Source organism: Platichthys flesus, chromosome 16 (genome assembly GCF_949316205.1).
Source record: "Platichthys flesus chromosome 16, fPlaFle2.1, whole genome shotgun sequence".
In the NCBI taxonomy this organism is placed as follows: domain Eukaryota; kingdom Metazoa; phylum Chordata; class Actinopteri; order Pleuronectiformes; family Pleuronectidae; genus Platichthys; species Platichthys flesus.
In genome coordinates, this window is record NC_084960.1 from 21,488,158 (window position 1) to 21,560,246 (window position 72,089).

Genomic DNA, 72,089 nt, shown 5'->3' on the forward strand with positions numbered 1-72,089 from the left:
TGAATGATTGATTCATTAAAAACTATTAACTATAACTATTGCACTAGAACTTGGGAATAAGGTGCAGGTGCTAAAGTATGAGTGCTAAAGTTAAGTACTTACCTATTTATTGCACATTATTCTATTGCACGTTCTATTGCATCAGCTTAATGGAGGCCAGAACAAATGATAATTTTAAGCGATTTGATTTGCATCTTAATACACATTCTTCTGCCTGATGGCAGCGTTTCATATTCAGGGAAACTATATTATTTGCCTTTTTCCTAACTGCCTTTTAATATAGGCTTTGTAATGGCTCGTCTAGGATATCTTAAAACAGGACAAAACATACTATTATTACTGGTTTTCTAAGACAGGAACTGTAGGTAATTGCATTGACATACTGTATACGTTCATATACTAACACACACTCTCCTTGTTTGTCTGTTTCAGGGACCAGAGCTCATCTCCAGAGCAGCAGCAAGTAGCAGCAGGAACTACAGGAAAAAGGAGGGCCTTGGGAGAGCAAGACAAGCAGAGGCTGTCTAAGGAGGTAGATGATTTTGTAGTTTTGTTTGTTTATTTTCTTTTTTTGTTCTATTTTTCTCTCACTTCACTTCATTGCATACCTTACTGTATTGTATTCTAAAGTCATGCAGACCTCCTTTTTAAGGCCTCTGGAACCTAGTGTTAAAAAATCACCCCTTCTGTATTTACAGTTACATTCAAGGATGGATGGTGGCAGTGTTTTTAACTCATAGTGTACTTCCAATTTGTGATATACTCTCTTTATTTTGACAGGTCTGTGACACCATCATGGGCCATGCAAACGAGAGGTTCTCTTTCACAAGCCACCTTGTGAGTGCAACGCTGCTACAAGGAGACCTGTTTGAGCAGTACTGCCATGTGTTCCCTGATGAGGCTCTGAACACCACTGCCAAGGCATACCCCATGCTGAATAAGGCGAAGCTCAAGACTGAACTGTCCCTTATCTACGAGAGTCCAAGGGCTGCAGTGGTGCATTGGCACTCTACCAGGTTCTACAGAGGAACAACCTCCACGAGACCCTATCTGAGACTGTGGCTCTGTTGAACATCCTCATAACCACTCCCATGACAACTGCTGAAGCTGAGAGGTGTTTCTCGACCTTAAAGAGAATCAAGACATTCCTGCGAAACTCAATGGGACAGGATCGTCTCAATGCTCTGGCCATGCTTTCCATGGAGAGGGAACTAGTCAGGAACATGCTTGATTTTAATGAGAGGGTCATTGATCACTTTGCTGCTTTGAAAGAGAGACGAGCAAAATTTCAATACAAGTGAGAAATGTTGTTTTAATGTTGTTGTGTTGTTGCACTACTCAAATGTTGAATTGGAAATAGCTGTATTAATTGCATATCATTAGCCAATTTTTTTGTTTGCTTTGTAATGTACATGTGTCTTATGGGTAAATTCTTGTTAAATAGCACCCAATGTTTTGATTATCACCTTGGATCATTCTTGTTTTAGGAATACTGTAAATATTGCAATGAGTAGGCTATGCCACTAGTTTTTATATATGCTGTCATCAAGTTGTGTGATGAGAACTGTAAATATTATAATTACTAGGCTATGCTAACATCCATTTTTTTGTTAAATCAGAACACAACTGCTGCACTTAAAATAAATGTTATCAGATGGAGAAAGAGTATTGTGATTTCTTGTAAAGCAGTCTCTTTTAACTTTCCGAGGTATTTAAGGAGGCAAAATGGTAGATGAAAATGTACCGTTAGATGACCACAGTGGGATAGTTCATTCATCAGCCAAAAGCATGTTAACATTCACTATGAACTTGATATAGCTGTATCAAAAAAATCATATAGAACATGCAGTCGATGTCTGATGTTGCCATTTAGCTGTTCGATGAGGTAAGCAGAAAACAATCTGATTGTACTGTGGATCTTAGCCATCATCGCAACAATTGCCCCCCCTGAGAAATTTGTCAGGAGCCGCCACTGATTACAGGATAAATAAAAGATGCTTCGATCTCACTGACGTCAACATAACCATCACAAGCCACACCCTCCGTCATTACCATGTTTTTTTTTCTCTGATGAACTCGGACATCTTTATAAAGACCGGTGTGAAGAGACGTCTGCCTTCAGCATCTGACCTGGACTCAGGCGGGAACAGAACAGAGAGGGAGGAGGTGAGGCAGCTGCAGACTGCAACTCTCTGCTGAACCATTTTACACAGTTCAGGTCAAGATTTAGATAAATGTCAACGTTTTAAAAACATTCTTTACACTGCTAGTTACTCTTGTATCAGGAAGAATGTAAATGTGAATACTGTTGTATTTGTGTTGACACTTCATTTAAGATAAAGCTCAGAATAATATTGTTGTCAGTTGCGCTTCTGTTTCATATATTAAAACTGCATTTTAATTGGTCTTATTAATGTTAAACTTTTTTTTATAATAAAACTGCTATACATTTTTTTAGCTTTTGAGGTTTGTTGGTCAAACTACTTTATGTGCATCGCAAAGCTGCTGTTTTAATCGCATTTACCAACTGTTGACTTTAGATAAATGAATCAGGCTGATTAAAATATGTCTGCCTCTGTCTTTGCCTCAGGTCTCAGTCGATCATGAGCTCGTCAGTGGCTCCGGGAGGCAACATGAGTTTTCCTCATCAGGTTTGGTGAAGCAACAGTTTCACTGCTACATGTTTAGAAACGAATATGAAAATGTTATTAATTATGATCTGAACATTTGTTTTTTATTACATTTTTTAGTTTTAAAATCTTGAGCTGTTTAATTCTTTAAGACCAATGCAAATAGTAATGTGGGAAAGTTAAGTTTGCCACCATCATGTTCTCTTATTCAAGTCCACATTTGAAATGAAATTAAAGAGTAAACTCTATTGACTTCTTGTAAAAACGTTTATTTTGATGTAAACAGACATGTTACTCATAGGAATGCACATACGATACACAAGATTAAATTGAATTTGAACCATTACCTCAACATGCTTAAGCTGTGTCTGTGTGGGAGTGTAAAAGAGAGGATGATGCTGCTGACTCACAGCCTGTGGGTGCTCATGAAAAACTAAATATTAACCTGCTGTTAGATTAAAGTTTGAAAGCAGGTCAGCTGATCGAAACACTGAGAGGAATTAAGATTTGCAGTTTGAGGATTCTGTGTTTCTAAAAGTCTTTTTTGTCTCTGCCACTTGTCACCCTCTGCAGCTGAATCAGTTGATCTTCATCAGAGACACCTTCACCACAGCGGTTGTGAAGAACCTGATTGTTGTTCTGTTGTGGCTCATCCTCAGTTACATCCACAGCACCTTGGTTTCCACGTTTTTCAGACATCAGGTAAAAACAACAACACATACAATAGAACAGACTCAAGGGGATTTTCTATTGTTCAATCTAAACATCTGTTGTTGAGATGTACAAAAGACAAAAACATTAAATCCTCACATTTCAGGAGCTGATTATTTGATATATTATTAAATATTTTATTAATTTTGTTTAATAAATAAAATAAACCTTTAACTTAGTGTTGAAAGCATTGGCAATTAATTGTCTGCAAATGAACTAATCACACTATATATTTTTATAAATATAACATATAATAATATAACATATAATTGTTTGATCAATATATCACTGGCAGAGTAACTGTTGATGAAAATAAATGTTAATGGCAGGCCTTTGTGCACTATGTTCAATTCTAATTTGATATTGTTGTAATAGAATTATTTAATTTACACAAAGAGCTGTTACCGTTCCCCTCTTCACTTGTCTTCCTCCAGACCTTTTACGAAGACCCTCGTTATATCCTCTTCATCCACATGGTGATAAACGACTCCATTCAACTGACCGTCACCGTCACACTTTTTGTCTCAAGCTACATCTTCTACAAGATCAACGTCTCTTTCTGCTGCCTCCTCATGCTGGTGGCCGTTTTCACCACCAGGAACACCCCGGTCAACTTAGCTAGCATGGCCATTGAGCGCTACATTGCCATTTGCAAACCTTTGCGCCACTCGCAAATCTGCACAGTGAGAAAAACGTACATTGTCATCGGAATGATTTGGTTTCTGTGCGCGGCTCCAGATATCACAGATCTGTTTGTGATTCTGGCCACTGAATCTCTGAGCTTCTTTCATGGGTCGGTGTTGTGTTTACGCCAGAACCTGTTCAAAGACCCGATCCTTGTGCATAAAAGACAAGCGTTTGACATCATCTATTTCTCCTTTGTGTTTCTGACTCTGATCTTCACCTACTTCCGAATACTGTTTGCAGCGAGAGCCATGGCCACAGAGAAGATGTTGGCGCAGAAAGCCAGGAACACTATCCTGCTCCATGGCCTCCAGCTGTCCATGTGCCTGCTCTCCTACATTTCCCCCAGTGTGGAGCTTGTTCTGCATCTCATCTTCCCCGGTCGAATCCGGGAGATCAGATTTGCAAACTACCTCATCGTCTACATCCTGCCGCGTTTCCTGAGCCCCATAATTTACGGCGTGAGAGATAAAATGTTCAGGAAGTACTTCAAGATGTACCTTCTGAGCAACAGGTGCCGGGAGAAGCTGAATAAAGTGACACCACAGCACAAATAATGATTATATAGCAATAAAAAGGGAGTTTTGTCATACTGAATCAAAGATGTCCATACCGTTGAATCATACCCTCTCGATTTTAATGGCTTCATTAAAAATGTAAAATTAACAACGATGATGATATTCACATTAAAGCAAAACGTCAGACTGAGAGGCCTGAGTCCCCGCCTCCCAATTTCTAACCTCCACCAAGCAGTCCAATGACAGGAAATACCATCTTAAACTAGAAGGTCACTCGCTGAGTCAGTCGTTTTCCTTCCAACTGGCAAACAAATGCTGATGAAAACACAGCCTCCATTGGCCTAGCGAATAACAGCTTGAGGTGTTGATGCCAAACATTACCATGTCACAGAGAAGATTACCTTTAGTGACCTTGTGCCAAATATAACGTATTCATGAAAATGCGACGGAGAACATAACCAACGCCTGTGGTCCTGTCTGCTGCTGGCGCAGAGGAACAAAGAAGAAGAAATAAATTAATATGAACTTATTAATACATTCAAACTTTACGTCTTGCCACCATTAACCATATGTCAGACGTAGTTTGTAGAACATGCATTTACAGCACACTGAAGTGCAAAATTGAAAACACAATCATCGAAATGGAACACACCGTATGAATGACTCTGGAGTATGAGCCATTTCTCCTTTTGTAAAAGGTCTCAGTGTAGGCCTACTTTTTTCATAGTCGAACATAAAACAGGCCTACTTTTTTCATAGTCGAACATAAAACAGCACAACAGCCGCGGAGCAAAGGTGTTATCTAATTAGCATATGACTAACCTGGAAAGTCACTTGCGATTGGTTGGTAGAAGTGTTGCGATTGGTCACATTTAGTCATTGCAGCACACACGTGGGGTAAAGCCCTCCCACACAATATTAATAAAAATTAATTTATAGTTGTTACTAATAATATATATAATAATGTAATAATTTATTTGTGAGCCTTTACCAAAAGCAATGCAGTTAATTAAGACATTATTTCATGTGATGCTTGATGTAATATGTGAACATATTGTACAGGGAAAAAAAACATGAAGGTATATATTGAGTCAAGGCTTTATTTACATACAGCACAAAAATTGTACAAACACAACTGGCCTAGCCAGTGAAAAGCTAATCAGGTGAAACTTGAAATGTCTCTTTGCAGCCTCTGGGTCATATGTTCTTTGTGGGACTCTGTCCTAATCTGCCCCAGTGTGTAGACGTCTGTGGTGTGAAGCTGTGAGATCCAGTGTAGCTTCTAGTCTTATTTGAAGTGTGGCACACAGGTTGTTGAGCTCCTGGCTGTGGAAGGATGGATCGATGTCATCTGTCCCGCTTCAATCAGCTGTAGACACAATCAGTACAATTAGCACAGTTCAATGACAACATACACCTACATGCATCTGAAAAATGATTTAATGAATCTAACCTTACCCTCTTTCTTCTCTGCCGACTCCTGAACTCCTCAATGCTGAGGCAAGGTCCGGTTGGTTGTACTGGAAGCTCCTTCATACCCGCTCATAGTGGGTCTTAGGACGTCGTAGGACAGGCAGCTGTAAAACAATATGAGTAACATGAGTTTATTATTAATAAACGGAAATAGCCTTGCTGCATCACCGTTGGAAGATCCACAGCAAAAATCCTAAACACATACTTACGCACTGCAAATGCGGACTTTCAGCAAGTCTCGGCGTAATGTGCAGTGACTGCGTCATTGTGTGCAGGAATCCGGCTGTGAAATCAAAACTATGAAATGGATCAGATAAAGTAAAGCTGGAGGATGTATTTTAAACAGAGCAGCTCTTCTTTATTCATACCCTCGCTCCGCCGGCCATTTTCATCACAGCTGTGAAGCGGGAGAGCTTCCTACAAACAAACAAAAACAACGTTTATGAAAAATCTTACAGAGAACAAACTGTTCGATTTAAGTAGTTCATACATATTTAAACATGCACTAGTTCCGCTAAAGCACTTGATGCTTTATTTCACTTTTAACAACTGTCGCGCTAATGTTCACACGTTTTTCAAATCTGAGTTAGCTTAGCAGTTAGCAATGGCTTCGCTGGGTATCACCTTTGTTCAGGGACTGTGCGTCCGTCTTCTCCGCTTCGACTCCTCCACACCGGGCCCTTGGCTTTGCTTTCCCACGCACTCATCTTCTCCTCCAGGGAAACAGCGTCGTGTCGACTTCAGCAAGTTATTAAAACCGAAAACAGAGTCACTTGTACGGAACAAACAACAGGAGCCTTGCATATCTACGGCAGACAGACTCTGTATTCACGAGGCTGTGATTGGACATGCCGATCAGGTGATGACGCAAACGACTGACGTCCGCTTTTCAGAGTAAAGCTTCAAAACTGTCCTTTTCATCTTAAAGCAGCGGTTAAAACAGCTTTTAAATTTACATTTTATATGGGATGAGTATGTGACTGAGAGGACCCGTTTATGTTATCTGGTTTTAAGTTATTGTACTTACATGATTTCTGCTGTTCTGTGTTTGTACCCTCATAGTTAAATGCACATATTGTAAGTCGTTGAGTGTTTTAATTGAATACTGAGAAAGTTTAATAAGAAGTTCAAATTATGAGGGAATTTCCAGTATTTTGGGAGGACAGATATCTTTATGGAAAGCCAGTAGGGGAGAGCGGGGTAATGTGAGACACCCCTGTATCTAGGCAACGGAACACATTTGTGGTCATTTGACCATTATGTTTAAAAGCCCCTCCCGTTCCCCCCTTGCCGTGAAGGAGAAGTTGGTGCTGGTGCTGGGAAAGTATGTTTTTTCACAAAAATTTGTTTTTTCTTGCTTTGAACCTAATAAACTGTTGTGTCAAAACAAATTGAATAAGGTAGAAAAACTCCAACATATAAAACCATGTGATTGATGCTAACTGAAGATTAGCCTGAATTGCTAAGAGATGTTTTCAAAAACGGTGGCTGTGGGGTAAAGTGGGACAAATACACCATGAAGCACAAGTTAAGTTTAGTTTAAAACGTACTTTAGTGTTATATTACATTATAAATGTTTTATTTTTAATGTCATAAACATTGTAGAAAAGCCATCATGCCAAGAAACTATACACCAGGAAGACAACCTGGGGCCAAACACCCCTCGCAGAGATGGAGAGTGTAGCTGCTGAGGTCATGCAAGGAAAGAAGTCCTTAAGAAAAGCTGGAAGGGATAGAAATATTGATAAGAGAACCCTCAAAAGATTCATAAAGAAAAAAGAGAAAGGAAAGTAAAATCAGTAGCCTGGGGTGCAGTAGCTTAGGTAAAGAGAATATTCACAGATGAGATGGAGGAGGAGCCAAACACTTGAAACAACTAGCTGACCAGTTCCATGGCCTTGCTCCAGTTAAGTGCCGTGAACTGGCATTTGAATACGCAAAGAAAAACAATATCCCTGTCCCTGCCAGTTGGACAGAGATCACATGAATCATAATAATCATAAATGTGCTTAATTGACCAATCCCCATTATTCTATTACTTCATTTCTTCCTGTTGAGCGGATTGGTGGTAGATGTGCGGTTAACACATCCACTGTGCATTTAACCAGCACAATTGAAAAGTGACTGTAATCATGCCACTCTGTACAGGGTTGAGATTTAGGATTGTGTTTTGGATAATAATAAAATGCTGAAATGTGCTTTTTCATAGCATTGATTTTGCTCATGGTATACAATGTAATTAATTATAGCACACTTACTTAACTTTACAATTTCAGGTTTTGTATTTATTTTAAGCCTGGTGTACTGAGGCCAGGCAGTTTAGAAAAAGGTGTTATCTGCTCCGAGGGAAACTATCCTGATTTGCATTTGTAAAGTGCAGAGCTTTTGCATTTGCATGTGAAAGCCTCCCCTAGGCTTAGGAGAAGGGGGGTCACCTCCAAACATTTTCAGGCTTGTAAAGCGGCAAGACACTGATAACAGAAATTTCACCAAGAATTTCCTGCGACATTAACTGGCACAAATTCTTCTTTTCATGCAGTGACCGGGCTGCTCAAGTGCGTGAGTGGTTCCAGGACAACCCACATATTTCCATTCTAAACCTTCCACCTTATTCTCCTTTCCCTCATCCCATTGAGGAATTATTTTCAGCTTGGAGGTGGAAGGTATATGAACGGAACCCACAGGACCGGGTCCCACTGCTCCAGGCCATGGTTGAGGCCTGTGGCAACGTGAGTGTCGAGGCCTGTCAGCATTTTGAGTGTGAGGTTTTTAGTTTTCTGTGTGCAGTTTTGAGAAAGCCGTTATTGTTTTGAAAAACAATTGTGAAAAACTGTAATTTTTGTGAAGGGGGGGGGGGGTTGAACAGGCCGGTTTAAAGTACTGTACTGTTCTCTGTGTGTACAGAAATAAACCTTTTTTTGCTGCATATTTGTGTGCTGTTTTATGTTTGACTATGATAAAAGTGGGCCTACACTGAGACCTTTTACAAAAGGAGAAATGGCTCATTCTCCGGAGTCAATGTCATTCCTGTGGTGTGTTCCATTTTGATGATTGTGTTTTCAATTTTGCACTTCAGTGTGCTGTAAATGCTTGGTAGTGTGCAAGCAAATGCTTAGTTGTGTGTTCTCAATGAATGGTATGTGTGTCATTTGAAAATATGGCTGTGTGTACCAAATCAAAACACGAGTACCATTTTGTGAACAGTTAAGAGATTTGATGGCAAAGAGTCATCTTGCAAAGGGAGTGTCAGGTCTAGCATTCTGCAAAACACTAAACACACTTGTATACATTAAACACAGAAGTATATCAAGATGTCACTTCTTTGCAATTCCTAAGCACTGCCTGTCAAATGACCACCCCTATGGGCCAATGGTTCAACACAGCCATCAGGTGTTCAAACACATGATTGCTTAATTGTAGACACACCAATCAGGTTTAAGCACTGTACAAATGCATCAGCTGAGTTCACCGGTTTTCAACCAAAATGGAGCTTGTGCTCAAAAAAAGAAGAAGAGTGCGGGTGAGAGGGGGAATCCACGGAGGAGGAGAAGGCTGAGGCTGCGGGATTAGTAATGATGTTGTGTGTGATGTTGCATACTGCTTACATAACTTTCACAATGTAAATGTACTGTATTCCAGTACCTATGCTGAACTTCTTAATCTTGTCTTTCCCTGTATTTCTGAGAGTTTTACAGATGGATGCTGAGGAAATCGCATGAATTCCTATACATAGATGAGGCAGGGTTCATGGGACAAAATCAAAAAGGAGAGGCAGACATAGCATTGGCCACAGGGCTATAATCATGGGGTGTTTATGGGGAGAGTGTGGCCTGGGGGATAGAGCGGGTGTTCTGCAACAAGAAGGTTGCTGGTTCGAATCCCTCTCTTTCTCATCTGCATACCTAAGTGTCCTTGGCAAGATACTGAACCCCTAAATGGCCCCTCATGAATGATGAGTGTACTAAAAATGTAAGTCGCTTTGGACAAAAGCGTCAGCTAAATGACATGTAATGTAATCAATGTCTCAGGGCAATGTGGGGGTAACATCAGCGTTTGTGCTGCCACTACACAGAATGGGGTCCTCCTCTATCACGCCAATATGATCCCTTACAACACACTTGTAAATAAATGTCAGTTTCAGGCCTTTGTACACAAAGACCTGTTGCTGTTTCCCGAACATTTCAGGCCCCTCCCTCTTCACTTGTCTTACTCCAGACCTTATACGAAGACCCTCGTTATATCCTCTTCATCCACATGGTGATAAACTACTCCATCCAGCTGACCGTAACGTCACACTTTTTGTCTTTAGCTACATCTTCTACAAGATCAACATCTCTTTCTGCTGCCTCCTCATCCTGGTGGCCATCTTCACCACCAGGAACACCCCGGTCAATTTAGCTATCATGGCCATTGAGCGCTACATTGCCATTTGCAAACCTTTTCGCCACTCGCAAATCTGCACAGTGAGAAAAACGTACATGGTCATTGGGGTGATTTGGTTTCTGTGCGCGGCTCAAGATATCACAGATCTGTTTGTGACTCTAGCCACTGAATCCCTGAGCTTCTTTCATGAGTCGGCGAAGTGTTCAAAGACCCGATCCTTGTGCATAAAAGACAAGCGTTTGACATCATCTATTTCTCCTTTGTGTTTCTGACTCTGATCTTCACCTACTTCCGAATACTGTTTGCAGCGAGAGCCATGGCCACAGAGAAGATGTCAGCGCAGTTTAGTGAAATAGTTAACTAACCACACTAACCAGCTGTGGTGACGTTGTTACCTGAACGCGCTCCACTGCAAACCGAACGGACGTACAGATGACGTCACGGTTACGTCAATGGTACAGCCCACTGTAGGGGTGACCCCTCAGCAAATAAACTGCAATATTTGCAATAACAGGTAAGTTTAATGAGTAGAGTTATATTTGTATTTCTTATAGGAGCATTTAATAATTAATTAGGGGGCTACCCCCCATAGTTCCTGAAATTTAAACACTGTCTATAATTGTAGTTCAGTTAAAATAAGTCTCTCTATGTGTATCTATCTATCTATCTATCTATCTATCTATCTATGTATCTATCTATCTATCTATCTATCTATCTATCTATCTATCTATCTATCTACCTATCTATCTATCTATCTATCTGTCTCTTCTTCTGCTCATCTCTTCAGCTCGTGGATCTGAAGTCTCCTCATACTCAATCATGACCTTCAATCCTCCCCTATGACAACCTGATTAATACACACACACACACACACACACACACACACACACACACACACACACAAACACACACACACACACACACACACACACACACACGCACACATAAATACCACAGACGTTATAAACGAGGGCTCAGGGTGTTGGAGGAGTCACTGACAGTCAGTAACTAACGGAGAGTGAAGTTTCCTGTCTGTGAATGAAATATCATCATCGTCGCTGTTATCATTTCTTTATGCTGTGTCGGGCTTCACACACTTGCTTTGGCGAATGTGTAAGTTTGTGTCCACAATGTTTATAAGATAATTGTAGATGTCTCAAAGTTTTCTCTGCTCTAAATTGTTTTATCGTTTCTTTACAGACTGTGGACTGAATATTTATCGGATGCTGAGTGAAGTAAGTCTTTAAATATGTTGTATAATGCATATGAAAACATTTATATTGTAAACCTGTTGTATTGTAGTATTTACTAATAGTATACATGTGTCTGACAACATGGTGAGGTGTCTAAGCTATTAAAATTGTTATCTGTCTATTTATTATAATTAATCAAACATGTTTTATAATCATTTCATCTGTGCCTGACAAAGGAGCAATGTCATTCAGGAAATCAGCATCTGTGTGCGTTTGTCTGTGTGAGAGTCAAAGTTACTACACTGCTTAAATTATTAAAATATTAACATTCACCTTATTTCTTATAATGTCAACCCGACAGTCTTTCATAAAGCCCTGCATGGATTTTGTGTCAGAATTATAAAAAACAATGATCATGCTTGATCTCGTCGAAAAGTTTTAACCCAAATACTCTCACATATGGATACATTTAAAAAAAATTGCCTTGTAGTGAATCATCTAATATTGAAATCTGTCATCATTAAAATGACTCGCTGCAGAATTCAACCATAAAACACTGCATGAATACAACTGTTTGTATATATCTGTAAAACATTGTGATTTTCTGTTTCTTCAGATTGTGACGAGGAGTCAGAGTCAGTTATGCTCAACTTCACCTCCTCCATCCCTCTGGGCCCCCTGCTGAGTAACAGCAGCTTCACACTGACAGGGGGCGCTGTGGCTGTACCGAAAGACAGCTTCTCTAATGCTCTGACCAAGAACATAGTGGCCATGTTGGTGTGGCTCACCCTCACTGTCATCAACAGCAGCATGGTGCACACCTTCCTCCGTCACAGGTGCATTTAACACAGAAAGTAAACCTGACCTGCTTCAGATTTAGTCTCTGCTGCATCAAAACACAGACTGCAAACAGACAGCACTGTGAAGTAATGTGTGTTATTCTACTGTAATTATACAGATCCTGTCATTGATTTATTCGTTTTTTGGAGGAGCATGATGCTCGTGTACTGTACAAAAGAAATATAAGTTGACCTGTCACACACAACAAATACACAATCAAATGAGCAAAGTAATCAAATTTCAAAATAAAAAAACATGTGCTCAGTGATGAAGGCCGAAATCATTTCCTTTAACATAAGTCCACTTTGTTCAGGGTCCTGTAACCTGCAGCTGAAACCATTTCTTCATCCACAGAAGATTATTTGACAGAATTTGGAAAAGTTATTGATCATTTCAGTAATTTTCTCAGGCACAGAATTAAGGATTCAGTAAATAATTGTGTTTTTTTTGGAATTTCAATATAGATACGTATAAAGTTTAAATAGTTTGACTGCAACAAACAATGAATTGATTAATAAAGAGAATAATGTAGATATAAACAATATGCAAATATATAATGATCATAATTTTCAGTCTGTGAAGTGTAATCATAGAGTTCTCCCTCTCTGACTGCAGCCTCTTCTATGAGAACCCACGATACATCATGTTCATCTGCATGGTGATAAACGACGCTCTGCAGCTGACCCTGGTCACAGCTCTCTATGTCGCCAGTTACATCTTCAGGAAGATCCACGCCTCCGTCTGCTGCCTCCTGGTGAATCCACATCATACCTCGTTCACACGCAGGAGTCTGACCATCACCAGCTGCAAGCGTTCTGGGACTTTGGGGCCCTTTACAGCTGGGGGCCCCAGACAATTCCTTGCTTGGCCTTTCCTTTTGCAAACTAACCTGACTACTCTGACCACTCCCCCCCCAGATCATGACGGCGGTCCTCACCACCCGCTTCACCCCTCTCATCCTGGCCGGCATGGCGGTGGAGCGATACATCTCCATCTGCTTCCCTCTGCACTACAGCCACATGTGCACCGTGCCTCGCACCCTCCTCCTCATCTGCGTCATCTTCATCCTCACCGCCACCCCGCCCGTCACCGACTTCCTCATCACCCTTGTCAAGGAGCCCCCCAGTTTCTTCCACACCACCGTTTTCTGCGACCACTCGCTTCTTTTCCGCGACCGCTCCATCTACTACAAGAACTGTGTGTTTGACGGGACGTACCTGTCTTGCGTGGCTCTGACGCTGCTCTTCACCTACTGTAAGATCATGCTGACGGCCAGAGCGGCCTCTACGGGGCTGGCCTTGGTGACGAGAGCCAGGAACACCGTGCTGCTCCACGGGGTCCAGGTAGGTGTCACACAGTGGTGGTTTTAGATGTTACGTTGCCCTGGGCGAACTCCCCTAACCCAACCATAAACCCATCCATCCATCATCTGCACCGGGGGAGGCTGGAGCCGATCAGCTGAGACTGGATGAGAGGACGAGGACACAGGTCACCAGGGTCAACAGATACAAACAACCATTCACAATCACATCAACAGACAATTTAGTCTCCAATCAACCCAGCCTGCATGTGTTTGGACTCTGAGAGGAAACACTGCAGCCCTGTGCCTCCCTAAATATGAACCCCTAACAACATGAATACCCAAATTATATACGATCGTAATAATCACAAATGAACCGGACTGTTGTCTGAATTAGGAGCTGAGCCTGGTCCTTCTACATTCTGATCCTCACAAGATCTCGTTACAGAAAGAGAGAGATTGTGAATACTGACGGGCGAAGTTCGGTTCCTCTGTCAGTTATCTGGTAGAAAAATTAATAAATGTCCTGAAACATCCCAAACTGTCGACTCTACATAACACAACACTGATCCTGCAGGACAGGTTGAAACAATATGAACCATTTTCAACTCATAAATGTCGATTTCTTATTAGCTTGGTAATAAGTGTCAACGTTTTTTTACAGCTCAAAAATCCATTGAAAAAGTTCAGTATATCTTAATCAAATTGCATTAGAATCCATGTACACATTTTTATCTCAGTTATTTGAAAAGTATCACAGGTCATGTGTACCTGAAAAACAAATCTGAGCTGGAAGTCCTTAGCAACCTCACATAAGTTTTCTCTTTATTCTAAAACTGTAAAGACATGTGCTTCATCTCTGTTTCTCTCAGCTTCTGCTGTGCATGCTCGCCTTCGTGGTTCCCTCCCTGCAGGCGGCGCTCATCTCCCTCTTCCCTCGGCTCAGCCTGGAGATTCGTTACATTTTCTTCCTGCTCGTTTACATCATCCCTCGCTTCCTGAGCCCCATCATCTACGGCTTCAGGGACGAGCTGTTCAGAAAGTACTGGACCAGGGCCCTGGCTTGTCGAGGCAGTATCATCAGGGTCAGGCCTGTGGTGCAGAAGGTCAACCTGAAGGTCAAATAACCACTACAGACAAATCTGAGTCTGACCGACGGCTCTGTCTCTGAATGTGGTTTGAATCCCTCCTTCACAGAAACATGATGACCTCATGGTGACTGTTGAAATATGAACATGTTTCCTGAGAACAAGAGATATTTATAATCTCGTTCATATCCAAAGATCAACACTAGTCCTGAGTAGACGGATGAGCTCCAGATCTTAAACAGAGCATGATGATAACTGTGTTTTAATCTCACAGGTAGAACTTCTCCACATTTGATATGCTTATACCTCCACAATCACATGTGTTGTCACAGGGTTAGAAACCAGTACTTTTTTAATTGAAGGATATTTCAGTCACTTTTAAACAAAAATTGAAATATGAAATATGTAAACTGTATATGTAAATTTAATATTTTGGAGTCTGAGGGAATGGCCACACGAAGTGAATATTTGAACATTACCTTCACTTCCTGTTCACTTCCAGTCATCGAGGACGGAGAGAAGAATATTCGCTTTGCTGTTGTTGAGGAAATACAACTTTGGACATATCACGATGTAATCATAACTAGAACTGGCTCAGCTTCATTTTACCCGGGGGCCTGAGTTTTAAAGTCATATCTGTGTCATTGATCGAACTTCACATGACGATAAATGAATTCACGTCTGCTCTATTCTGAGAAAATTATCTATGAGTAACTGAAACATTCATGATGACAAAGTTTTAAGACAAACTCAAATTGCTGCAGATAAACTGAAATAAATTAAAAATACCTATGAATTCACTTTGATCTCTCAGAACCAGTTCAGACTGGTTCTGTAGGCGTAGGTTGAGAGAGGAATCTAAACAAAGACAAAATATTTACATGTTTCCTTTGGAGATAAGCAGACATACATTCAGTTCTTTGGGGACTAAATAAGTGATAAAAAGGGTCTGACAGTTGTCAGGTCATAAATAGTTCAGACCATTAAACAGTTCAGGTCATAAAGTATTTGGACATGTTGTATATGCATGTAGATATAGGTCATAAAACGTACTTTTCAACTACAACATAGGTTTCAAACACACTTAGTTAATTCTTCCATTACACATCTTTACCTTCACTGTTCCTCTGAGATTAGCTCCCTGCGGCAGCCTGCTGCTCATCTTAATCCCAACCAACAAGTGGGTGACTGTGATCCAGAGAGAATTAATAACTCAGGTTTCTTCAGACCTTATCTCTGAACATAGAACTTATTTTAAGATCTTTTAGGTTGTGTGTTTTTCAAACTGTAATTTCATGACAAATGTTACATCCATGTGAAATCTAAAGATATGTCAGTTACTAATCAGATAATTAATGAACTGCAGGTCTGGTCACATGTCAGTTGTGTTATATTCACGTCACAGAGCGAAGAATCTTTTTTTCTGACAGATTAAAATCCAGTGACCTTCAAGAAGAATGAATACAAAAAGAATATGTGAAAAGGAAAAATGAGACATGAGTTCAGTCACTACAACAATATAAAACTAAATCAAAAGACCAGAACAGACAACGACACATGAGACAATGAATACATAAAAGAGAGAGTGGAACTTAACAAGTATCCATTGAGGTACTTTTTAGGGGACTAACCATTTACCTTCCACCATTTTCCTTTATCAGGTCTTTATCTTTAATGTCAATTCATTGTGAAGCTCTTTGAGCTCATGTATGAAAGGTCCTATATAAATCATGTTGTACTGTTATATTATTCAGTTTAATTTCTGACACTCTCACTTGTTCTCTGTTTCAATGCTGCATATTGACATACGGTATTTAATCACAGTCATGTTGCAGATTCAGATTAATATTATGAAATAGATTCAACAAGAAAAGTTGTGATTGTATTCAGTTGCTTGTTAGACTTTAACATACCAAATATACAAGATAAATTTAATGAGATGATGAGAATCTATTAAACTTTGTGCAATTATTCTTGATTAAAAAAAGAAATGCCACGTGTGTAATGTTTTTCTTTGTACAGAAACAGTCTTCTGAACCTGGCCGGCATGGGGGTTGAGCGTTACATCGCCGTTTGTTAACCTCTTCACCATGTCCAGATGTGCACGTGCAGCGAGCCTACTCTGATCGCTCTCATCTGGCGCGTCTCCCTCATCCCTGCCATCACTGACATCATGATTATCTCCGCCACCCTCGAGGCCTGTGGTCTGTTACCCGTCAAACAGCTGATTTTCATTTAGTGAAATATGATAATTTAGAGTCAAACAGACCATAAAGCACTGGTTGTTTGTGGGGGTAAACCACAGTGTGATTGACAGCTAATACCGTCTAATGGGTGCACGTGGCAATTGCTGGTGGGTGTGCCATCAGGCTCTCAGTCAGTCTCCACCCCCTGTTCCTCCAAATATCATCAATCAATCAAATTTTGTTTGTATAGCCCATATTCACAAATCACAATATGTCTCATAGGGCTTTAACATGGTGTGATCAAGTATCTGACTAAAAAAACTATGTATCAAGCAGTCCTGCTGCAATCATAGTCTATGTTCAGCAGCAAGCAAGATCATGATCCACCATAAAGATTGGATGCCACTATAGTCCACAGTCATTTTCCACTGCCACCAATTAGGATCCATCATCAGCTGCCACCTCGATCGTAGTCCACCACCATTAACAGATGTCAACACCATAAAGGATCCGCCATTATTATCACGATCAGCCAGCACGACACAGAATCCGCCATACTGGATCCACCATTACGATGTCTGATACGCGATCCACAGATTGTAATCCGTGATGTGGCCACAGCTGCGGCCCTGGATCTGCGGACGGTAAGGCAAAGGGACTCCGGGGAAGGAGTCAAGTCAGTAACAGTATTGATGATATAAGAATTACTTTGATGTGATAATGATTTGAGAAGAGGAAGGAGAAGCTGGAAAGAGAAGCTCCATGTGTCATGTGTCCCCCGACCTTCTAGACCTATAGCAACATAACTAAGAGTAGGACTAAGACAAGCCTGGACGAGCTCTAACTATAAGCTTTTTCAAAAAGGAAGGTTTTAAGCCTACTCTCAAACTTACAGATAGTGTCTGCTTCCCGAACTGAAAGTGAGAGTTTATTCTACAGGAGAGGGTCTTCAATCAATCTAATCTTCACAAATCACAATTCGTCTCATAGGGCTTTAACTTGGTGTGACATCCTCTGTCCTTAACCCTCAACAAGAGTAAGGAAAAACTACTAAAAACCCTTTTAACAGGTAAAACTATGTAGAAACCTCAGAGAGAGCCACATGTGAGGGATCCCTCTCCCAGGACGGACAGAAGTGCAATAGATGTCAGGTGTAGGAAAACATCATCAAGATTAAAGTTTTTAGCAGCATTGATGAGGGTAAACATTTTGAAGGATAACTTCAATACTATATGTCAAGCAGTCCTGCTGAAGTCATAGTCTATGGTCAGCAGCAAGCAAGATCATGATCGGCCATCCAGATCGGATGCCACTATTGTCCACAGTCATTGTCCACTGCCGCCAATTAGGATCCATCATCAGTCTGCCACCTTGGTCGTGGTCCACCACCACCATCCGATGCCAACGCGACAAGGATCCGCCATTACCACTACGGTTAGCCCGCACGATATAGAATCCGCCATACTGTATCAAACATTGCGACATCTGATACGCGATTCACAAATCGTAATCCATGTTGCAGCCACAGCTGCGGCCCTGGATCTGCAGGCGATAAGGCAAAGGGACTCCGGGGAAGGGGTCAAGTCAGTAACATGTACTGATGAGATAGGTGGGAGAGGTGGTGGACTAGTGGCAGAAAGTTGGACTATGGTCAGAGAATCCAACGGTGGTCTCTGGTTCGATTCCACTGAGTGACAACACAAAAACATACCTGGATGGACAACACCTGGATCTGTCCCCCACTGCCACCCTACTGTCCCACACCTGCTCCCCTGGCGCTGTGCATGGCTGCCCACTGCTCTGTGTGTTCTCCTGTGTTCACCAGATGGCACAAAAGCAGAGACATTTTTTTCCCCCATTTGCATGTCTTAGGGATGTGGGACCAATAAATGTATCTTATCTTATCTATGAATTACTTTGATGTGTGATAAGGAAGGAGAAGCTCCGTGTGTCCTGTGTCATGATACAATGATACAGGCCGAACTTAAGGGTACACTGCTCAATTAAATATTTCCAATTAAATTTAAACCCGTATTATCCGTAGATATAAAGAACAAATTCTTAAAAAACCCGAGCTCCATTGAGATCGATCATTTCGTCGATAGCTATGCAGATTAATTATGATTAACATTAGATTCAATAGCCCCTCTAAAAAAGAAAAATGTCAAACATAGTAAATTAGCTCCGTGGTATAATTCCCAGACAAATGAGTTTAAACAATTATCAAGAAAACTAGAAAGGAAGTGCGCTCCAGCAACTATGTTGAAAACCTCATAGACTGGAAGAATAGTGTTAAGAATATAAAAAGGCTCTCCACAAAGCAAGAGCCGCCTGCTATTCAAAACAAATAGAAGAGAATAAAAACAATCCCAGATTTCTCCTCAGCACTGTAACCAGGCTGACAGAGAGTCACACCTCCACCGAACCCAGTATTCCTCGATCCCTAAATAGCAATATCTTTATGACCTTTTTCAATCATAAAATTCTAACTATTAGAAATAAAATCAACCATCTCCTGCCCTCAATTGGCACTAATAGCCTCCCAACAACAGAGATCTCAGAAACGGCTGAGAATCCTACCCATTATTTAGACATTTTCTCTCTGATCACCCATGATCAGTTTACCAAAATAATCTCAGGTTCTAAACCAACAACCTGTATCTTAGATCCGATTCCTACAAAATCAATCTGTCATTATCATCAGGTTATGAACCACAGTCTTTTAAAATAGCAGTAATCAAACCCCTTCTCAAAAAACCCACCCTAGACCCAGAGTTTTAGCCAATTACAGACCAATATCTAATCTCCCCTTCATGTCAAAAGTCTTGTAGCCAATCAGCTGTGTGAATTTCTCCAGGAAAATAATATATATGAAGACTTTCAGTCAGGGTTTAGAGCCAATCACAGTACAGAGACAGCCTTAGCAAAAGTCACTAATGACCTTTTAATAGCCTCAGATCAGGGACTGGTGTCTGTCCTCGTTCTGTTACTTTTCAGTGCAGCATTCAACACAATTGACGGTCAATGTTTATTACAAAGACTTAAACAGTTAATTAACACTGCCCTTAACTGGTTTAAATCTTATACTTATCGCTCCCAATTCGTGCAAATTAATAATGAGTCATCTGTGCACACCAAAAGTTAACCATGGTGTTCCACAAGGCTCTGTGCTCGGCCCAATTTTATTCTCATTATATATGCTTCCACTAGGAAACATTATCAGGACACACTCGGTAAATTTCCACTGCTATGCGGATGACACCAAGTTATACTTGTCAATAAAACCTGAACAAAGTAATCAATTGACTAAACCTTGAGCATGTCTTAAAGACATAAAAACCTGGATGACCCGCAATTTTCTCTTATTAAACTCAGACAAAACAGAGGTTATTGTACTTGGTCCCAAACACTTAGAGATACATTATCAAATGATATAGCTGCGCTAGACGACATTACCCTTGCTTCCAACGAAACAGTCAGGAACTTGGGAGTGATCTTCAATCCTGATTTATCCTTTAACAGTCACTTAAAACAAATTTCTAGGACCGCCTTTTTCCACTTGCGTAATATCTAAAAAATCTGACACGTCCTTTCGCAAAAAGATGCAGAAAAACTAGTCCACGCCTTTGTTACATCGAGACTGGACTATTGTAATTCATTATTATCAGGCTCCAGCAGTAAGTCATTAAAGACTCTACAGCTTGTCCAAAATGCCGCATCACGTTTCCTGACAAGAACCAAGAAAATAGAGCACATTTCTCCAGTATTAGCATCGCTACACTGGCTTCCAGTTAAATCTAGAATAGAATTTAAAATTCTCCTCCTCACCTTCAAGGACCTTGCGACCGGCGCCTTGGAAGGCTGCTGTGTCTCGCGCTCTCTCACAGCTCTGCTCTTTTTTTTCCTTTTTTTTTTCTATCTTGTAGTTATTTATTGTACTTTATTTTGTATCATGCACTCCGGTAAAGCGAGCCCTATCATCATAAATGATAGAGAACAACTTCTGTCCATCAGTTTGACGGTAAAAAACACTTTTTCACCGCCACGACAACAAACAAAGGAGACTACCCATGGCGCTGTTTACCTGCCGTACCTGGAACACGGAGGCGAGGACGAAGGAAAAGAGGGTCGCGAGCCGGCATCCTGGTCCGGCTGAGGAAACGTGAAAACCGGCCTCCTCTACCAAGCATTCTTCTGGCTAATGTCCAGTCCCTGGACAACAAGCTGGACAAACTTCGTAGCAGGATGGCGTCTCAACGGGACATCAAGTTTTGTAAAGTGATGGTTTTCACGGAGACTTTGCTCGACCCCTCGATCCCGGACTCCGCCATTGTTCCCGAGGGGGTCTCCATTCACCACCAGGACCGGACAACAAACTCAGGTAAGAGAAAGGGAGGGGGTGTCTGCTTCATGGTGAATAATCTATGGTGCTCTGATGTGAGGATTATTTCTTCAGGCTGTACTCCGGACCTGGAGCACCTCATGATCAGATGCCGACCTTATTACATCCCGAGGGAGTAAATATTGGTCATTCTAACAGCGGTGTACATCTGCTACATCAGCAAATGCATCGATGACGTCGTACCCAGGATTACAGTAAAAACATTTCCCAACCAGAAGCCCTGGATAAATGGTGACGTCCATGCTAAACTGAAAGCACGGACTGCTCCCTTCATCTCGGGGGATCTGGAGGAATACAAGAAATCCAGGTACGCGGTCCGGAGTGCTATTAGCAGTGCTAAGAGACTCTACAGGGACAAAGTGGAGTCCCATTACAAGGGCTCCAATACTAGGAACATGTGGGCCGGACTGAGAACCATCTCAGACTACAAAGCCAAGACCAGCAGTGCTGATGTAGTGTCTGCATCTCTCCCAGAGGATCTGAACACTTTTTATGCACGCTTTGAGAGTAACTCCCCGGCTGCGGAGATCGAAGAGGCCCAGGAGGACCGCTGGCCCCCAGTCATATCCAGAGCAGACGTGTGGAAATCCCTCAACCATACCTACATTATTTCCTATTTTGATATTCTATTTTATTCTATTTTATACTATTTCTATCTTATTTTATTGTATAGTTTGTAATTACTTGAGCATTGTTAGAAGAGAGCCTGAGACTCAAACATTTCACTGCCAGCGACTGCTTAATGTTATTGTTGTGCATTTGACAAATACAAATCTTGATCTTAATGTAGCGCATTTTTACCTTAAAGAGCTGTTAGTACCTTATAAACCCACTAGATTCAGGCCGACTTCTCGTCCCTAAAGTCTCTAAAAGTGAGTGTGGAGGAGAGCGTGGCCTAGGGGATAGAGCGGGTGTTCTGCAACAAGAAGGTTGCCGGTTCGAATCCCACTCTTTCCCATCTGCATGCCTAAATGTCCTTGGCAAGATACTGAACCTCTAAAATGGCCCCTTATAAATGCTGACTGTTCTAAAAATCTAAGTCGCTCTGGACAAAAGCGTCAGCTACATGAAATGTAGAGTAGGAGCCAGAGCTTTTAGCCATCAAACCCCTCGGCTTTGGAATAAGCTACCACTTTCAGTTGGGGAGGCAGACACCATCTGTTCGTTTAAGAGTAGGCTCAAAACCTTCATTTTTGGATAAAGCTTATAGTTAGAGCTAATTAGAGCGGCAGAATTTAACTTATGACACATGACACACAGAGCTTCTTTTTCCAGCTTCTCCTTCCTCTTCTCACTCCCCATCCCCGGAATCCATTTGCTTTATCACCCGCAGATCCAGGGCCTCTGTGGCCGCACCATGGATTGCTGTTTGTGGATCGCAGGGGTCGCGGTGGTGGATCCAGTGTGGCGGATTCTGAGTCATGTGGGCTGATCGTGGTGCTGGTGGCGGACCCTGTGTCGCGTTGGCATTGGGTACGGCCGGTGGACCAGGACTGAGGCAGTGGCTCGTGGAGGGTCCTGGTGGGCTGCGGTGGACGGTGACTGAGGGCTGGAGTGGCGTCTGGTCTGGATGGTGGATCGTGGTCCTGCTGGTTCCTGACCATGGACTGTGATTGCAGCGGGACTGTTTGACATGTCATGTTGGGGTTATCTTTCGGGATGTTTACCCTCATCAAATGCTGCTAAAAACTTTAATCTGTATGATGTTCTCCTACACGTGGCATCTATTGCACTTCTGTCCGTCCTGGGAGAGGGATCCCTCACATGTGGCTCTCTCTGAGGTTTCTATGTATTTTTACCCTGTTAAAAGGGTTTTTAGTAGTTTTTCATTACTCTTGCTGAGGGTTAAGGGCAAAGGATGTCACACCCTGTTAAAGCCCTCTATATTTGAACACCTGTTAACTTTTAGTATTTTCTAGTAACTTTACTTTTTTATATTTTTGTGATGAATCATTGTAATTAAAAGCACATAATACATTAAAAGAGTGACATCTTTTACAGCTGAGTTTATTTTTCCCCTAAGGGTTTATAAATTCCACCTTTTTAAGGATCAAATTACACACACTTCCAGTAGTTTCAAGATAACAGTTGAAAACTCCCTCCTAGGAGACTGAGGCCTGTCATCCATGAACCTGGAGGTTAGTGGTTCAACTCTGGCTCCTTGGGCAAGACACTCAACACGTTTACATGGAACCAATATTCTGATATTAACCAGATAAAGATATTAGTCTGAATAAGACACTGACAAGTAAACAGCATTTTGTGATATCAACAGACAACAGTTACAAACCGATGATGACACATGACCTGAGTTTGAGCGTAAACAAGTACAAGAAGTAACGTTATAACATGTAAATATGTAAATGGGGCGGCTGTGGCTGAGGGGTAGAGTGATCGTCCTCCAACCTGGAGGTCGGCAGTTCGATCCCCAGTCTGACTCATCTGCATGCAGAAGTGTCCTTGGGCAAGATGCTGAACCCTGAATGGCCCCCATAGAATAACAAAGTGTTGAGAATAGATGCACTGTATGAATGTGTGTGCGAATGTGTGAATGTAAAACTGTACTGTAAATGATGATGATGATGATGATGATGATGATGATGAACTGCTGTAAGTACTCATGTCAAAACCTTATTTTCCTCAGAGGGTCCCCAGTGCCTTTAAGTTTATTTCATATTATAAAAGGTCGAAAGTGTCATGTTAGTGAGTGAAACTCTTCCAGGAACAAAAGCAGTTCCACTGGGATCGTGGTGTTTGAAGAGCAGCTCCGTGGGGATCACTTCCTGCTTCCAGACACTGAGTGTTGTTACAGACGATGACCTTAAACACATGTTCTCCACAGACTGTGACGTGAAACATGTTGGTTACGACAGGTCCTTTCCTTTTCTTAACAAAGAACACAAAATAACAGCAGGATTTTACCGATTTTACAAAAGAAAGGAAATGACATTTGCTGTAAATGTTTCAAAGATGCAAAAATGATGGAAACAACATTTTTACTCATCACACACAAACTCTGACCTGCTCGAAATTGTCTGTGATATGTTTTGCAGCCCGTCAGACGAGTGAGAAACAACAGCGTCCTTGCCTCCGTCTGGATTTCCAGCTGATGTGACCAAAGAGCACGTCCACTGAGAGTGGCTTGTTGCTTCAGAACACCTCGTTAATGTCGCTGGATTGGCTTCTCTCCACTGAGCAACTTGTTTATCTATTTATTACCAACATTTTTTGGTTAGGGGGGGACAGAGGAAACCAAAAGGGTTTGTTTCTAAAGGAAGGAAGCAGTGATATTTAGAAGAGCCCGTGATGAGGTCATTAAACGCTGTTAAGTGTTGGAGTCTTGACCTTTTCAGAAAAAAATATCTCAACAGACACACCTGACTCCCTCAAACATTACAAATTAGTGTGATCCTGCTGAAGGTGACTGACCAAACTAGACATCACAAAGATGCGGTATCACATATTATGGGACATGACACATGAAAGTGGGGAAGTAAACCTATGACCAGAGTCCAGTTGACCTCAGACACAGTCAAAGCTCAATGCTGGAGCGAGGAGAGAAAGTAGGAGCCCCCCCTCCCCCCCCAAACATTCACTCACTTTGCACCTAATAATAAACACCGACTATAATCCTAAACCACCAGGACCCGTCCAGTGCTTTGTGTTTGATTCACTTGGGAATTTACGATTTTCCATTAATACAAACATACACAAACATATTGAACATCTTTGTGTGCCGCTGTTCACCTGCCGCACACAACACACAACACACAACAGAAAACACACAACACACAACAAACACAACACACAACATTCACAGCCAGTTCAATCAGGAGAGACTTGATTTCCGATTACAAACGTTTTTTGCAAACACAGAAGATATGAGTGTTTTACAGTCTGGCATTTTAGACCCCTGTGAGATGTCATCAGGATTAGAAGGGGTTGAGCAGAGCATCGAACAGGAATACCCCCCCGGGGTCTAGACACTGGTGATGGTTCATCAGTCAAAGTACAGTTTTGGATGGCCAATATTCGTGAGAATTGTCCTGTTGGACTTCGCCTATTGTGACATCCTCTGCCCTTTACCCTCAACAAGAGTAAGCAAAAACTACAAAACCTTCTTAAAACGGAAAAAAACGTAGAAACTTCAGGAAGAGCCACATGCGAGTGATCCCTCTTCCAGGACGGACAAAAGTGCAATGGATGCCATGATTAATAGGTATATTGACAGGCAGTTTGTTGCTTTTTTTGTCAGCTATCAGCTGCCACCATGATCGGACGCCGCCGTAATCACGATCCACTGACACTTTGGGATCCGTAATCAAGGTCCATGATTGCTGCCAACGTGATGTTAGATTAGGCATATAATCAGTTGAGGTCGATGAATATCCTACTGGAGACTGGAGGAGATTGGGGTGGAGGAGGGGTTATGCGTGTCACTGAAGGACGCCTGATTGCGGAAGAGAAGAGAAGCACCAGTGTTGGTAATGTTATGCAGCGACTGAGATGATATCTTTGAACTGTCCTGTACGCTTTCCTGTTTCTAAAGACGTGCTTATACAAGCTAGATTGTGGTTTTACTGGTGTCTTTCTGTTAGTTTAAAATTGAATCTTTCCTCTTATTTTGCAGGATATAGTATATTTCGAGGCCTTGAGCACGACCAAGTCTCCTCAGACTCCTCAAACCAAAGCAAATGTCTATTCAGATGCTCTTTAAAAATATCTTGTTTATATATTATAATGATTTATTAATTCTTAATCATATTTTTTTTAACGCAGATGTTAAAGACAAAGAGAACACAGTGAAAATTATTAATTATACATATATATATTTATATATGTTTTTACTGAGATGTTTGTTAATTTATTCCCAGTCTTATATATAGAGTATATTATTCTTAAACCAGAGGGAAATGTAGATATTTATGAACTGTTCACTGTATTTTTGTATTAATTGAGCGATAAAAGGAGATTCACAAAATATCAACTGTCAAGACCTTTGACTCAAAATAGCAAATACGATTTTTTTCTGTTTGTATTTAAATGATCTCATTAAATTATTATTTGCATATTTAAAGATTACATTTCAAAGCTTGTACAAGAGGTTAGTTTCATTGTGAAACCTGTTTGTAAGAATTAAATCTATTTACTTAATATTGCGCCTTGTTTTGAATTTGTTTTCTTAAGTTGCTGTTCGTTGAGCTCTCAGGGCCACCATATCTATGGCATACGAGACAATACTTTCAGGAGGTATCTGAAGAGGTATCTGTTGTGTAAAGTTAGTACAACCTAACAAACCATTCAGAGACTGGCTCGTTGTTGAAAAGCTTCAATCCAACATCCTGCTCCACTTGTTTAAATCTAAACTGTTTGTCACACTACTCAGTTCAAACATTTTTGTTACCTCTGCAAAGGAGATCATGTTTTTGCCCCAGCCTTTCTTGATTGTTTATTTGTATGTTTGAAACTCACACATATTTATAGAACTGATCTCTATGAGTGTGAGTCATTTGGTGTGGCTTGATTGGAACAAAGGGCCTCAGAGGTACGAGCTCTTCTGAGTGATATTCTAGCTACCGCAGCAAGGAGGTGGAAGGATGTGATATGTGTACGGACAGAACCCATTCAGTTTCTTTAATCAATGACATGTATAACAATTTTTGAACTATCAATGACAAGACACATTAAAGCCCCACCACTTTGACTGATACTGTCAACAAGCAATGTTCACTCACACAAGCGTGATATCATGACGTCATGTTTCATTCTGCATGATACAGCAGCTCAATACCAAATATAGAGCTAACGATCTGCCCTCAGGCTTATTTGAGTTGTTAATCATATCCCACAGTCTCATTGCAGTATCTCAATATCACATAGTATAATGCTGGAACCTTTTTAAATGCATGTTCAGATAATATCTAACCACAGCATTTGTTCTGCAACAATAATGCCTTTTGTCTCCTACATCAAGCTTGTGTCATTTAATTTACCATATTTGGTGAGTTTGAAGAGCCCTTTAAGACCTGTACAAATGTAGGTGTGTGTTTGAGATGGATATTATTGGGTTTGAATGGTTTCACTGTCAAACAAAAGGACTGATTCAGCTCTGCTGTTACAGAGCCAGTTTCAGGAAATCAGTCCTTCACTTCAAGAGGAGTTCACATCTGTCAGAGTAACATCTGTGATCTCGGCCTTCATTATTATTTTTCTGCATTTACTATCATATCATGCTGCATCCTTTCCAATAAACACAATGTATCTGTTTCTGGTTAATAAAATGTTTAATGAAAATCCATAAACGTAACTAGTGTTTATTTTAATTCCGTATCATACCCTGCAGGCGTGTGTTTTTAAATTGCTCTAACATGAAAAACGTCTGTCAGAGTGAATGTTGGTTTCAGATTGAAACTAGAGGTCTTCGCATGATAACTTGAACAGCTGATCAGAGGTATTCTTTAGTTTCTGGTCCAAAGAAGAACGTGTTAAAGCTTGAATTTGCAGGACCAATCTTAACACGACCTGAACATATCTTAAATGTTTCCATGTAACTGAGAGTTGCAGGATCCTCACATCGTCACCATGAATTCCTCCTCTTATAACTTTAATGTGACGAGTTATCGAGCCTTCTGGCTCTGATTAACACCTTCCCTCTTAATGTCTCTTATTACTATTATTATTGATATTATTATTATTATTATTATTATTATTACTGTTATTATTATTATCATGATCATTGATATGATCAAGGATTTCAGGTAGAAAGATAAACTAACAGGGGAGAGTCCCATTGACTTCTGTTTCTTCTCCTCTCTTCCAGATTTTTACCTGAATCCTGGGTACATCTTATTCAACCACCTGGTGTTGAACGATATGATCCAGCTCACTGCAACAATGAGCTTGTTTTTCTGTAGTTACGTTCTCTACAAGATCCAAGCTACACTGTGTTGCCTCATTATCTCCCTTGCCATCTTCACCACCCTCAACACATCATTGAATTTTGCTGCCATGGCGGTGGAGTGCTACATCGCCGTCTGTCTACCACTGCGACATGCGGAGCTCTGCACCATCAGAAGGACATACATTCTCATAGGCTGGATTTGGGCCATGAACATAATTTCTGCTCTGTCAGATGTGTTTATCGTTCTGGCAACACAGTCTATACCAGCGGTCGGCAACCTGCGGCTACGGAGCCGCATGCGGCACTTTAGCCCCTCTGCAGTGGCTCCCTGTACAGTGCACGTTGCGCATATTTTTCGCGAATGGTGAGCTTAACGAATAAGTTCTTTCATATGATGAACGTGAGTGAACGTCACGTTCACGTTCATTTTTTAAATAATCATCGTATCAGGCCATCATTAAATACCAGGAGCGGGTGAATATGTGTGTGTGTGTGTGTGTGTGTGTGTGTGAGCGCTCCCAGATAGCCGACACACACACAGAGCCGGGGCTCCGCCCCCCGCCCTGAGCCCCGCTCACTCGCTCAGAGAGACACAATGAGATCGGAGCACGTTCACGTGGAGCAGCCTCTCTGTGACTGACCGGCTACTTCTCAACAGTGGAAACAGTGAAAACAACGAGTTTCTCTGGTCTCAGCTGATCAGAGATCAGCGCCTAAGCTTCTTGATCAGAGCAGAAGCTGCAGGTGGTTTGTACCGATCTGCAGTTTCTGTGTCGGCCTCCAGTCTTACCTGCTCTCACGTTTTGTTTTAATATTTCAGCAACTAAAATATGCGTCACATTCTATTACGTCACGGCGCTCTTCCCTGCAGGTCGCTAATCTATAGTTCCGACCCCTGGCCTCGGTTAACTAATCATGGATAAATCCCAGAAAAGAAAAGTCTGGGTGGAAAATAGAGTTTAATTCTGCGTGGACAGATTAATTTGCTTTCACTGCCACCGATGCTGTCTTACATGTATGCTTGATATGTGCCGAGGAATTAGCAAACAATAAGAAATGTAATGTTGAAAGATATTTCCAGAGCAAGCACACAGCATCTGCTGAAAAGTACCAAGCTGGAGATGAGCAAAAAAAGCTGAGTTCTGTGTTTAATTTATTCCAAAGTATGCCCACACATATTTTGTTCTCCAATTCATAAGAGTTTGTTGTTTTCCTATTTTGTAACAGGTAAAAATAGAAGTTAAATGTCAACAGATTTTTTTTTTTCTCGTTCTATTATTAAATAAATGCAACAAACTATAGGTTTTATATATATTGTATAACTATATATATATATATAACTTTATAACCTGTGTTATCAAATATTTTGTGTGGCTCCAGACAGATTTAATTTGGGGGAAGCGGGGGCGAAATGGCTCTTTCGATAGTAAAGGTTGCATACCCCTGGTCTATACAGTTATTTCGTTCTACTATTTTTTGTGAGAGAAACAACCTGTTCCGACACCCTGTCAGTGTAAAAAAGAGGGAGGTTTCCTACTTTATCTACCTGATTGGGGTTTGGTTCATGCTCCTCTACGCTTACTTCAAGATCTTCCTTGCTGCCAAAGCTGCTAAAGTGAGTAAATCAGGGGATAGAGATGCAAAGAAGGCAAGTAAAACCATCCTGCTTCATGGCTTTCAGCTGCTGCTGTGCATGCTGACCTATTTAAACCATGTTATAAGGAATGCCTTGTTGAACTTGTTCCCCAAACATTTTGTACACGTGTTTTTTGTTTCTTATATCATCATTCAGGTGTTACCTAGATTTATCAGTCCGATCGTTTATGGGCTACGAGACAAAACTTTCAGACAGCTCCTGAAAAAGCACCTGCTATATAAACCGAGATCAACCATCACACCGTGGTGAAGTTCAAGTTGCTGTGCAAACAGATTTTAAACAAAGATTTAGAATATGAGAGCAAATACATCCTGACTTTATAATGTAATTAAACATTCAGGAGTTTATGTCTCAGTCTCTAGTTTCAAGTCTTCTTCAATCAGCTGATGTTCATTTAGTGAATTATGATAATTTAGAGACAAACAGACCATAAAGCACCGGATGTGTTGGGGGAAGGATACCACAGTGTGATTGACAGCTGGCACCGTCCACCGACCTGGTTGCAGGTGTCAGGTGTCAGGTGTAGGTGGGGGTGCAGTACAAATGTGCATCTTCACTTGCCTCACAATTCAGTAACGAGTTAGCTGTCAACCATTCAAATGCACGACGTCAATGCATCTCAATATAACAAAATTATTATTATCTAATTGTAAATCAAAACTCTCAGTCATTACTGCTTTTTCATCAATACAATCAGATAAATCTGAATTTATTCGTTTTCTAGAATGTGCTTATAAAAGTATTATAGACTATTACTGTTGTGTGTTCTGTACAAAATAAGGTTTTCAATTCAGAAATCAGACTATAATTTGTTCAGTTTAGACCTGTGTGCTGCACCTATAACATTCTACTTAGGCAAACCTTTACTGCAGGGCTCTTCAATTAGTTTGGAGCTGGGGCCGGTTCTTGAAACTGAGGCAAAGTCAGGGACCGGAGGATATGAGTGATCACAGTAACAAGAAATTACAACAACATACTGAAGGAGTCAATATATTTTATTTTGTAAAAGCTTTACAACATATGCCCAAGAGGAGGCATAGGCCCAAGGATTCAAAAATCAAACCAGGTGAGCAATAACCAAGCTATATTAACAGACAATTGGAGAAATGCAATTAACTAACAAAAACATGCACTTCATTGTACATAGCTGTACAATAATTTATTCGAGGCTGCGTATTAACAATTTATTTAAAATTACAAATGAATTCCTTAATTAAAAAAAATCAACCGATGTCACTAGAGGTGTGGCAGATAAATACGACAAAATTTAATGATATACGACTAGCATAAAAACTGGGGAATTTTTAAATATAATAATAATAAATGTGAAACTGATGTGTATTCTTATGCTACTTTATTAGCAGCGTCCTCGTAACATTGAACCAACAACACAACAGTGAGTAACAATGAATCAATCACAAATAAAAAACAACTATTAAGTGCATGAAAAATATAGCTAACCACAACGCTGAATCAGTGGAAGCCCTGAGCCTGTTTCTCTGCAACAAGGCGGTCCCATCTAGGGCTAATAGTGACAATAACACCCGAAATGTGTTGCTGATATCCAGTCTACTCCGTAATTTCGTTTTGGTTGCCATCACAACTGAAAACTCCGCTTCGCACAGATATGATGTCGGAAATGGCAACAGAGTTTTTTAGTGCTCTTGTGGCGATCTCAGGGTATTCTGCCGTGACTTTAATCCAGAACCCCGGTAGAGTTGTTTTCTCAAACATACTTTTAAGTCCGCCATCATTTGCGATCTCCAGCAGCTGATCTTCTCCTTGCACAGACATGCTGGATTCACCTGGTTTGTTGACAAATTGGTCCGACAAATACCGTATGGGTTCGTGTTCAGCGAAAACGTGACATGACCGAGACAAGCGTCTTGATTTGCGTAAAGCATGAGTCATAACGGAGAGGATCTGTTCATTTTTCAAAATAAAACACCGTTCAGAATCAGATTAAAACGGAAAAAATGTAAGTTGTTTATTCTTTCTGGGCGGCCTGGTTCCAAATGACCCACGGACCGGTTCAAAAAAGCAAAACTACAAAGTGCTATGAGTAAGTGCCATTTAAGTGCTTTTTTTATTTTTTTTATTTTTTTTATTCAAGCACTTTTCGAGCACACTCTGGGGGCCAGTCCAAAGCAGCTCAGGGGCCGGATTCGGCTCGTGGGCCGCCTATTGAAGAGCCCTGCTTTACTGTGTCAGGGTGTCTCCCAGCCCCTCTCTAAGCAGCACCACTGCATTGAGATGCATTACTCCGGTGGTCAGCAAGTGGTTCTGCTCCTCTGCTCTTTTCTACCTATATGGAAAAGAAATACAAGAAACTTATAAAAAAATATATAACTTTCCATCACCTCCAGTTTATGTTTCATGTATTGTGCATCATATAAGTCATATATGATTTACTCCTGAAAGTGGCCACTTTTGCATTCTTTTCATACAATATAATAAAAAGAATTGCATAAGAATCATGTGAGAACCATGTATATGGAAAATAAGGAAAGCACACATCAACGTATGTTTTTCATACATGTTTCACATAACTTTTGCAGTTTTTTTTACTATGCCTGTTATAAAGACATATACTTTACATATATGAACAAATACCACTACATGTAGGTTTTCTGTATGTAAAGTGAATATTTTTTCCAGGGAAATTATACTGTCTTTATATGTTTCATATAGGTTTATTAAATGGCATCTAATAAAAATCTCTATAAAAACATATAGGAATATGTACCATTACATATAGATTTTTTGTATGTTAAGGGAAGTTAGCCTATGAAATTTGCAATACAATTATCAAAATTACATACTTTTTTTATGAATTATTTCATAAGAAACATGTTACTCACATATGAAAGTTACGAAACTTAATTTGTCCCTTCACTACTGCAATGATACTTTTTAACGTTCCAGCTACATAACTGCAGTCTATAAATGCTTGCAATATCGAATGCTGCAAAAAATGGCTGTTAGACAAACTTTTTATTTAATGGACTTTATTAGCAGTGAACTGATATTGGAACATCAACATGGGCAAAACTAGGGAGGCATAAAAACCTGCCCACTTAAAACAATTTCCCTCTAACAGGTAAAACCTGGCTACAAATGTGACACTGTAACAGTAACAGTTACTTCCAGGTGGATAATGATTGTAGTGTGGTTTTAAGGGGGTGTTGTAACAGAAACCATTTTACTTTTGGCACGGAGCTCTGTGATCTTGGCGTTGATTGTGCTGCCAATGCTGGAGGGCTGGGTCCCAGGCCACCTCTCAAGCGTTGCACCTATATATTATGAACACAAGAATAGGGGGAAATGGAAAAGAATAACAGTACAATTATTGATCTTGAAGCAACCAATAAATAAGCATCATGACATTATATTAATGTCTAAGGGTGGCGGCTCTATTGCACTGTATTGGAGATACATGGAGAACTTAACTAAAAAGAAATACGTCACACTGTATGACCTTTGATAAAGATATGCCTCTATCAAATGCAAGATGATACTTCAGACTGAAAAAAACTTATTTTCCTAAATGTGTTCATTTGTTTATTTGCTATTCGACAAAAAAAAAACAACCTTTACCTTGTTTCCCCCCTCGAAGATTGCTCAACAGCAGTATCTCCACTGGGAAGACTGCTGTGAGCAGATGCCTCACAAATATTGTAGCCAAATTTGCATTGACTGCATAGGCCCACGCCAGTTTCTCTACCATGACTCCAGTCCCAGGATGGGTCTCCACCTATTTAAACAAGGAGACATGATGAGTATTTAGGGTTCAAATATAATTTGCTCACTCCTAGAGACTGAAGACATTAAAACAGAAATACATGTACATCTGAGAGGCAGTAGATCCAATTTATGCACTGTATATAATTATTCTTTAAAAATCAATTACCTAGATGATGGAATGACAGATTCTGATGTGGAGCTGGACGGTGAAGATCTGGGGAGGGACAGCACTGAATCTTCAGATGATGAACCAGGCCTGGACTGCGGAGAACTTTGGGGGGCAGTCGTGGTGTGGTCAGCTCCAAACTGGATCTCTTAGGAGGTTCAGCCAAATCAATTACATTCTTCATGGTGTGCCTGAACTGTGCCTGAACTCCTGAAGAGTTCAGGCACATCTATCCATAGCAGATCGCAAACAAAAATGGAACATCATTCTTTAGTACAATGTAAAGTAGGCTAAAGGGATTTTTTTAAGTGTTTTGGTTGTCTAATTGTTAAATAACTGATAAGAAGTGATACCTTGGACAAGCAACTCCCTCAAATTGGCATTCTCTTCTTTCAGGTCTTGGATCTCCCGCTTTAATTCAACCACTGTCTTTTGCAGACTTTTATCATGATGAATGACTGAGGGCGGTGAATCACTGTACATTACAAGGAATTCCTCTGGAGGGTCTTTCCTTGTGAGATCCTTTGATTTATGGGAGAGAGAGAGAGAGAGAGAGAGAGAGAGAGAGAGAGAGAGAGAGAGAGAGAGAGAGAGAGAGAGAGAGAGAGAGAGAGAGAGAGAGAGAGAGAGAGAGAGAGAGAGAGAGAGAATCTGACATTCGATTTACATGATACAACTGAAAAACTTGGTCACCTCAAAATAGGAAAATAGATGTCACCTAAAAAAAAAATATAATTTTTTACAGGGTATCTGTAGGTTTAGGCAAGTGAAATTTCATATGCACAATTCTGCCTTCTAAACTGAGAATTCCCACATTTCATTGGTTTAATGTGTTTTAGCATTAAGCTAACTATCACTTAGCAAACGCTACATAAACAGAAAATCCGATGTACGCAAAATTCGTCAGTACATTCGTATGTACTGACCACTAACGGGAGGTTCATATGTCTGCAGTGTATCCATCGGGCGATGATGATATGCAGAGAGAGCATCAACCGTCAAATATCAACTGTCAACCGTCAACCGTTAAAATAAGGCACTCTCGCGTGATGTGCCAGGGCCTCACGTTGATAGCTGCCAGGTACACCTTCGGTCTGACCGGCATGATGGGCATGACCCGCCCTACGCTGTCTTTGATTGGACGTATCCTGATACTCCCAGCAAATCGGCGCTCTCAGGGATAAAAACAAACTTTTAACTTCCTGGGTGAAATGGTAAACCGATCGTCGAATTGGCTTCTGTTACTTTAGAAACATGCCGAAAAGAAAAGTCGTGAGACCTAACACAACAGAAAGAGACTGGCTGCGGAGAAACGTTCCTACACGGACTTTGACGAGATGGAACTGTTTCTCCCTGCACTATAATCATTCAATCCCGAGTCAAGGTTATGTGTACCAATGTAAACTGAAGTGTCACTTTTGCACAAAAGTATGAAAAGTATGAAACTTCATACACTTAGGTACATGTATTCTCAATGAGCACGAATTACAGTGGTAGCATAATGGCCTACATGATGTTTGCCACATGAATGGTGAATTCTGTGCATTTGTTGTGAGAAGGAAATCCTAGTATTTGAAAACCTAAAATGCACTTCATATTATTTCTGTTATAATTAAGTTATCCAAAATGTTACTAGAGTAAATGTGAAACATTGACTAGAAGAAGAAAATGAACTGTTTTTAACTGATAAACAAAGCACTATCTTATTGTGGTTCAAAAACAACCAGTTAACAATATGGAAAGGGAGAAAAACTGCATTTTAATTGTTTCCTGGGGAGCTGTGTGAAATCTGTCTCAAACGAGTTCTTGATATACCATTTTAAGGATGATGATGAATATAATACCCAGAGAGAAGAGCAGCGTGCAGGACCTCTCACAGTACCACAGCAGGTGAGAAATAAATTACAGGATTATACAACCTCCCCTCTCTCTTTTCCATATTTCCATATTTATTTATGTAACCTTTTTCTCCTGGCTTTTAAAATCTGTATATAGGTGCCCAGGCTATAAGTTGACGTCATCCCTTCATTCTTATGTTGTTCTGTGCACACCAAGTCTCTTCTACACTGATACATCACAGTGTAGAAGAGAGAGATGTAGAGTTCACAGATGTCTTCAAGTGAGCTCGGCTTCTCTCCAGCCGCCCATAACAATATTAGACAACTCTACCTCTGTTGCATACTCTTACAGTCAAATTACAATTATCTACGTTGTTTCTTTGTTTATATGATAGCCAGAGAGAAGAGGAGAGCGCAGAACCTCTCACAGTGCCACAGGTGAGACAAAACTGCAGTGTCATATAATCTTTTCCACCTCTATCTCTCTCTTTCTCTTTAATGAGTTGTTAATTTCTGTCCTTTTCAGGAAAACAATGAAGGTGGCAGCCAAAGACAAGAACAAAGAGCAGAATCTTTCACAATGGTGCAGGTGAGACAAAACTTAAGCATTTACATAAGAGGTTGATTACACATTAGATTAATTTGTCATTAGACAAACTGTAACATATTCTGTAGTTTATTAACGTGTACACTTTCTATCATCCCCTTTTTTTCTCTTTCTCATGTGTTGTAGCTTCTGTTTATCTTCCATACTAAGTGCAGTCTGCCAAAACAAGGTTATGAGCAAAACAAGGGAAACCTGATCAGTTTCAATGCAGTGCTTCTCTTACTATCATTTAGGACAATGTCCCTCAAGAAGTTGATGATGTCCACTCCTCCCATGGACTAACAGAAGAGCAAAGCATCATCTCGATTCTCTCCTTTGCATTGAGACACAACACAACAGGTGTCTTAATGGAAGACCTGCTGAAACTGCTCAAATTGCATTCTGCTCGGACTAGTGCAGTTCCAACAAGCAAGTATTTTCTGGAGAAACCATTAGCTGGTATTACACATCAGTTTGAACGACACCATTACTTTAGTGTTTGTACTAAGTACATTGGTTCTTCACAATCTCTGGAAGAAACACTCAAATGTGTGTCATGTTCCTCATTCATGACAGTGAAAGCCGGTTTACAGGAAGGACATTTCTTTATTCACATGCCATTGAAGGATCAGCTGAAAGACATTCTTGAGAACCAGGGTATGCATGATCTATGTTTTTGTGCTGATGCTGGTACAAAGCATGTAATAAATGACATATGTGATGGCACCTTATATCAGACTTTGAAAAATAACTGTAAAGAGGATTTTCTGTCTCTTACATTCAACTGTGATGGTATACCAGTTTTTCAGTCCTCCAAATTTAGTATTTGGCATATATAATGCTGTGTTAATGAGATACCACCTGAGAGTAGGGATAAACATATACTGTTATGTGGTTTCTAGTTTGTTGCTCGAGTTCCAAGATCTCTAATAGAACGCAAATTCTGGAAAGCCCATGAGTGGCAGCACTGGCTTTTGTACTACAGCTTGCCAGTTCTGAAAGGCATACTTCCACAGAGGTATCACTCTCATTGGGCATTACTGATAGAGGGCATAAGCATTCTGTTGGGGTCTCAAATGCATCGGCAGAATTTAAAGATTTCTGCAATGAAATGAGACAGGGAAACCAGCATGTCAAGAAGTATAAAAAGTTGACTGAGGTGACTGCACTTGGTCCACCAAATGTGAGATTAATATCTCTTGGTGACCAAGCTGCTCTCCACACAGTGAGAGAGGTTCCCACAAACTCTGTGGTGGGTTACTACAAGAGAATTGCTGTAAATGGTGGTGTTGTTCATGGTCATACCTACAGCAAAATAAAACAAAGAAACAACTCTGTTGTGCTTTTGAAGGATGGAAGTATTTTTACAGTCTCACACTTTATTGACATGGGTGATGAATGTGTATATGCCATAGGAAAATATGGCAATTGTACAGTGCAGAAGTTGGCCAGAGGTTCTATAATCAGAACTCAACTGAGCTACATGTCAACTATTCACTTTCCCACAGGCTTTCACAAAGCCATAAATGCCACACTGATAGTTAGACCATGTATGTACATACAGTGTCCACAGTCCCACTCGATCGTATGTCGGCTACTGAATATGTATTACTGTAAATGATTGAGTGTTAACTGTGAAGGTGGAGTTATTGCTGTTGTGTTTCTGAGCAGAAAAGGAAATATTTGTCCAAATTTCTATTGTAACAAATTCAATTCGAATTCTTGTTCTAATGTAATCTGCTGATCTTGTGCAAAATTTAAAATATTTCTACAACAAGAATGGAATGAATATGATTGTATATAATTGCTCCTAAAATGTTAAACAATATTTTGCATGAAAACCTGCTTTTAGTCGACTCGTGATTTCCCTGTAATTTCATTGTCAAATCATGTTGTTTATTTGAATGTCTCACATTTGTGGCACCACAAGTAAATTTGGTAAGTTTTTTCTATAATGTTTGCAACAGTTTAGTTTCACTGATGATTGTCCAACTTATATAAGTTTGATATTACATTTTCCAACTAAGGATATTGTATGCAACATTACTGTCATATATAGTTCTTATAAATACCCAAATCATACAAGTTTCATTTTGTTCAAATTTACTAAGGATCTTATATCTGGTTTCACTGTTGTATGCTTTACATACAAGTTTCAGACAGAAGACATACAAATTTTATAAGATTTATCTATATCTTTTCCATATGGGTAATCACTCAAATGTAGAACTGATCTTTATAAAAACCTGCAGAATTCAGATTTAGGTTCATACAAACATGTATTTAGTATGAACGGAATTTGTCGGATCGTGAATCCTGATGTCCTGGTCGTACACGTCTCGTCTCGGGTTGTGTTGTATTGTATTGTATTGTATTGTAGAGTAAGGAGGGAGGATACATTCAATGTATTACCCTACTGTCATAACCAGGGACAACATGACAGCTCCCCGCAGGTGAAGCCAAATCATCTAAAATGCCCCTGGTGGCTGACTGCAGTACATTTCATAAACCTGCCTCCTCCATGTAAGCAGATGGGACATGGACCAAAAGAAGAAATCATAGCACATGTGATACAAATGCTTATCTCTCTGGTTCCTGTCATTTCAGGTAGTTCTCATCACACTGGTGTTTGTTCAAGTGTTTCTGATAAGTATGGTATTAATTAATAATGTAGAGCAGTGTGGAAACTCAGTGTAGAGCAGAGCCGGAACTCAGTGTAGAGCAGAGTGGGAACTCAGAGTGGAAACTCTGTGTAGAGCAGAGTGGAAACTCTGTGCAGAACTACATTAAGCTGAGTGGAGCAACAGATTCAGTTCATCACAGAGGCACATTGTCACTTAACATATTCAAATAAAAATTACAAATATTGATCAGAGCTGTTTTAAGGCACAAAGTTTAAACTGCACTTGTTCTTGTTTTTGTCTTTCTAAGAAAGTTGCCCCTATTTGAAATTATTCCTTTAAAAAACGCTCACCATGAACATAACATGAACACACAATAGTCCCATGTGTCATCTATAAACCTATATAAATTCTTGACATCAGCACCTGCAGCAGGTTTTAACCAGATGCTGATGTGTGTTGTCATACTGGGTATGATCTGTCTTTTCATGCCTAATGACCTGAATACTGACTCATCATATATTGCTATGTGTTGTGTGATGTGCTTTCTTCTGTTACTTACTTTATTAGATTCACGATTGTGGGATTTTCTTGAAGTTTGTGTTGCTCTGTTAACAAATTTTCTTTGAAATGTAATTTACAGGATAAAGAGACAGATGTTTTTCTAAAGTGGTCGTAGTTCCTGTCTTTAAAATATTTAAATTCTCAGATAAAGACAGCTGTGGGTTTAATTTGACTATTCGCTCCAAAAGATCTGAAACAGCTTCAGAATGAGTTAAAGAGTTTGTGACACATAAGATTTAGATAATGACATTGTAATCTATGCAGTTCAACATTTCGTGGCATGTTTCCTAGTACAGAGTTTGCTGTTAGAAAACAATATTTTATAGAATATGTGACACTTTGGAGCTCACAGAATAACCTTCAATATTGTTTTTGTTTTTTCAGACTGCCATTCTAGACATGAATTTATCATCTGTTAATGGCTCTTTTGTCGTGAATGCAGTGGAGAGAGACACCTTCACCACAGCTGTGACTAAGAATGTGATCGTGACGGTGCTCTGCATTTCCATTAACTACATCAATAGTACTCTAGTTCACACCTTCAGGAAGCACCAGGTCTGTTCCCATACAAAACTCAAACATGAATGTAAACTTCAAATCTGTATTTATTTAAACGATTCATTATTAATTTTCCCAAACAGATTATTTAAAATATTCAGAAGATAAAGAGCAAATGTATTTAAAAGCGTATTGTCTCTTAGAGAACAAACTATGGTGAAGACCTTTTTCTGAAGTATAATTTAAACACATGACAAAGTATCACTTTCACCTGAAGAGCAGCATCTTTAATAACCCTCTAGAGGACAAACTGCTGAGACTGAGAACAAGCTTCATGTTTGGTTTTGAGAGTGAGAAAGAGACCGTATGCCACACGTCAATATCCAGGTTCAAAGAATTTAATCAGCCGAATAAAGGGAACAAAAAACTATAAGAATATCTATTAGAAAAATAAAGTTGCTTCTTCAAAGCAAAACTAAATAATATTATTTTATTAATTGGATTCCTGTTTTCATGTCTCAGTCATATTCACTGAGACATGAAAACAGGTTAATAGACTGGTAAAAAATAAATAAAATAATGAGAAGAAGCTACGGAGAAGAACTGAAATTATTAGAAAAGGAATTATAAAGTGGAAGGTGAGTTCATATTCTCCGGGAGCACAATAATAAAAATGTGTCTTTAAGAGATTTAAGAGCATCACAGATGTCTTCAGGGTCTCGCTTAATCTTCAGAAAGTAACCAAATATTTGAGTTATATTTAAGCTATAAGTTTGTTTTTGTGACTTGTTGAGAGTAACTTTTATTCGCCTGCTGTTTTCCCCTCACAGATCTTCAATTCGAGCCCTCGATACATTCTGTTCATCCACCTGGTGATAAACGACATGATGCAGCTGGCCCTGTCCACCCTCCTCCACATCATCAGCTATGCCCTTTACAAGATCAATGTCCCCTTCTGCCTCATCCTGCTCATCATTACCATCACCACCACCCTCAACACCCCGCTGAACCTGGCTGGAATGGCGGTGGAGTGCTACATCGCCATTTGCATCCCCCTCCGCCACAGTCAGATCTGCACCGTCAGGAACACCTACATCCTGATTGGTCTGATCTGGGCTGTGAGTGCTCTTTCTATCCTACCCGACCTCTTCATCCTACTGATCACTGAGCCTCTGCAGTTCTTCCACTCCAGGGCGTTCTGTGTCAGGGACATGGTGTTCAGGGGCACCTACAGCCTGAAGAAGAGAGACGCATCACACATCGTTTGTCTCGTTTTCGTTTGGCTCTCGCTCTTCTACACACACCTCAGGATTGTGTTCACTGCCAAGGGAGCGACTGCAGACTTTAAAAAAGCCAGAAACACTATTCTTCTCCATGGTTTTCAGTTGCTGTTATGCATGATGGTTTATGTGAGACCCATGTTTGAACAATGTCTGATCTACTTGCTGCCCCAGAACTATTCGACCATACGCTTTTCCTCCTACGTCATTGCCCAGATCTTGCCACGCTTTGTCAGCCCCATCGTCTACGGACTGCGAGACCAGCTTTTCAGGAGATATGTGAGAAGGTACCTGGTGTGTAAAGTCAGTACGAGCAACAACCAGCGGAAAAACGTCACCGTGCCAAGAGTTATGATTAAACTGAAGTGACAGCTTCACAGTGACAAACCGCAAACGTCTAATATCAATATCGAGCAGAGAAACCATGTGTCAGCAATTTTGTTCTTAATTCTTGTGTTTATGTTTTCAATTTTTAAATCATATGACTAATACCGTTAAAATCAACAAATACTAAAACTCTAACTTTAAGTGAACATTTAAAATTCGTCGGGTTTCATTTGAAAAATTCTAAGGTACAACATTGATTTTAACAGAACTGTTGAGTTAAAATATGAGTTGTTAACCCAGATCTATGGTTCGGGAAGCCGAGGATCATGGGTAATATCCAGTGTTTTTCAGTTCATTGAGTTGGACGACACAGTCAGAGCTCCACTTTACACACTGAAGGATAGATTGTTCTCTACATGCAAACCACCGTACAGTGAGGAGCCTGCTAGTCGTGGAAAGGAAGCTGAAGCACACTCGTCTTTAGAGATTATTACTTCTTGAAGTTGCTTTTGTCCTCATGGCTGAGGTTGGGAAACGATCAGAAAGGAGAACCGTAGAAAAACTGAAAAAAGCTACAAGGGAAGAAGAACAATCAATGAATCATTCAATAAAATTGTATTTGTATAGCCCATATTCACAAATCACAATTCGTCTCATTGGGCTTAAACATGGGTGGAACAAGCACAGGAAAGGATTCTAAACAGATCCAGACTTCTTCCTCCTACACAAGTAGTCTTGTGTTCATTGTATTTGTGAATTGTGTATTTTTTTTCAATGCTTCTAAAAGGAGGTTTATACTGCAGGAGACGCTGGGAACACAACTGCTTGACATACATGAGAAGTTCCTTGTGGGTTTTTTTTAAATAAAACATCTCCTCAGACCATTAAATATTGTAATGGTCATTTTTCATTTCATTTTCCAGACCAATGGTGGAATTGAGAAACTGAGACAGTACCTGGCAGATTAATCAATAAGTAGACTGACCCAATGAGAGGACAACAGTGTCAACGCAGGAGGCTAGAGTGCGTCCATCACATCATGGAGACACTGGTCTAAAGTCAAATAAAGGCCATAATACAGGATAAATAAAAGATGCTTCGATCTCACTGACGTTAACATAACCGTCACAAGCTACACCAGGGGTGGGCAAACTTTTTGACTCGCGGTCCACCATGGGTTCTAAAATTTGACAGAAGGGCCGGGCCAGTAACAGATGGATGGAGTGTTTGAGTGAACTAATATAATCGACATGTAAAAATCATTACATGAAAGAATTTGGCCTTTAACAGGTAGCAGAACATTTATTTGCAAGGCAATTTAACAAATTTCACGAACATGAACATTACAAAAATATGTCGTAACGTGACTGATCAAACATCATGAAAACATCTGAGGCCTGCGGCCAAACCAATCACCTCACTTGAACTTTTTTATGATCTACATTAACAGGTTAGAGCCGCCACGCAGGCTGTGTGTTGGAGATTTGGATCCAACCTCGCCGCAGCAACACATCATCACTTTCAGTTTCAGTGGGAACAGTGTTTTTGATCTCCCATTTTTGCCAGTGCATCCAAATCTGGAGTTATTTTGGTTGTGGCAATTCTCAGCACCATCTGTGCAGTTTGGAAGGTTTGGAAACGTGGCTCTGTTAAGTGAAGCATACAAGTCATTCAGTTCAACAGAGTTGAACTTGTCCTTTAGGACGGAGTCGGACTGAAGATCTATCAGTTCCAACTGCAGCTCCTGTGGTGCTGTTTCAGGGTCTTGTGACAGGGGACAGGACACCAGCTGAAGTGACTGTTCAATTTTTTCGAAATCAGAAAACCTACGGCCGAATTCTCCGTGCAGGTCTTCGAGTGATTTGCTGTATTTTTTTGCGTTTCGCGTTGTCTCTTCCTGCATGGCAAGTGTGGGGAAATGAGCGAAAGATTTGTTTGCAATTTGTCTGGAGAACAAAGTGAGCTTGGATTTGAAGGCTTTCACATGTTTGTACATGTCGTGAACAAACTGATCTTTCCCCTGCAGTTTTACATTCAGCTCATTCATGTGTGAAAATATGTCCACAGCAAACACAAAGTCACTAAGCCAGCTCTTATCGCTTAGTTCAGGGAATTCGTCTGATTTCCCCATCAACTCGAAAAATGCGATGATGTCCTCTTTCAGCTCCCATACTCGTTGTAACACTTTCCCCAAACTTAACCAGCGGACACGAGAGTGGTATAGCAAGTCCTGATGATCCGCATCAGTTGCCTCCAGGAACGTAATAAACTGACAGTGCTGAAGTCCCCTTGCTTGTATAATGTTCACACGTTTTACGACTGGATTCACGACATGATTAAGCTGCAATTCAGACTGACACAGGGATTCCTGATGGATTTTGCAGTGGAGGAAAATAAGATCCTGGTCAGGGTTTTCCTCTTTCACTTTATCCTGGATTCTTTTCAGCAGCCCAAAATTGTTTCCAGTTAAATTTGGTGATCCATCCGTTGTGACATTGACAAATTTACTCCAAGGTAGCTTCATTCTTCTGATGACAGCAGACACCTGGTTATACAAGTCCTCTCCCAGCGTTGTCCACTCCATAGTCAAAAACTCCTCTGTTATCGCAAAACTGTCGTCAGTGCCTCGGATAAAAATGAGGAGCTGAGCAGTGTCTTTTACGTCCGTACTTTCATCCAGTTCTGGTGAAATAACTCAAAGGAATCAGACTTTTTGTTTAATTGGCTGGCTATATTTTCATCAATCAGTTCCACACGGCCAGTCACAGTCCTGCGTGATAAACTGACTTTTTCAAATTTGCTTTTGATCTCCGGACACAGGATGTCTGCTGTCTGTACCATGCATTCTTTTACAAGCTCACTTTCGGAGAAAGGCTTGCTAGCCTTTTCTATTTTATATGCCACCAAAAAACTTGCCTTGGTAGATGACTCTCGAATTACAGTTTGTTGATTATTCTGTAATGTAGCCGCCAACCTCTGAGCTTTAGCCGCCCGCTCTTGTGTTGACCGCTTGCTAGCGTAGTTGGCATGCTTCATAGCAAAGTGACGGCTCATGTTGTATTCCTTGAAAACTGCTACAGTTTCTCTGCATATCAGGCATACAGCCTTCGATTGGACTTCAGTGAAAAAGTATTTTTTAGTCCACTCCGTGTTAAACACTCGGCACTCATTGTCCAATTTTCGTTTCATTGATCCGCTCATTTTACACAAGGACTCACAGGGTAAACCGAAAAAGTGAAGGGAGATCATGTGCCCTTTAGAGCCCTTTTCACCACACTCCCTGTCAAAGTGCGACATCTAACGGGGAAATGGGGGCATTACAGGAGAAAGGTCAAATGTAATTTCAGAATCAGAATCTGAATGTATTTATTGCCAAGTAGGTTTACACCTACCTGCCCGCATGCCGTACTTTGCCCATGTCTGAGCTACACCCTCAGTCCTTACCATGTTTTTTTTTCTCTGATGAACTCGGACATATTTATAAAGACCGGTGTGAAGAGACGTTTGCCTTCAGCGTTTGACCTGGACTCAGGTAGGAACAGGACAGAGAGGGAGGAGGTGAGTCGGCTGCAGACTGCAACTCTCTGCTGAACCATTTTACACAGTTCAGTTCAAGATTTAGATAAATGTCAATGTTTTAAAAACATTCTTTACATTGCTAGTTACTCTTTTATCAGGAAGAATGCAAATGTGAATATATGTCATAATTAGAGATACATTTACAAGTTTAAAGCCTGTGTTTCCGACTTTTTTGACTGTTGTATTTGTGTTGACACTATACAACAGAAGAATAATATTGTTGTCAGTTGCGTTTCTGTTTCATATATTAAAACTGTATGTTGATTGGTCTTATTAATGTTAAACTGTTTTTATAATAAAACTGCTATACATTTTATTGACTTTTGAGGTTTTTAAACTACTTTATGTGCATCACAAAGCTTCTGTTTTAATCAAATTTACCAACTGTTGACTGTAGATAGATGAATCAGGCTGATTGAAATATGTCTGCCTCTGTGTTTGCCTCAGGTCTCAGTCCATCATGAGCTCGTCAGTGGCTCCAGGAGGCAACATGAGTTTTCCTCATCAGGTTTGGTGAAGCAACAGTCTCACTCTTACATGTTTAGAAAGGAATATGAAAATGTTATTTATTTTGATCTGAACATTTGTTTTTGATTACATTTTTAAGTTTTAAAATCTTGAGCTGATTAATTCTTTAAGACCAATGCAAATAGTAATGTGGGAAAGTTAAGTTTGCCACCATCGTGTTCTCTTATTCAAGTCCACATTTGAAATGAAATTAAAGAGTAAACTCTATTGACTTCTTGTAAAAAAATGTTATTTTGATGTAAAGAGACATATTACTAATGGGAATGCACATAAGATACACAAGATTAAATTTAATTTTAATCATTACCTCAACATGCTTAAGCTGTGTCTGTGTGGGAGTGTAAAAGAGAGGATGATGCTGCCGACTCACAGCCTGTGGGTGCTCATGAAAAACAAAATATTAACCTGCTGTTAGATTAAAGTTTGAAAGCTGGTCACAGAGAAGGATTAGGATCTGCAGTTTGAGGATTCTATGTTTCTAAAAGTCTCTTTTGTCTCTGCTACTTGTCACCCTCTGCAGCTGAATCAGTTCACCTACATCCCAGACACCTACACCGGAGCGGTTGTGAGGAACCTGATTGTTGTTCTGTTGTGGCTCATCCTCAGTTACATCCACAGCACCTTGGTTTCCACGTTTTTCAGACACCAGGTAAAAACAACGCACACATATAATAGAACAGACATAAAGGGATTTTCTATTCTTCAATCTAAACATCTGTCTTTGAGATGTACAACAGACAAAAACATAAATCCTCACATTTTAGGAGCTGGAAACACTAAATAATTTGTTTTTATTTTAATAATTTTAAACCTTTAACTGAGTGTTGAAATCATTGGCAATTTATTTTCTGTAAATTAACTAATATCAACCTTTATAAATATAACATATATTACTATAAAATATAATTGTTTGATCAATATATCACTGGCAGAGTAACTGTTGATGGAAATAAATGTTAGTTGCAGCCCTTTGTGCACTATGTTCAATTCATATTTGATATTGTTGTAATAGAATTTCTGATCGCTCCCAATTTGTGCAAATTAATGATGAGTCATCTATGCGCACCAAAGTTAATCATGGTGTTCCACAGGGCTCTGTGCTCGGCCCAATTTTATTCTCATTATATATGCTTCCACTAGGAAACATTATCAGGACACACTCGGTAAATTTCCACTGCTATGCGGATGACACCCAGTTATATTTGTCAATAAAACCTGAACAAAGTAATCAATTAACTAAACTTCGAACATGTCTCAAGGACATAAAAACCTGGATGACCCGCAATTTTCTCTTATTAAACTCAGACAAAACAGAGGTTATAATACTTGGCCCCAAACACCTTAGAGATGCATTATCTAATGATATAGCTGCGCTAGACGACATTGCCCTTGCTTCCAATGAAACAGTCAGGAACTTGGGAGTGATCTTCGATCCTGATTTATCCTTTAATAGTCACTTAAAACAAATTTCTAGGACCGCTTTTTTCCACTTGCGTAATATTTCAAAAATTAGACATGTCCTTTCACAAAAAGATGCAGAAAAACTAGTCCACGCCTTTGTTACATCGAGACTGGACTATTGTAATTCATTATTATCAGGCTCCAGCAGGAAGTCGTTAAAGACTCTACAGCTTGTCCAAAATGCTGCAGCACGTGTCCTGACGAGAACAAAGAGAAGAGAGCACATTTCTCCAATATAAGCATCGCTACACTGGCTTCCAGTTAAATCTAGAATAGAATTTAAAATTCTCCTCCTCACCTTCAAGGCCCTTAATAATATAGCGCCTTTATACCTTAAAGAGCTGTTAATACCTTATAAACCCACTAGAGCACTCCGCTCCCAGAATTCAAGCCTACTTGTCGTCCCTAAATTCTCTAAAAGTAGAGTAGGAGCCAGAGCTTTTAGCCATCAAGCCCCTCGGCTGTGGAATAATCTACCACTTTCAGTTCGGGAGGCAGTCACCATCTGTTCGTTTAAAAGTAGGCTCAAAACCTTCCTTTTTGATAAAGCTTATAGTTAGAGCTAATTAGTGCGCCAGAACGTTACTTGTTCTATTTTATGACACATGACACACGGAGCTTCTCTTTCCAGCTTCTCCTTCCTCTTCTCCATCCCTATCCCCCTTCCCCGGAATCCCTTTGCTTTATCACCCGCAGATCGAGGGCCTCTGTGGCCGCACCATGGATTACGGTTTGTGGATCGCGCACCGGGGGTCGCGGTGTTGGATCCAGTGTGGCGGATTCTGAGTCATGTGGGCTGATCGTGGTGCTGGTGGCGGACCCTGTGTCGCGTTGGCATTGGGCACGGGCGGTGGACCAGGACCGCAGTGGTGGCTTGTGATGGGTCCTCCTGGTGGGCGGCGGTGGACGGTGACTGAGGACTGAAGTGGCGTCTGGTCTGGATGGTGGATCGTGGTCTAGATGGTTGCTGAGCATGGACTGTGCTTCATCAATGCTGCTAGAGACTTTGATTATTGATGATGTTCTCCTGCACGTGGCATCTATTGCACTTCTGTCCGTCCTGGGAGAGGGATCCCTCACATGTGGCTCTCTCTGAGGTTTCTACATATTTTTACCCTGTTAAAAGGGTTTTTTGTAGTTTTTCCTTACTCTTGCTGAGGGTTAAGGACAGAGGATGTCACACCCTGTTAAAGCCCTATGAGATGAATTGTAATTTGTGAATATGGGCTATACAAATAAAATTTGATTGATTGATTGATTGATAGAATTATTTCATTTACACAAACAGCAGCTCAGAGTACTCGGCCTTCTTGGAGACCCTGAATGGAGTCCTGTATGGGGCTCCAGTAGGGGACTCCGTAGTTCTGCTGGGTGACTTCAACGCCCACGTGGGCAACGATGGAGACACCTGGAGAGGCGTGGTGGGGAGGAACGGCCTCCCTGATCTAAACCCGAGCGGTCGTTTGTTATTGGACTTCTGTGCTAGTCATGGATTATCCATAACAAACACCATGTTCGAACATAAGGGTGCTCATAAGTGTACCTGGTACCAGAGTACCCTAGGCCTCAGATCAATGATCGATTTTGTGATTGTGTCATCTGATCTGAGGCCGCATGTTTTGGACACTCGGGTAAAGAGAGGGACGGAACTGTCAACCGACCACCATCTGGTTGTGAGTTGGATCAGGGAATGGGGGAAATTTCCGGATAGACCTGGTAAGCCCAAACGAGTAGTGCGGGTGAACTGGGAACGTCTGGAGGAGGCCCCCGTCCTAGGTATCTTCAACTCACACCTCCGGCGGAGTTTTTCTGGCATTCCTGTGGAGGTTGGGGGCATTGAGCCAGAGTGGGCGGTGTTCAAAGCCTCCATTGCTGAAGCTGCGGTGGCTAGCTGTGGCCTCAGGGTCTTAGGCTCCTCAAGGGGCGGTAACCCTCGGACACCGTGGTGGACACCGGTGGTCAGGGAAGCCGTCCGATTGAAGAAGGAGGCCTTCCGGGATATGATATCCTGGAGGACTCCGGACTCGGTTGCAGGGTACCGACAGGCCCGAAGGGCTGCAGCTGCTGCCGTGTCGGAGGCTAAGCAGCGGGTGTGGGAGAAGTTCGGAGAGGCCATGGAGAAGGACTTTCGGTCGGCACCAAAGTGTTTCTGGAAGACTATCCGGCACCTCAGGAGGGGGAAACGGGGAACCATCCAAGCTGTGTAGAGTAAGGATGGGACTCTGTTGACCTCAACTGAGGAGGTCGTCGGACGTTGGAAGGAACACTTTGAGGAACTCCTGAATCCGAATAACACGCCCTCTATGTTGGAGGCAGAGCTCGAGGTTGATGGTGTTTCGTCGCCAATTTCCCTGGTGGAGGTCACTGAGGTAGTCAAACATCTCCGCAGTGGCAAAGCCCCAGGGATTGATGAGATCCAGCCAGAAATGCTAAAGGCTCTGGGTGTTGAGGGGCTGTCATGGTTGACACGCCTATTCAACATCGCGTGGGAGTCGGGTACAGTGCCAAAGGAGTGGCAAACCGGGGTGGTGGTTCCCCTGTTCAAAAAGGGGGACCAGAGAGTGTGTACCAATTACCGGGGTATCACACTTCTCAGCCTCCCTGGTAAAGTCTACTCCAAGGTGCTAGAAAGGAGGGTTCGGCCGATCGTCGAACCTCAGATTGAAGAGGAACAATGCGGTTTTCGCCCCGGACGTGGAACTACGGACCAGCTCTTCACTCTCGCAAGGATCCTGGAGGGGGCCTGGGAGTATGCCCATCCGGTCCACTTGTGTTTTGTGGATCTGGAGAAGGCGTATGACCGGGTCCCCCGGGAGAAACTGTGGGAGGTGCTGCGGGAGTATGGGGTAAGGGGGTCTCTCCTCAGGGCCATCCAATCTCTGTACTCCCAAAGCAAGAGCTGTGTTCGAGTCCTCGGCAGCCAGTCAGTTTCGTTCTCAGTGGATGCTGGTCTCCGCCAGGGCTGCGCCTTGTCACCAATCCTGTTTGTGATATACATGGACAGGATATCGAGGCGTAGTCGTGGTGGGGAGGGGTTGCAGTTCGGTGGTCTGAGGATCTCGTCACTGCTTTTTGCGGATGATGTGGTCCTCATTGGATCATCGGCTTGTGACCTTCAGCACTCACTGGATCGGCTGGTGGCCGAGTGTGAAGCGGCTGGGATGAGGATCAGCACCGCTAAATCTGAGGCCATGACTCTTAGCAGGAAACCGATGGATTGCTTACTCCGGGTAGGAAATGAGTCCTTAGCCCAAGTGAAGGAGTTCAAGTACCTTGGGGTCTTGTTCGCGAGTGAGGGTACTATGGAGCGTGAGATTGGCCGGAGAATCGGAGCAGCGGGGGCGTTATTGCGTTCGCTTTACCGCACCGTTGTAACGAAAAGAGAGCTGAGCCGCAAGGCAAAGCTCTCGATCTACCGGTCGATCTTCGTTCCTATCCTCACCTATGGTCATGAGGGCTGGGTGATGACCGAAAGGACGAGATCGCGGGTACAAGCGGCCGAGATGAGTTTTCTCAGAAGGGTGGCTGGCGTCTCCCTTAGGGATAGGGTGAGAAGCTCAGTCATCCGTGAGGAACTCGGATTAGAGCCGCTGCTCCTTTACTTAGAAAGGAGTCAGCTGAGGTGGTTCGGGCATCTGGTAAGGATGCCCACTGGGCGCCTCCCTTGGGAGGTTTTTCAGGCACGTCCAGTGGGGAGGAGACCTCGGGGAAGACCCAGGACTAGGTGGAGAGATTATATCTCAACACTGGCCTGGGAACGCCTCGGGATCCCCCCGTCAGAGCTGGTCAATGTGGCCCGGGAAAGGGAAGTCTGGGGCCCCCTGCTTGAGCTGCTCCCCCCGCGACCCGACCCCGGATAAGCGGATGACGATGAGTGAGATGAGTGATGTTGGGATTCACACACTTGTTTTGGTGGATGTGTAAGTTTGTGTCCACAATGTTACAGTTTTTCTCGATTGCTTACAGTTTTTTTTCGATTGCATAAACACTAAAATCAAAAGTATAAAACAACTAGGGCTACGTTGTAGCACTTGCGGGCCCGAGCACCCGCACGTTGAAGCCTGTAGCGGTCGGTGGAGAGAGCGATCGATGACCAAGCGCACGTCTCCGCGTTGCATGCGTTTTGCGCACTGCGGAAAGATAAACACTTCACTTCCTGCTTCCGTCACGTGATGTTGATCCTTGCCTGCTAATTGTTCATTACGGTCCACGCTATCAATTGCACATCAAACTGAAAATTGTATGTAAATCAATTTACATACAATTGATTTTCATATATGACAGTTGTAAAATAAAGCTTACTTCCTGTTGCCAGTAGGTGGCGCCATCATTATTATTACGCACAGACATATAGATCTGTTCATGTAGGCGCTCTGATGTAGCGTGAGCAATTTTGTGTCAATTGGAAATGTTAACACAACTTAATTTTCACACTGATCAGTAGGTGGCGCTATGACCCTGAACTAATATTTATAAATGGAGCTGCTCAGATCAGGATTGTGATCATAGGTCAGTAGTTTGGAGCCTGTTGGATAATGCAGAGTGGATTAACAAAGTACTTCTGTTTCCTGGCGAATCAGTAGGTGGCGCTATGAAACTGAGGAAATATTGACAAATAGAGCTGTTCAGGCTTGTACTGTAATCATGTGACAGAAGTTTGGTAGTGATAGGACAATGCACAGTGAACTTATGAAAACATTGTGTCCTTTGGCTAGGGATGATCCTTCGCCAAACATCAATGTTTACATGGTTTGAGGAAATGTCACAATTCTGACCTTGATCCAATGACTTGACTGAGCTCATTTGAGCTGTATATTGTAAAGCAGCCAGGAGCAGTTCATCAAAATATAAAACATGTCACTTCCTGTAGCCACCAGGGGGCGCTGTGATTTCAAGTCATGATTTCTGTGTAGATGTCATCAGGCTGGGACTCTTGTCTCACATGTCTCGTTTGGACTCGATTGGACCATGTAAGTCCGCGATACAGATGCTCGTGTTTTGATGGCGTTTAATCAAACTTTGACGCCACGCCACGGTCACACGGCGTGACGAAAAATAAATCCCTTAATTATTTTTATCTCCATCTTGTTGTGATGACACTCGTCTAAATTTTATGTTGATCTGATGAAAGCTCTCCGACTAGTACATCAAAGTGTAAGACGTACCAAAAACAAGACATTTCCTGCTGCCATCAGGGGGCGCTGTCATTTTAAGTCATGATTTCTGTATAGATGTCTTCAGGTCGCAACTCTTGTCTTACATGTCTAGGTTTGGAGTCTATGGGACCAAATATGTCTGAGATATAGAAGCTCGTGTTTTGATGGCGTGTGATCAGACTTTGACGCCACGCCACGGTCACACCGTGTGAGTAGAAATGTATCTTTTAATAACTTTTTATCTCCATCTTGTTGTGATGACACTCATCTCAAATTTAAGTTGATCTGATGAAAGCCCGACAACAAGTTCATCAATGTAAAAGTGTGAAATGAGATGGTTATTTTGATGTAATGTGATAATATATTAATATCCTACCACTAACTAATGTGAGAAGCAGTGTAAACAGAGTCTCTTAATCCCTAGGTCGGCAATCTGCGGCTCCGGAGCCGCATAAGACTATAATGGACTCTTCAGCCCCTCTGGAGTGGCTCCCTGTACAGTGCATGTTGCGCATATTTTTCGCGGACTGTGAACTTAACGAAACAGTTCTTTTATATGATGAACGTGAGTGAATGTAGCGTTCACGTTCATTTTTTAAATAATCATCGTATCAGGACATCATGAAATACCAAGAGCGGGTGAATGTGTGTGTGTGTGTGAGACACAGTGAGATCGGAGCTCGTTCACGTGGAGCAATCTCACAGTGACTGACCGGCTGCTTCTCAACAATGGAAACAGTGAAAACAACGCGTTTCTCTGGTCTCAGCTGATCAGAGATCAGCGCCTAAGCTTCTTGATCAGAGCAGAAGCTGCAGGTGGTTTGTACCGATCTGCAGTTTCTGTCTCGGCCTCCAGTCTGACCTGCTCTCACGTTTTGTTTTAATATTTAAGCAACTACAAAATGCGTCACATCCTATTACGTCCCGGCGCTCTTCCCTGCAGGTCGCTAATCTATAGTTCCGACCCCCGGCCTCGGTAAACTAATCATGGATAAATCCCAGAAAAGAAAGTCTGGGAGGAAAATAGAGTTTAATTCTGCATGGACAGATTAATTTGCTTTCACTGCCACCTATGCTGTCTTACATGTATGCTTGATATGTGGCGAGGAATTAGCAAACAATAAGAAACGTACTGTTGAAAGATATTTCCAGAGCAAGCTCACAGCATCTGCTGAAAAGTACCAAGCTGGAGATGAGCAAAAAAAGCAGAGTTCTGTGTTTAATTTATTCCAAACTAGGCCCACACATGTATTTTGTTCTCCAATTCATAAGAGTTTGGTGTTTTCCTGTTCTGTAACAGGTAAAAATAGCAGTTAAATTTAAACTTGTTTAAAAATTGTTTTTATTGTTGTTCTACTATTTAATAAATGCAACAAACTATAGTTTTTATATATATTGTATAACTACAATATAATAACTATATACAATAACTATACAATATACAATACAATAACTATATACAGATACTATACAGATTTAAATGGGGGAAGAGGGGAGGAGATGGCTCTTTCAATAGTGAAGGTTGCCTACCCCTGCCCTTTGTGACACAATTTGTGCCTTGATCAAACCATGGTCTTACACTGCCCTCTGGTGACTTAATGCTGCCGGTACAGGTGTAATGGCAATATTAGGTCACTAGAGAGCAGTGTAAAACCATGAAACACAGACATGGTGTTTTCATTTTGTTTATCAAACTCAGAAGCCACACCACAGTCACAGGGATTGATGAAAAGTTACAATCTTGATTACTTTAGAGCTTCATCTTGTTTTGTAGAGACTCATTTAATTATTAAGTTGATCTGATGAAAGCTCTCCGAAAAATACATCAAAGCGCAAGACGTACCAAAAACAAGACATTTCCTTCTGCTTCCAGGGGGCGCTGTGATTTTAAGTCACAATATCTTGTAGATGTCTTCAGGTCGCGACTATTGTTGAACATGTGTAGTTTGGAGTTGATTGGACCAAATATGTCTGATATAGAGAAGCTCGTGTTTTTATGGCGTTTCATCAAACTTTGACGCCACGCCACGGTCAGACGGTGTGATGAAAAGTTTATCTTTCAATAACTTTTGATCTCCATTTTGTTGTGATGACACTCGTCTAGATTTTAAGTTGATATGGTGAAAACTCTATGAGAAGTACATCAAAGTAAAAATATGGAATATGACCAAAATGGCCACTTAATCCAAAATGGCGGGCTTCCTGTTCATTTTTCACAATGGTCATTGAGGCTTTTTTGTGCATCTTGTCATGATACACAACTGTCCTCATTTTCGTGAGGATCAGTGAATGCTAAATGAGGGGCTTTTCCATAGGTGGTGCTGTTGAGCCATTTTGCCACGCCCATTTCCAAATACTCCAGAATACGTACATTTACACCACTTTTTAATTTACTGCAAACTTTTACAACTTTTTGAGCATGTTTACAAATTCTCAGAATAATCCTTTCAATTTCAATAGGGCCTCTCACCAGAGGTGCTCGGGCCCTAATAATGACTAGGGCTACGTTGTAGCACTAACGGGCCCGAGCACAGGCAATTCCAAGTCTGTTGCATTCGGTGAAGAGAGAACGTTCAATGACCAAGCGCTAGTCTCCGCATTGCATGCGTTTGCGCTCTGCGGCAAGGATGATCGCTCCACTTCCTCTAGACAGCCTCTGGTGTTGAACTCGAGGTAAGAAATCTCAAACTATACAACAACATAACCTATTGCTTTATCTATCATCATATGCTTACATGCCTCAAGATGTAATTGTTATAAAAGTTACCGTTCATTTATCACGTCTAATGAACAGGTTGAAGCAAGTTAACTCCACAGTCTTGTTTTGGTTGTGACTTTATTTATCTTTTTAATAAGTTACTATCAATACGCTACACGTGTACGTTGCATGTGATAGTAACTATGTTTCACTAATATTCTGATAAAGGCTGGTATATCCACCATTACTATTTTCACATCGTTTATTTAGTCTGTCATGGAGTTGTAGAGTGAATTAGACAGTATAGATAAGATTATAATGTCCACACATCAGTGTTGTAAACACTTCTCCAATTAATTATATAATTATGTTTTCACACTGAGGGAAGTGGAGAGACTTGATGTGGACTGTTATCAACAGCTCTGAGGGAGATCATCACCTTGAATATTACAGTTGAGGTAGAAAGACATTTTATCTATGTGTACAATGTTGTATTTCTTTCTCACGTTTTATCAAAAGCGATTTAAAGTATGTGCATTTAACCATTAGGAAACAAACCCAGACCCCAGTACATCGGTTCTAGCTGAAATATGTGGTGCTTCATACAAAACACAAAACATTCATAACAGTACGCTTCTGCTCCTCATTAATGCTGCTCCTGATGTCCCCAGCAGCAACATGGTGGAGATCTGCAGCTTCATGCTGGTCAACTGGAAGACAACTGATTAAGATTAAGATTAAGATCCATTTATTCGTCCCAAACACATGCACAGACATGCAAAGGCACACTCATGCAGGTAGGGAAATTTAATCTCTGCTTTTTACCCATCTGGTGCAGGACACACAGAGCAGTGAGCGACCATGTACGGCGCTCGGGGAGCAGATGTTGGGGGAGTGAGGTGCCTTGCTCAGGAACACTAGAGAGGGTAGGGAGACTCTTGGATTTTTGGACAGATCAATCCAGGTTCGGCTTTTGTTGTCTCTCCGTGGAGTCGAACCGGAGACGAGCCAGAGACCTTCTCTGCCCATAGTCCAAGTTTCTGCCACTCGACCACCACCTCTCCTCATGCATCATCAAACTATTAATCTACACATCACTCCATGCGTTGCCCCCTTAACTACAGATGGCCTGTGAATGTCGTGGAGTTTTACAGTGAATTAGACAGTTTAGATATGATTTTAATCTCCACACATCAGTGTTGTAAACAGTTCTCAAATTATTTATATAATTATGTTTTCACACTGAGGGAAGTGGAGAGACTTGATGTGGACTTTTATCAATAGCTCTGTGGGAGATTATCACCTTGAATATTACTGATGAGGTAGAAAGACATTTTATCTATTTGTACAATGTTGTATTTCTTTCAGTACTTTTAGCAGAAGGGACTTAAAATATGTACATTTAACCACGAGGATACAAACCAAGACCACAGTACAACGGTTCTATCTGAAATCTGTGGTGCTTCATACACAACACAAAACATTCTTTAACAGTGCGTTTTTTCTCTTCATAGATGAAGAACTGCAGCACCTGATGTCCTCAGCAGCAACATGGTGGAGATCTGATTTGATACACTTTAGATAAGAACCCAGTGTTTAATATTTCTGCTTTGCCATAAGAGACAGAACATGGTCATCCCAGCTGTGTCCTTCAGGCTCGTCTGTCCCTAATAAAATGATAGGAAACATAAAATATATCGTTATTGTACAGGAAGTGTTACTTTTGAACAAGTGTGTATTCTCATTTTCTGTGGATATTCAACTATGTATTTGAATATGCTTTTGGATTAGAACGTGCACTAGCATGACAATGAATGTACAGTATGGAGTTATTTCCCATTAAAAGTATTGCATTATAATTTAGAACATTATGTATAATGTGCAATACTTTGATTGTTTGTAAGTAATGAAAACAGGTCTGTACCTGGAGTCAGTGTTCAGTGTGGTTGGATTCAAGTTGTGTGTCAAGTTGGACCTTCTAGAGGAACATAAAACAAATACACAGATATGTAAAGTCATACATGTGCCAGGTTAACTAATTAACAGACTTTTACATGGTAAAAATAAAATATTAATTCAAAGTTAATCAGATCATAATCATTTCAGCTTAGGAAATATGTAGTGCATATTAGCCTACAACTCTGTATGACACTGTCTGTTCTAGTAAAGTTACAAGGCTATGATTTACTCATATTTATCAAAAGAATTCAGTGAAGTCTGTCTGAGATTAACGATTTAAAGAGTGAAGGTGGCAGACACGGTTACTTTTCACTGTAACACGTTACAACACTACTCTGAAGAAAGACCTTTAGGACACGTAATGCTCCTTTGAACAGCTGCTCTTGCAATGCAGATGTGACGTTAAACACTCAGTGGAGGAAGCTCCGTTGGTGGCGCTGTTGAGCCATTTTGCCACGCCCACTTCCAAATACCCCAGAATACGTACATTTTCACGACTTTCTAACCAACTGCAAACTTTTACAACTTTTTGAGCATGATAAAGCCCTCAAAAAGCCAATTCATTAAATCAGGAGAAAAAAAAGAATAATAATAATAATCATTACAATTTCAATAGGGCCTCTCACCATTCGGTGCTCGGACCCTAATAATAATAATAACTAGGGCTACGCTGTAGCACTAACGGGCCCGAGCACAGGCAATTTCAAGTCTGTTGCGGTCGGGGAAGAGAGAACGATCGATTACCAAGCGCATGTCTCTGCCTTGCGTGCGTTTTAAGCTCTGCAGCAACAATAAACGCTTCACTTCCTGTAGCCAGCAGGTGGCGCTAGGATTTTAAGTCATGGTGTCTTTGTAGATGTCATCAGGTCGCGACTCTTGTCTTACATGTCTAGTTTGGAGTTGATTGGACCAAATATGTCCAAGATACAGACACTCGTGTTTTGATGGCGTGTGATCAGACTTGACTCCACGCCATGGTCAGAGTTTGGTGTTTTCCTATTTTGTAACAGGTAAAAATAGCAGTTAAATGTCAACAGTTGTCTTTATTGTCGTTGTATTATTTAATAAATGCAACAAACTATAGTTTTTATATATATTGTATGACTTTATATATATATAACTTTATAACCTGTGTTATCAAATATGTTGTGCGGCACCAGACAGCTTTAAATTGGGGGAAGAGTGGAGGAAATGGCTCTTTCAATAGTAAAGGTTGCCTACCCCTGCCTTAGGGGACACAATTTGTGCCTTGGTCAAACGATGATCATATACAGCCCTCTAGTGACTTAATATTGCGGTACAAGTAGGTGTGCCGGCAATATAAAGCCACTAGAGGTCAGTATAAGACCATAAAACACAGACATGGTTGAAATGAAAACAAGTCTTTTCATTTTGCACTTCAAGCTTTTAAGCCACACCACAGTCACACAGTATGACGGAAAGTTACAATTTTGATAACTTTAGATCTTCATCTTGTTTTGAAGACACGCATCTAAATTTTACGTTGATTTGATGAAGGCCCTACGACAACTGAATCAAACTGTAACACATACCAAAAAGAAGACATTTCCTGTTGTTACCAGGGGGCGCTGTGATTGTAAGTCACAATTTCTGCACAGATGTCTACAGATCGCAAATCTTGTCTTACATGTCTAGTTTGGAGTCGATGGGACCAAATATGTCAGAGATATAGAAGCTTGTGTTTTGATGGCGTTTCGTCACACTTTAATGCCACGCCACGGTCAGACGGTGTGTCAGAAAGTTGTTTCTTTGATAACCTTTTATCTCCATCTTGTTGTGATGGCACTCATCTAAATTTTTAGTTGATCTGATGAAAGCTCTCCGAGAAGTACATAAACATATAAAACGTACCAAAAACAAGACATTTCCTGTTGCCACCAGGGGGCGCTGTGATTGTAAGTCCCAATTTCGGCACCGATGTCTTCTGGTCGCGACTCTTGTCGTATGTGTCTACTTTGGACTCGATTGTACAAAATATGTCTGAGATACAGAAGCTCGTGTTTTGATGGCGTTTTCATCACACTTTGCCGCCACAGGCACACGGTATGACGAAAAGTTGATTTTTTTGATAACTTTCAATCTCCATATTGTTTTGATGACAGTCATTTACATTTTAAGCTGATCTGATGAAAGCTGTACGACAAGTACATCAAAGAAAAAATTATGGAATATGACTAAAATAAGCACTAAATCCAAAATGGCGGGCTTCCTGTTGCGTTTTTCATAATGCTCCAAGAGGCTTTTTTGTTCATCTGGTGATGTTACACAACTGTCTTTACTTTCGTGAGGATCAGTGAATGCTAAATGAGGTGCTTCTCTGTAAATGAGGGGAAGCTCCGTTGGTGGCGCTGTTGAGCCATTTTGCCACGCCCATTTCCAAATACCCTAGAATACGTAAATTTTCACGACTTTCTAACCAACTGCAAACTTTTACAACTTTTTGAGCATGATAAAGCCCTCAAAAAGCCAATTCATTAAATCAGGAGAAAAAAAAGAATAATAATAACTAGGGCTACGTTGTAGCACTAACGGGCCCGAGCACAGGCAATTTCAAGTCTGTTGCGGTCGGGGAAGAGAGAACGTTCGATGACCAAGCGCTCGTCTCCACATTGCCTGCGTTTGCCCTGTGCGGCAAGGAAGATCGCTCCACTTCTTCTGGCCAGCCGCTGGTGCTGAACTAGAGGTAAGTAACCTTGAAACTATCCAACATAACCTATTGCTTTATCTATCATCATATGCTTACATGCCTCAAGTTTTTTGTAATATGTAATTGTTATAAAAGTTACCGTTTATTTATCACGTCTAATGAACAGATTGAAGCAAGATAACTCGACAGTCTTGTTTTGGTTGTGACATTATTTTTTTTAATGAGTTACTATCAATACGCTACACGTGTACGTTTCATGTGATAGTAACTGTTTCACCAATATTCTGATACAGGATGGTATATCCGCCATTACTATTTTCACATCGTTTATTTAGTCTGTCATGGAGTTGTAGTGAATTAGACAGTAGTGATAACATTATAATGTCCACACATCAGTGTTGTAAACACTTCTCCAATTAATTATATAATTATGTTTTCACACTGAGGGAAGTGGAGAGACTTGATGTGGACTGTTATCAACAGCTCTGTGGGAGATCATCACCTTGAATATTACAGATGAGGTAGAAAGACATTTTATCTATGTGTACAATGTTGTATTTCTTTGTCACGTTTTATCAAAAGCGATTTAAAGTATGTGCATTTAACCATTAGGATACAAACCCAGACCCTAGTACATCGGTTCTAGCTGAAATAAGTAGTGCTTCATAAACAACACAAAACATTCATAACAGTACGCTTCTGCTCCTCATTAATGCAGCTCCTGATGTCCCCAGCAGCAACATGGTGGAGATCTGCAGCTTCATGCTGGTCAACTGGAAGACAACTGATTAAGATTAAAAGATTAAGATTAAAATCCATTTATTCATCCCAAACACATGCACAGACATGCAAAGGCACACTCATGCAGGTAGGGAAATTGAATCGCTGCTTTTTACCCATCTGGTGCAGGACACACAGAGCAGTGAGCGACCATGTACGGCGCTCGGGGGAGCAGATGTTGGGGGAGTGAGGTGCCTTGCTCATGGGCACTAGAGAGGGTAGGGAGACTCTTGGATTTTTGGACAGATCAATCCAGGTTCGACTTTTGTTGTCTCTCCATGGAGTCGAACCAAAGACGAACCAGAGACCTTCTCTGCCCATAGTCCAAGTTTCTGCCACTCGACCACCGCCTCTCCTCATGCATCATCAAACTAGTAATCTACACATCACTCCATGCGTTGCTCCCTTAACTACAGATGGCCTGCGAATGTCATGGAGTTTTACAGTGAATTAGACAGTTTAGGTATGATTTTAATCTCCACACATCAGTGTTGTAAACAGTTCTCAAATTAATTATAGAATTATGTTTTCACACTGAGAGAAGTGGAAAGACTTGATTTGGACTGTTATCAATAGGTCTGTGGGAGATTATCACCTTGAATAGTACTGATGAGGTAGAAAGACATTTTATGTATTTGTACAATGTTGTATTTCTTTCAGCACTTTTATCAGAAGGGACTTAAAATATGTACATTTCACCATGAGGATATAAACCAAGACCACAGTACAACAGTTCTATCTGAAATCTGTTGTGCTTTATACACAACACAAAACATTCTTTAACAGTGCGTTTTTTCTCTTCATAGATGAAGAACTGCAGCACCTGATGTCCTCAGCAGCAACATGGTGGAGATCTGATTTGATACACTTTAGATAAGAACCCAGTGTTTTATATTTCTGCTTTGCCATAAGAGACAGAACATGGTCATCACAGCTGTGTCCTTCAGGCTCGTCTGTCCCTAATAAAATGATAGGAAACATGAAAGTGATCGTCATTATTGTAGAGGAAGAGTTACATATGAACAAAGTGTGTAATCTTATTTTCTGTGGATATTCAACTGTGTATTTGAATATGCTTTTGGATTAAAACGTGCACTACCATGACAATGAATGTTTTTAATGGAGCTATTTCACATTAAAAGTATTGCATTATAATTTAATACATTATGTATTATGTGCAATACTTTGATTGTTTTTAAGTAATGAAATCAGGTCTGTACCTGGAGTCAGTGTTCAGTCTGGTTGGATTCAAGTTGTGTGTCAAGTTTGACCTTCTAGAGGAACATGAAACCAATACACAGATATGTAAAGTCATACATGGGCCAGGTTAAGTAATTAACAGACTTTTAAATGGTAAAAATAAAATATTAGTTCAAAGTTAATCAGAGCATAATCATTTCAGATTAGGAAATAGGTAGTGCATATAAGCCCACAACTCTGTATGACACTGTCTGTTCTAGTAAAGTTACAAGGCTATGACTTACTCATATTTAACAAAAGAATTCAGTGAAGTCTGTCTGAGATTAACGATTTAAATACTGAAGGTGGGAGACACGGTTATTTTTCACTGTAACACGTGACAGGACATCAACACCGTGACTCTGAATAAAGAGCCTTAAAAGACGTAGTGCTCCTTTGAACAGCTGCTCTTACAATGTGTAGCAAGTGCTAAATCTCCATTAGTATAATAGTAACAAAAATCACCCTTTACATAATTGAACATATATTTTCCATGTGAACCCCTTTAACACAGTTCAATTCAGGAGCAAAATATAATTTATACAGTATTTATTAGAGCTAGTATTAGTAAACAGATCAAACAAATGCAGTACAACACATCACACATCCACAGTGTCTCTTTTGCTTATCATCACAGTCAGTCAGAAGTGTCCGTTTAACTTACGTAGCAGTTGAGAGATGCTTCGTTGGAGCTAGCAGGAGCTAGCTCATAGCCAGTGCTGCTGTTGAGAGCGGCAGAGTTCACACAGGAAAAGACACGACGGACGGGGGAAAAAAGCTTTGAGTGCGTCCCACACTCTAACCTGCTGAGCTAACAACGTCCACAGTGACTCCGCCGCCGTCCTCTCATCCAGACTCGCCAACCGTTCTCCGGTTCTTCGTGATACACAGCTCCGCAGCTTGTGACAACGTAACTTTTTCAGAGTCTCATGAGGCGTTCACTTGCAGCTGTGTTAAATGCAGCTTCGTTTGTCATGGCGAGTTGAAGAAGTCTGCTGCAAAGCTATGAATAATCCGCATGATGAAAACTCACAGCAATGTTATGCCTACATTATCAATATATTGAGACCCATGTGACACAGTTTGACATGGTTTAGCAAAGTGAATGAGGAGAAATACATCCAAGTGTGAGACGTAACAAACCGAAAGCGGTCTCATGCTGCGTTCAGGGTAACTCTGTTAAAATGGGTGTCATTGGTCATGGTGAGCTGATGAACTTTGATGCCACGCCATTAACAATCTGCATGATGAAAAGTCACAATAATGTTATGCCTACATTATCAATATCTTGAGACCAATTTGACACAGTTTGACATGGTTTAGTAAAGTGGCTGGAGGGAAATACATCAAAGAGTAAGATGACCAAAACAAGACATTTCCTGATGCCACCAGGGGGCGCTTTCCTTTTAAGTCATGATTTCTAGGTAGATGTCTTCCGGTCGCGACTCTTGTCTTATATGTGTAGTTTGGAGTCGATTGGACAAAATATGTCTAAGTTACAGAAGCTCGCTTATATTGGCGTTTAGTCGAACTTTGAGACCTCACCACGGTCACACGGTATGATGAAAAGTTTAAATTCTGATAACTTTAGATCTTCATCTTGTTTTGTAGAGTCTCATCTAATTTTTAAGTTGATCTGATGAAAGCTGTCTGAGTAGTACATAAAAACATAACACGTACCAAAACAAGACATTTCGCGTTACCACCAGGGGGCGCTGTGATTGTAAGTCACAATTTCTGCACCCATGTCTTCTGGTGGCGACTCTTGTCGAATATGTCTAGTTTGGACTCAATTGGACAAAATATGTCTGAAATATGGAAGCTTGTGTTTTGATGGCGTTTCATCAAACTTTAACGCCACACCACGGTCAGACGGTTTTGCTAAAACGTAATCCTTCAATAACTTTAGATCTCCAATTTGTTGTGATGACGATCGTCTAAATTTGAAGTTGATCTGATGAAAGCTGTACGACAAGTACATCAAAGAAAAAATATGGAATATGACCAAAATGGCCACTAAAGTCAAACTGGCGGGCTTCCTGTTGCGTTATTCATAATGCACTGATGGACTTTTTTGTGCATCTAGTCATGATACACAATAATCTTTGTTTTTTTTGAGGATCGGTGAATGCTAAATGAGGGGCTTTTCCGTAGGTGGCGCTCTTGAGCCATTTTGCCACGCCCTTTTCAAAATACTCCAGAATACGTAATTTTACGCCGCCTTCGAATTTACTGCAAACTCCTACAACTTTTTGATCACATTAAAGCCCTCAAAAAGCCAATTCATTTAAGCTAAGAAAAATAATAATAATAATAATAATAATAATCATGTCAATTTCAATAGGGCCTGCCACCGATTTCGGTGCTCGGGCCCTAATAATCATTACAATTTCAATAGGGCCTCTCACCATTCGGTGCTCGGACCCTAATAATAATAATAACTAGGGCTACGTTGTAGCACTAACGGGCCCGAGCACAGGCAATTTCAAGTCTGTTGCGGTCGGGGAAGAGAGAACGATAGATGACCAAGCTCATGTCTCTGCCTTGGTGCGTTTTAAGCTCTGCAGCAACAATAAATGCTTCACTTCCTGTAGCCAGCAGGTGGCACTAGGATTTTAAGTCATGGTGTCTTTGTAGATTTCATCAGGTCGCGACTCTTGTCTTACATGTCTAGTTTGGAGTTGATTGGACCAAATATGTCCAAGATACAGACACTCGTGTTTTGATGGCGTGTGATCAGACTTTGACTCCACGCCATGGTCAGAGTTTGGTGTTTTCCTATTTTGTAACAGGACAAAATAGCAGTTAAATGTCAACAGTTGTCTTTATTGTCGTTCTATTATTTAATAAATGTAACAAACTATATTTTTTATATATATTGTATGACTATATATATATATATATATATATATATGTATAACTTTATAACCTGTGTTATCAAATATGTTGTGCGGCACCAGACAGCTTTAAATTGGGGGAAGAATGGTCGAGCACAGGCAATTTCCAGTCTGTTGCGGTCGGGGAAGAGAGAACGATCTTATTACCAAGCGCATGTCTCTGCCTTGCGGGCGTTTTAAGCTCTGCAGCAACAATAAACGCTTCACTTCCTGTAGCCAGCAGGTGGCGCTAGGATTTTAAGTCATGGTGTCTTTGTAGATGTCATCAGGTCGCGACTCTTGTCTTACATGTCTAGTTTGGAATTGATTGGACCAAATATGTCCAAGATACAGACACTCGTGTTTTGATGGCGTGTGATCAGACTTTGACTCCACGCCATGGTCAGAGTTTGGTGTTTTCCTATTTTGTAACAGGTAAAAATAGCAGTTAAATGTCAACAGTTGTCTTTATTGTCGTTCTATTATTAAATAAATGCTACAAACTATAGTTTTTATATATATTGTATGACTTTATATATATATAACTTTATAACCTGTGTTATCAAATATGTTGTGCGGCACCAGACAGCTTTAAATTGGGGGAAGAGTGGAGGAAATGGCTCTTTCAATAGTAAAGGTTGCCTACCCCTGCCTTAGGGGACACAATTTGTGCCTTAGTCAAACATTTTAAGCTGATCTGATGAAAGCTGTACGACAAGTACATCAAAGAAAAAATTATGGAATATGACTAAAATAAGCACTAAATCCAAAATGGCGGGCTTCCTGTTGCGTTTTTCATAATGCTCCAAGAGGCTTTTTTGTTCATCTGGTGATGTTACACAACTGTCTTTACTTTCGTGAGGATCAGTGAATGCTAAATGAGGTGCTTCTCCGTAAATGAGGGGAAGCTCCGTTGGTGGCGCTGTTGAGCCATTTTGCCACGCCCATTTCCAAATACCCTAGAATACGTAAATTTTCACGACTTTCTAACCAACTGCAAACTTTTACAACTTTTTGAGCATGATAAAGCCCTCAAAAAGCCAATTCATTAAATCAGGAGAAAAAAAAGAATAATAATAATAATCATTACAATTTCAATAGGGCCTCCCACCGATTTCGGTGTTCGGGCCCTAATAATAATAATAACTAGGGCTACGTTGTAGCACTAACGGGCCCAAGCACAGGCAATTTCAAGTCTGTTGCGGTCGGGGAAGAGAGAGCGATTGATGAACAAGCGCATGTCTTTGCCTTGCGTGCGTTTTAAGCTGTGCAGCAAGAATAAACGCGTCACTTCCTGTAGCCAACAGGTGGCGCTATGATTTTAAGTCATGGTGTCTTTGTAGATGTCATCAGGTCGCAAGTATTGTCTTACATGTCTAGTTTGGAGTTGTTTGGACCAAATATGTCCAAAATACAGTTGTTGTGATTGATGGCGTGTGATCAGACTTTGAAGCCACGCCAGGGTGAGACAGTATGACGAAAAGTAGATTTTTTTGATAACTTGATGTCATGTATTAAATCATGCTTGTGTTGGCAAGTGGTTGGGGGCAATCAGTTTCATTTGCAGGCAGCACATTTCCGTCTGTAATAGACAAATGACAATAACTTCTAAAGCTGAATTTGTTTGACAAGCTGTATTATCTGATTTTTTTGGTCGTTCAATAAATGCAGTGTTTTAAGCAGTGATGTATTACAGCAGTGTTGTTGCGCTCATATTCATTGTATGGCAGTGTTTGTGATGGTGAGTTCTAATGTTGTCAATAGATGTAACAACAAACAATGATTTCAGATGTTGGATTGTGAACATGTGACGCGTGATGCTGGTTGCATTTGCTTCAGTGGCGATTTTGCCCTGAAATTTCGGGTGTGGGAATTTTGTATGATATCATGTCACTATCAGAAAAATAGAGGTAGCTGATTATTATAAGCAGTAGGGCTATATCGACCAGTAAGATATACTATGTGCTGCATTTTGAATTCCAGCAGGGAGCAAAAATCCAATGTCATAGACAATGCACATGTTTTAGAGTCGGCGCGACACAAAGATGTTGTCTATAATACAGCATTAAAGTAAAATGATTGCAACAAAGTGAACAAATAAGACAGACACAAAGCTTCACATCAATGTCTACATCAATACTGTGAATAAAGAGGTTTAGGAGACGTAGTGCTACTGGAAACAGCTGTTTGTAAAATGCAAATGTGACTTGCAAGTGGTGTGTCCATGAAAACAGTATAAGCTTGGGCAGTTGAGCCCAGAGTAGAGAGGGACAGAGCAGAGACGGATGGCAAGAGAGAGGCTTGTTTCATAGAGCAAGAACACAGATAGAAATGCATGCAAATCAAGTGACTTCAAATCAAGAGTATAATGCTTGTGAGGCAAGGTTATGCGAACAAACATTCATGGTACTTTGCATATAAAAGCAAATTAAATATATAAGTACACAATGGACAGAGGTAATGAACGTTCTGTACAACAGCGCCATCTACATGTGGAGTCCCTAATAAAGAAATGTTGTTGAACTGTTTCACACATATTGTTGACCTTACATGTAGTGTTGAATTACCTGTCAGTTAAATGCATTTATTGAGTCCAGCAAGATGGTTAGTTTGATGTAAGGAAATATATTGGGATAATATATCAATAATCCACAAATAAGTAAGTAATTGTATGTTATGTTGGCAGTAGGTCTTGGAATTATGATTATTACACACAGATGTGATTTGTTAATGTGTAGCGTGATTAATTTTGCGGATAATTGTAAATGTTACCACAATGTAATGTTTACACTGAGTAATTGGCGGTTCTGTGAGTTGAACTGTAGTATGTTGATATGGATCTGTTCAGGTGATGATTATGATTAGAGGCCAGTAGTTTGGAGGTTGTTGGATTAGGCACAGTGGAATAACAAATTATTTTTTGTTGAATGGATAATCAGTAGGTGGTGGTATGACACAGAGGAAATATTGGCACATAGAGCTGTTCAGGCGTGTAATGTAATGATGTGACAGAATTTTGGTAGTGATAGGATAATGCATTGTGGACTTATGTAAACAATGTTTGTCTGGTGAATGTTGATCCATGGGCAAATGTAATTGGTTACATGGTTTGAGGAAATGGCGTAAATATGACTTTGATTCAATGAGTTGAGTGTGTTTATTTGAGCTGTATATTGTAAAGTTCAGGCAAACATATGGAAGTGTGTGAAAGACATTGTTAAGCCTTGGGAAGGAAGTTTTGGTGTATTAGCAATACATGGGGTTACACTGCCATCTAGTGACTAAATATTGCAGCACATCTGCCAGTACAAACCGTGGTCTGACACTGCCATCTAGTGACTAAATATTGCAGCACATCTGCCAGTTATAGGTATTTTCATTCTTCAAACTGGAAGCCACACCACGGTCACAAGGTATTATGAAAAATTGCAATTTCGAGAACTTTAGATCTTCATCCTGTTTTGAGCACATGCATCAAATTTTTACGTTGATTTGATGAAGGCCCTACGAGAAGTTAATCAAACTGCAACACTAACAAAAACAACACATTTCCTGTTGTTACCAGGGGGCGCTGTGATTGTAAGTCACAATTTCTGCACAGATGTCTTCAGATCGCAACTTTTGTCTTACATGTCTAGTTTGGAGTTGATGGGACCAAATATGTCAGATATATAGAAGCTTGTGTTTTGATGGAGTTTTGTCACACTTTAATGCCACGCCACGGTCAGACGGTGTGTCAAAAAGTTGTTTCTTTGATAAATTTTTATCTCCATCTTGTTATGATGACAGTCATTTACATTTTAAGCTGATCTGATGAAAGCTGTACGACAAGTACATCAAAGAAAAAATTATGGAATATGACTAAAATAAGCACTAAATCCAAAATGGCGGGCTTCCTGTTAAGTTTTTCATATAGCTCCGAGCACGTTTTTTGTGCATCTGGTGATGATACACAACCGTCTTCAATTTCGTGAGGATCCGTGAATGCTAAATGAGGTGCTTCCCCGTAAATGTGGGGATGCTCCGTTGGTGGCGCTGTTGAGCCATTTTGCCACGCCCATTTCGTAAATTTTCACGACTTTCTAACCAACTGCAAACTTTGCCAACTTTTTGAGCATGATAAAGCCCCTTAAAAAGCCAATTCACTGTCGGAAGAAATAATAATAACTAGGGCTACGTTGTAGCACTAACGGGCCCGAGCACAGGCAATTTCAAGTCTGTTGCGGTCGGGGAAGAGAGAACGTTCGATGACCAAGCGCTCGTCTCAGCGTTGCATGCATTTGCGCACTGCTGCAAGATAAACGCTTCACTTCCTGTAGCCAGCAGGTGGCGCTATGATTTTAAGTCATGGTGTCTTTGTTGATGTCATCAGGTCGCGCTTCTTGTCTTACATGTGTAGTTTGAACTCGATTGGACCAAATATGTCCAAGATACAGAAGCTTGTGTTTTGATGGCGTTTAGTCACATTTTGACGCCTCGCCACGGTCACACGGTGTGGCGAAAAATTGATCTTTCAATAACTTTAGATCTCCATCTTGTTGTGATGACACTCGTCTAAATTTTCAGTTGATCTGATGAAAGCTCTCCAAGAAGTACTTGAAAATAAAAAACATGGAATATGGTCCAAATCGAAAATGGCGGGGTTCCTGTTGCGTTTTTCAAATTGCTCCGGCGCGTTTTTTGTGCATCTGGTGATGATATACAACTGTCTTCAATTTCGTGAGGATCAGTGAATTCTAAATGAGGTGTTTCTCCATAAATGAGGGGAAGCTCCGTTGGTGGCGCTGTTGAGCCATTTTGCCACGCCCATTCTTTAAAACCATCTGAATATCTTCAAGGGAGGGGGGCTGCTGATACACACATGTAGTTTGAGGGAGATGGAGCCATGAACACGGAAGTTAAAGCGTTTTCGTGTGTCATGGCGAGCTGATGTGACGCCCCGCCACAGTCAGACAGTGTGACAAAAAGTTGTTTCTTTGATAACTTTAGATCTCCATCTTGTTGTGATGACACTCGTCTAAATTTTAAATTGATGTGATGAAAGCTCTCCGACAAATAAATCAAAGCGCACGATGTACAAAAACAAGACATTTCCTGATGCCACCAGGGGGCGCTTTCCTTTTAAGTCATGATTTCTAGTTAGATGTCTTCCGGTCGCGACTCTTGTCTTATATGTGTAGTTTGGAGTCAATTGGACAAAATATGTCCAAGGTACAGAATCTTGTGTTTTCATGGCGTTCATCACACTTTGCCGCCCCGCCACGGTCAGATGGTGTGTCAGAAAGTTGTTTCTTTGATAACTTTTTATCTCCATCTTGTTGTGATGACAGTCATCAAAATTTGTAGTTGATCTGATGAAAGCTCTCTGAGAAGTACATCAAAATATAACTAGAACAAAAAAATTGACATTTCCTGTTGCCACCAGGGGGCGCTGTGATTTTATGTCATGACTGCTGTGTTGATGTCTTCAGGTCGGGACTCTTGTCTTACGGGACTCTTGTCTTACGTTTAGTTTGGAGTCGATTGGACCAAATATGTCTGAGATACAGACGCTCGTTTTTTGATGCCGTTTCGTCACACTTTGATGCCACGCCACGGTCACATGGTGTGTCTGAAAGTTAATTCTTTGATAACTTTAGATCTTCATCTTGTTGTGATTACACTCGTCTAAATTTTTAGTTGATCTTATAAAAGCTGTACGAGAAGTATATCAAAGTAAAAAACATGTAATATGGCCTAAATGGCCGCTAAATCAAAAATGGCGGGCTTCCTGTTGAGTTTTCACACTGAGGGAAGTGGAGAGACTTGATGTGGACTGTTATCAACAGCTCTGTGGGAGATCATCACCTTGAATATTACAGATGAGGTAGAAAGACATTTTATCTATGTGTACAATGTTGTATTTCTTTCTCACGTTTTATCAAAAGCGATTTAAAGTATGTGCATTTAACCATTAGGATACAAACCCAGACCCTAGTACATCGGTTCTAGCTGAAATATGTAGTGCTTCATAAACAACAAATAACATTCATAACAGTACGCTTCTGCTCCTCATTAATGCTGCTCCTGATGTCCCCAGCAGCAACATGGTGGAGATCTGCAGCTTCATGCCGGTCAACTGGAAGACAACTGATTAAGATTAAAAGATTAAGATTAAGATCCATTTATTCATCCCAAACACATGCACAGACATGCAAAGGCACACTCATGCAGGTAGGGAAATTGAATCTCTGCTTTTTACCCATCTGGTGCAGGACACACAGAGCAGTGAGCGACCATGTACGGCGCTCAGGGAGCAGATGTTGGGGGAGTGAGTCGCCTTGCTAATGGGCACTAGAGAGGGTAGGGAGACTCTTGGATTTTTGGACAGATCAATCCAGGTTCGACTTTTGTTGTCTCTCCATGGAGTCGAACCAAAGACGAACCAGAGACCTTCTCTGCCCATGGTCCAAGTTTCTGCCACTCGACCACTGCCTCTCCTCATGCATCATCAAACTAGTAATCTACACATCACTCCATGCGTTGCTCCCTTAACTACAGATGGCCTGCGAATGTCATGGAGTTTTACAGTGAATTAGACACTTTAGGTATGATTTGAATCTCCACACATCAGTGTTGTAAACAGTTCTCAAATTAATTATAGAATTATGTTTTCACACTGAGAGAAGTGGAAAGACTTGATTTGGACTGTTATCAATAGGTCTGTGGGAGATTATCACCTTGAATAGTACTGATGAGGTAGAAAGACATTTTATGTATTTGTACAATGTTGTATTTCTTTCAGCACTTTTATCAGAAGGGACTTAAAATATGTAGATTTAACCATGAGGATATAAACCAAGACCACAGTACAACGGTTCTATCTGAAATTCGTTGTGCTTTATACACAACACAAAACATTCTTTAACAGTGCGTTTTTTCTCTTCATAGATGAAGAACTGCAGCACCTGACGTCCTCAGCAGCAACATGGTGGAGATCTGATTTGATACACTTTAGATAAGAACCCAGTGTTTTATATTTCTGCTTTGCCATAAGAGACAGAACATGGTCATCACAGCTGTTTCCTTCAGGATCGTCTGTCCCTAATAAAATGATAGGAAACATGAAAGTGATCGTCATTATTGTAGAGGAAGAGTTACATATGAACAAAGTGTGTAATCTTATTTTCTGTGGATATTCAACTGTGTATTTGAATATGCTTTTGGATTAAAACGTGCACTACCATGACAATGAATGTTTTTAATGGAGCTATTTCACATTAAAAGTATTGCATTATAATTTAATACATTATGTATTATGTGCAATACTTTGATTGTTTTTAAGTAATGAAATCAGGTCTGTACCTGGAGTCAGTGTTCAGTCTGGTTGGATTCAAGTTGTGTGTCAAGTTGGACCTTCTAGAGGAACATGAAACCAATACACAGATATGTAAAGTCATACATGGGCCAGGTTAAGTAATTAACAGACTTTTAAATGGTAAAAATAAAATATTAATTCAAAGTTAATCAGAGCATAATCATTTCAGATTAGGAAATAGGTAGTGCATATAAGCCT

At 40.7% G+C, this 72,089-nt stretch overlaps 4 protein-coding genes, 1 long non-coding RNA gene and 2 pseudogenes across 5 annotated transcripts; 6 read left to right on the forward strand and 1 right to left on the reverse strand.

The window, feature by feature from the left end:
• The window catches only part of LOC133971017 (uncharacterized), a 6,463-nt pseudogene extending 5,392 nt beyond the window's left edge, over nt 1–1,071 (forward strand).
• Nucleotides 1,072–3,209: 2,138 nt separating this feature from the next.
• LOC133971018 (odorant receptor 131-2-like) lies at nt 3,210–4,582 on the forward strand. The gene is made up of 2 exons (XM_062408186.1): nt 3,210–3,332; nt 3,776–4,582. Exon 2 carries the CDS (start codon nt 3,815–3,817, stop codon nt 4,580–4,582), a length of 768 nt encoding a protein of 255 aa, XP_062264170.1. The 5' UTR covers nt 3,210–3,332; nt 3,776–3,814.
• Nucleotides 4,583–5,629: 1,047 nt separating this feature from the next.
• Nucleotides 5,630–6,841, reverse strand: LOC133971133 (uncharacterized). Its single transcript, XR_009924359.1, has 4 exons — nt 6,641–6,841; nt 6,226–6,433; nt 6,002–6,120; nt 5,630–5,912 (listed from the first exon to the last, which is right to left on the reverse strand). It is a non-coding gene; the product is annotated as an uncharacterized LOC133971133 (long non-coding RNA).
• Nucleotides 6,842–8,724: 1,883 nt separating this feature from the next.
• LOC133971019 (odorant receptor 131-2-like) lies at nt 8,725–10,763 on the forward strand (annotated as a pseudogene).
• Nucleotides 10,764–12,234: 1,471 nt separating this feature from the next.
• Nucleotides 12,235–26,701, forward strand: LOC133971020 (odorant receptor 131-2-like). The gene is made up of 5 exons (XM_062408187.1): nt 12,235–12,428; nt 13,048–13,186; nt 13,350–13,775; nt 14,605–14,774; nt 26,659–26,701. Exons 1-5 carry the CDS (start codon nt 12,235–12,237, stop codon nt 26,699–26,701), a joined length of 972 nt encoding a protein of 323 aa, XP_062264171.1.
• Nucleotides 26,702–27,776: 1,075 nt separating this feature from the next.
• Nucleotides 27,777–30,215, forward strand: LOC133971022 (odorant receptor 131-2-like). Its single transcript, XM_062408188.1, has 3 exons — nt 27,777–27,789; nt 28,229–28,575; nt 29,766–30,215. Exons 1-3 carry the CDS (start codon nt 27,777–27,779, stop codon nt 30,213–30,215), a joined length of 810 nt encoding a protein of 269 aa, XP_062264172.1.
• A 9,669-nt stretch (nt 30,216–39,884) lies between these two features.
• LOC133971025 (odorant receptor 131-2-like) lies at nt 39,885–41,632 on the forward strand. Its single transcript, XM_062408193.1, has 2 exons — nt 39,885–40,040; nt 40,814–41,632. Exons 1-2 carry the CDS (start codon nt 39,885–39,887, stop codon nt 41,630–41,632), a joined length of 975 nt encoding a protein of 324 aa, XP_062264177.1.
• The last annotated feature ends 30,457 nt before the right edge of the window (nt 41,633–72,089 follow it).

Coding starts and splice junctions, on each gene's coding strand:
- LOC133971020 (XM_062408187.1), top strand. CDS start 12,235: ATGCTCAACTTCACCTCCTCCATCCCTCTGGGCCCCCTGCTGAGTAAC. Junction 13,776..14,604: donor TGCTGCTCCACGGGGTCCAG/GTAGGTGTCACA, acceptor TGTTTCTCTCAG/CTTCTGCTGTGCATGCTCGC. Junction 14,775..26,658: donor AGGGACGAGCTGTTCAGAAA/GTACTGGACCAG, acceptor TACTTTCAGGAG/GTATCTGAAGAGGTATCTGT.
- LOC133971022 (XM_062408188.1), top strand. Junction 28,576..29,765: donor TGGCAACACAGTCTATACCA/GCGGTCGGCAAC, acceptor TGGTCTATACAG/TTATTTCGTTCTACTATTTT.
- LOC133971018 (XM_062408186.1), top strand. CDS start 3,815: ATGGTGATAAACGACTCCATTCAACTGACCGTCACCGTCACACTTTTT.
- LOC133971025 (XM_062408193.1), top strand. CDS start 39,885: ATGAATTTATCATCTGTTAATGGCTCTTTTGTCGTGAATGCAGTGGAG. Junction 40,041..40,813: donor ACACCTTCAGGAAGCACCAG/GTCTGTTCCCAT, acceptor TTCCCCTCACAG/ATCTTCAATTCGAGCCCTCG.